We start from the raw sequence: 72,089 nt of genomic DNA, 5'->3' as shown, positions 1-72,089 counted from the left end.
CCGGTTGCCGACAGAAGACAGGGATATTATCCAGTTGACCTCTAATGCAAATCTGGTGCAATACGGGCTCTACCCAGAGGACTTTTCTTCTAAGTCTGTGACGGGGAAGAAGAGGAAATTTGCTGCTGCTCAGCCTGAACGAGCTCATAAGGAGAATTAGTTGATTCAACTTAAGCGAGAGGCTAAGTTGAAGGGAGATGCTCGGGCAGAGAAGTATGCTCAGGAGTCCATGAATCCTGAAGATGAGGCCGAGGCTGAGGCTAAGGCTGAGGCTGAGCAGGTGGCTCCTTTGAGGAGGAAGAAGAAACTCTCGGCCACGCCCAGGCCCCTGGAACACAGCATTCGCATAAGGGAGCCCATTTCACCTGTTCGGTCATCCCATCCCTATGCTGGAAAAGGGAAGGCCGTTATGGCTGAGATAAAGTCGATGTCAGGTGATGATGGACCTCTGACTTTCTGGAAGGACAGTCGCTCTACGATTTACTTCTTTTTAGCTTCTTGACTTTCATACTTTGTATTTTTTGTTAGTTTTTGCTAACCATGCTATTTTTGCTCTATGAAGACATGTCTCGGCAGATGATGGACGCCTTAAGGAAGAGGATGAGCGGAGACTCTAGTGCTTCTCCTCCAGCCAAGAAGTCCAAGGCCGGAGAGGGGTCTTCAGAGAAGAGGCCTTCTGGAGAAGTCATTGATCTTTCTGAGGAGCTGACCACTGCAAATCCTTCCACTCCCATATCTGCCAAGTCTAAGGAGTCTGGGCCACCAACATCTGGGTCCGACCTAGTCAGGAGGATTCTTGAACAGGAGCAAGCACCAACTCCACAAATGCCCATGCTGCCTGAGGTCAAGAAGGGCAGGGAGGTGATGGCTCATTACATGAACCGGCTGGTTCCTGAGGTCGGTGAGCAGCTGGCTGGTGCTGATGACTCATCCCGGGATGTGTTGGTGGGTGGAGTCTTGAAGGAGCTTACCAGGGTTAGTCTTTTCTTTTCGACACTTCCCTTTTAGCTTTTCATACTTAGCTTCTTATACTGAATTTTTCATTTATGTAGGCCAGTTTGAAGTTTGCTTATACCTACTCCCAGGGTAAATCTACTACTTCCAAGAGTACGGCTCTGTCCGACACCTAGAGGGCGGAGGCAGACTTGGCGAAGAAGGAAGCTGAGGAGGCCAGGGCGGAGACTGCAGCTGTTCGCCATGAGTTGGGTAAAGCCAACAAGAAGCTTATTGCTGCTGAGAAGAAGGTCACCGTGCTGACAAAGGACCTCAACGTTGTTGATCGCTTTAAGGAAACCATCGAGTCCTTATCTACTGAGGTTGATCGTCTTCAAGATGAGAGGACTTCTCTGCGGCAGGTCCTGTTGGGTTTTATGCCCTAAATAAAACTCATTTCAATATAATCAGATTTACTTATTAATATAGATCAGAAATAACATTTAATGTTGCATGGTTCACATGATTTATTTCATGATTATATGTACATAATGTATAAATTCATCTGAAACCCTTTTCACATACTTGATCCTGTTTATTGTGTCGTCAACACATTGGAAAGTAAACATGACTATGTGAATAAAGTTTCCTAGATTTATCAGACATAGGGTTTTACTGATATGATAATCTACAACAAGAGTTTACTTGTATTTGGAGAAATACTATGTTCTTTCCAGAGCATTGGTTAAAGTAAAGCTCAGGTTGGATGCATGGAGTATGCATCGGAAGGGACCGATATTGAACTTTGACTTAGATTTATTAAACTTACCGTAATATCTATTCAAGTCAATATCGCCTAGTTGATCCTAGATCAAATGATCTTAATCCTGATATGATTAGGCTCAATCTTGAAAGGCTATTCGTGTTCTTTGATTTGTTAGTTAAGCCTACTTTTAGGTCAGGGTGATACGTACATTTTGGGAACACGGTAGTGCAATTGAGTGGGAGCGCTAGCATAAACATGGAATCTATAGCTTCTATCTGGCGAATAGTAAGCAAAGGATGATCTCCTTCGAGCTTGACCAAACGAACATAAATGGTGGAGTACTCATTTCACATTAGCTGAAATATCATTTATACGGGGTCAAGTGTTTTAAGGAATAAATACATTGTAGGGTGTAACGGTAATTTAATCCCTTTACAGTGTAGATCATTCATATAGAGGATCATTGATCAAATTAGGATTATAACAATGGATAACTAATGATGTGTCTATATGGTGGAACATATAGAGCATTCTATATACTGAGAGTGCAATTCTAAGTTCTATGCGTGGATTCAACGAAGAATTAATAAGTTAGTGAATTTTAGTGTTAAATTCTTGATCTACTTATTGGAAGCTCGGTTATATAGACCCATGGTCCCCCCACTAGTTGAGATAATATTGCTTGTAAGACTCATGTAATTGGTTTTGATTAATCAATTATAATTCACGAATTAGACTATGTCTATTTGTGAAATTTTCACTAAGTAAGGGCGAAATTGTAAAGAAAGAGTTTATAGGGGCATATTTGTTAATTATGATACTTTGTATGGTTCAATTAATAAATATGATAAATGACAATATTATTTAATAATTATTTATAGTTATTAAATAGTTAGAATTGGCATTTAAATGATTGAATTAGGAAATTGGCATTTTTGAGAAAATCAGATACAAAAGTGGTAAAATTGCAAAATTGCAAAAATAAGGCCCAGTCCACCTAGCCTAGGGCCGGCCACTTATGTCATCTTTTTTAAATGATTTTTTTTATTATTTTAATGCCATATAATTCAAATCAAGCCCTAGAGGAATGCTATAAATAGATAGTGAAGGCTTCAGGAAAATTACACTTTCTGAATCAGAAAAACCTGAGCCTCCACTCTCTTCTCTAGCCGCCACTCTCTCTCTCTTTTCTTCCTCAATATTTCGAACCTCTCTTAGTGATTAGAGTAGTGCCCACACACATCAAGTGATACCTCAATCATAGTGAGGAAGATCGTGAAGAAAGATCATCAGCAAAGGAGATTCAGCATCAAAGATTCAGAGAAAGAGATCCAGGTTCAGATATTGATAATGCTCGCTACGAGAAAGGAATCAAGGGCTAGATATCTGAACGGAAGGAGTCATTATATTCCGCTGCACCCAATGTAAGGTTTCTTAAACTTTATATGTGTTTAATTTATCGTTTTAGAAAGTTCATATTTAGGATGTTAATAAACATACTTGTGAGTAGATCTAAGATCCTGGTAAAATAAATTCCAACAACTGGTATCAGAGCCATGGTAATTGATTTATTTGCAAGAAATTTGGACTTTAAAACGATTGTTTGTATGTTCTTTGGATGGTATCATGTTGTATTGAGTGTTATTTGATGATTGATTGATGTTTGTGAAATTTTCGTGAAAAATAATTGTGATTTCGTTTCTGGAATTATTTTTATTGGATAGTATGAAAAAAATTAAGCAAGTTAGCCTTTTACAGAACTCAATTTGGATTTTATTTGAATTAGTTATGATTTTTTGAAGATTTGACAAAATCGGGGCTGTGCTCATAGTTTCCTGCGATCGCAGAACTGTCCGTACAGTTTCGGATTTTTTCCTTTTTCTTCAATTTTTCATACTTTTTCATGGAATTAACTTCCAATTTTTTGTATGGTTTTGTATATATACTATTACTATTCCTAATTCAATTCTAATTATCATTTTGAATTAATTTAATTTTTTTTAAATTAATTCAAGATATTAGTGTAATTTGAATTCGAATAGAATTAGTATTTATCTTTTTGCTTAAAAATCTATCTTATTTTAAAATTTGATTATATCTTATCTTATTTTAAATTTAAAAATAAGATATTTATAATTATGTAATTTTTAAATGATATAAGATATTTTGCTAATTTTTTTTAAATTTTATTATTTTATTTATTTAAATTAAATTTAAAATTTGAAAAAGATATTTATTTATCTTTTCTAATTTTTTATTTAATTTTTATTTATAAAATAACATTTAAAATTTAAAAGTAGTTAGCAAATTTTTTTTTGAAATGATATTTAGGTTGGTTGAAACCTAATTTTTCAAAAATTGTAGGTTTAATTTTAAATTTTAATTTTTTAAAAAAAAAAAAAAATTTCGAATTTTTCAAATTTTTTTTAAATTTTTCGAAAAATTATTTTTTTTATTTAATTAATTATTTTCGAAATTAAATATTTAATTTAAAATTAAATAAATCCTACATCCAACTATCCAACTAACCTTGTTGCAGGAGTATGTGTTTTAGCTTATGTGTAAGTTTTTAAAACCTATTATTACTTGATTGCAAATAGCCATGGTTACTTTTTGCCAGATCTAATGATCTGATGGCTCCCTTGGTCAAGTTAATAATTTGTAACAGGTAAATTTTACAATCTTCTTTCATCTGTGTATGACCTAGCAACATGATAGGACCCATCCAAAGTGTGTCTGTGTGAGCCTATGTGTTTAATTTTATTATAGATGCATATAGGTTAATGTTGCTAAATAAAATGTCATAGTCATTGATAGATTTTATTTAGGCCCATTTAGTTTTGGGCTTATTCAATTAATAACAGTTGTTCTTATTAAGGTTAAATTCCTCTCTTTTGGGCCTTGTGTGAGAGTTGGGAGCCATAGAAGTGGGTACGACATACTGAACCCAGCACCCCTCACACAAACCACCCCAATTGTGAAGGCCCATTTGCTCGATTTGAATGACTCGTACTAGGTTAATTAAACTAGTTTAACCTAATAAAATTGATTAGCAACATAATTAATTTCATTTATTTTGAAATTAATTTAAGAAAAATATAGTTTAAGGAATTTTATATTCTAAGCTAAACTATATGTATTTTCTTGTATTTAATTAAATATAGAATTATAACCATCTAGATTCTTTCTGGAACTTAATTTAAATTTTTCATTAAATATTCCTATTTAAGTTGATATTTAGTTATCTTCAACTAACCAACTTAAATCGGAATATCTTTTGAATTCAAAATTTCAAAATTAAGTTGAGGAATTTTAGGCATTGGTTATTAAGATTCTTTAGATATTTTTTTAAGTTAATATCTTTTCAAATATTAACTTAAAATGGAATATTTTCAAATTAAGTGGTTACAACTTAATTTTTGATATTTAATTAAATTTAAATTTGAAAATATTTAAGTTCTAGATTTTTCTAGTACAACTTAAATTAGATATTTTTTCAAATTTTGTGGAAAAGATACTTAGTCAAATAAGATATTTTCTAGATAGTTATTTCTAGACTACTTATTATTTCTAATATTAAATAGGAAAATATTATAAATTGTGAAATTAATTATTTATTAATTAATTTTGGTACAATTTATTTTAAATATATTTTTTCCTAGTATTAAACTAGAGATTAATAATTAAGCCTTCTCTACACTTAATTATTTATTTCTTGAATTTAATACATTTAATTAATTTGAAAATTAAATATCTAAGTTGATTTTTATCATCATACTTAAATATTTCTTTTTCATGACATTTAATTAAATAGAAAATTATTTTTAGTTGAAATTTATTTTTTTCAACTAAATTTAAATAATTTTCAAAATATATTTTTTCTTTATTTTATTAATCAATTTTCGAAATTGTATTTCTTAAATGCTAGAATTTCGAATTTTATCTTGAAAAATAGATTAAGTTGTAAATTAATTATTTTAATTAATTCTTGGATCAACTTAAATCAATGATTTTTTCATTTATTGATTAATTTAAAATAAATTGAATTAAAGTATATTATTAGAAATAGAATTAATTAGTCAAAGGAAAATCTAGATAGGTGATATTTTTGCTTGAAGTATTTTTCTAGTGTATTTAATTAAATAGAAAATTAATATTTAAGTTGATTTTCATCATCATACTTAAATATTTGTAATTTTTCTTATATATTTAATTAAATAGGAAAATTATATTTTTTGTTGTAAATTAATTTTATTAATTAATTTTGGGCCAACATTAAATTAGAATAATTTTTCCAGGATTTATTTTTTATTTTAATATGCATTTTTCGAAAATTGTATTCTTATATACTTTAATTTTTCGAAATGCAATATATATTTATAGAAAATTAAATTTGAGTTGTAAATTAATTTAAATTAATTTTGTAACAACTTAAATATTTTTTTCTAAATATTTATTGGAAATTATTACTAAGATGGAAATAATTCATGTTATTTTCATATCCATCTAAGTAAAATTTATAAATATTAAATTAAAATTTATATTTAGAATTTTTCATTCTAAATTGGAAATTTTAAATAAATAAATATATATTTAAAATAAATAGAATAAATAAAGAGAATAAAAGAAAATACAACTCTTTTTAAATAATGAGCTTTATTATCAAGAGACATTCGATCTCCATTGTGGGTTTTACACCGCGTTTGTTTTAGTGAGTAATCCTCCCTAATGGAGGAACGTTCATTAGCAATTTCGCACCGTTTAACCTCGCATGATAAGTAGTTTGTAAGTGTTTTGTATGGTATGGATCACCCTAATGGTGGCGACCATACTTGACTTGCAAATTATGAAACAATGGTGGAAGCTCATAAGATAGAATTGCCTTGACTCTCGCCTAAACGGGACAACGCTGAATTCCAATCTTGATCGAATAAAAGGTTGCTAGAATGTTTAACATTTTAGACGAGCTGACAACTCTATTCAATGAATGGTAGCTTTGACTCTCGCCTAAACGGGACACTGATATCAGTTTGTTGAAAACCTTGGAAATTATTTAGGATTGTAAGTTTTAGTATTTTCACTTGTCATTCCTACTTACTATATGTTTATAATTTACGAATTGTGTATGAATTTATATTGAACCATGTTATTTTCTCGTTATTAAGTTGTAGTTTAATTTCGAATCTTCATTGTTGGTCTAACTTGGCTTGTTTATCTAATGAGATAAATCCCTAGTGGATTTTCACCATTAGACATACATAATAGTGTTAGATCTCGAAAGATAAATATTGTATATGCGACATCTAGCTGTTCATCAATTGATGACACCTTAGACTAGTATTTTTACGATATAAAACAAGAAGATTATATAAATAAGATTACTTTGACTTTCGCTAATCGAAGCATCGTTGGATTCTTATTTTAAACGAAATTATCCTAATTCCTCTTAGCTTATTCATTTCGAATTAGCTTTCAAATATATCATTGGATGAATGGTCTATGAATCATTTCATGTCATTATATTTTCTCTTAAGAAATTAAATGACGCATATGATTATAACCCCGAAATTCTATTCCCAATTGATATAAATCCTCAATCTTAGAAATCTCCTACTTGTATGGGCAAATCTGACTTAGAGTTTGTATTAGTAGTGGTGGTCCAAGAAAGAATTACTCATTAAATTTGGTTGAATTTAAGTCTTTGACTTTAATTTTAGAATCCAAATAGAAATTTTCTTAAATTTCTAATTCCAGAATACAATACAGTTACACTTTCTCAAGTGTTTAATATCCATTTTTTATTAATGGATTAAAAACTCGTATGGAATGTGAGTTAAGTGATTCTGTGACCGGGATCCACTTGAAGTATTCTAAGAACTCTTTGATGTAACTAAACCTATGTCATCATAGACACTACCACATTTTCTTAATCTATGGCATTTGTATCTTGTTCATAGTGGTTTTGACAAGATCAATCTCTGCAAAGAGTTAATATGCCTATATCCACTGAAAGTAGTTCATCTCATTCGAAGATGGATGTACATTCAGGGATGGATATGAGTTTTTCGTTGCATTCTTAAAACGAAAACTCTAGATTATACCTTATGCAAAGAAATTTGAAATGTTTAAATATTTCATTAATTTCTAGCAATGGTTAAAACCATTAAGGTAAGTGGTTAAAGATCTTGCGAATCGATAGGGGTGGAGAAATAGTTAGTAGATATGCAGTTCAAAGATCATTAAATTTATTTTTGAATTATATCCAAACTTACCTCCCCAGAAATTTCGAGTTGCATGTTGATGATTAGTTACTAGTCGTTGCCTAAATCCTTCTATGGTAATACAATTTCAGAATGATGTAATGGTTGTATACTTAATGTAAATCATTACTAGATTCATGGATGACCTAATCAAAATCTTAAGAAAAGCTAGAACTGTTAACCATGTTTTCTTAGCTATTCTAAGTGATTAGGGGTGGACCATCCCATTGTCAATAGATAAGAAAGTGTTTGTTCAAACAAATACTACTTTTCTAAGAAAATGACTAAGTCCGAAAAACAAGTAGCAAATAAAGGAGATACTTAATTCTTGATTCCAAAAGTGTTCTATCATCTTATATGACATATGATGATCCCACTGCCTCTGTTGTCTTGTCACAACCGAAGAGATCAATACCATTTAGTTTTCTTAGACATAATTCACGGTACCTTGTCGTAGTGGGAGAGTTTCTAGGAACTCACCTTCTTATGACTTGGGAGACACTAGTGATTAAAATCCATTGTGAGTTTAAACAAGTAATGGATTGTCAAGATAAGAAACTAAGAAGAAAGCCAATAGAACTATGGTTTAATCCATTCACATGGAGTAACCTAAAGTTTTCTATTACAAGGACATAAAAGGAAATTTTCGTTTATAAGTCCATTCAATGGACTTAACAAAACTTCCTGTTCCTAGTATTATAGGTTTGAGTTTATCTAAACCTATGGCTTGTGGTATACACAGGTAATTACTTACTCTAATGCAAGCAACTTACTTTAGTAAGATGTCAAGCATTTTCTTTCTAATGGCAATCTATAGAAGCTTCAAAACTTCTTAGGCATAGATTTTATTTATCTAAGGAAAAGTCTCAACTATTCCAGAAAAGATAAAGCCATGGAAAAATTTCTTATATCAACAGTGAGAGGTCTTAGATATGCTTTTGTATGCCTTAGACCAGACACTGTTGAGTGGGAGTAATGAGTAGGTATCAGATTAATCCAGGAGAAGAACATTGGAAGACAATCAAGTAAATCTTAAGATAAAGAAGAGGAACTATATGTTAGTCTATAAGGGTGTGTTTAAAACTCTTAGACTACACCATATCAGATTTCGAAATTTGCCTATGTGCTAGTAAATCTTTCGATAAGATGGTGGTTACTTCCGGGGGTGGAATAGTGATTTTGGAGAAGTGTAAAAACCTATACCGAAGTCTCTAGGTCTACCGAAAGGACCGAATGTTAAAGTTGCAGGAAAGTTACTTATTCGGTCTAAGGAAAGTTCTATACATCTTTGGCACCATTCCAAATTGCCTTAAACTACTAGTGTTAATTTCCTGATTAACCAAAAGTAGTTGCCAAAGGTATAGAATCCAGTATCCCAAGAGAGTAAACATATAGAGAGGAATTTCACATTATCAATGATTTTGTGATTAAAGGAAGAGTAATGGTGGAGAAAAGGTTGTGGTTAATTCAACCTTTCAGATCCTATTACGAGGAGTTTACTACTACTACACTTGATTTGTATATCAAGGTGTTGAGATTATTTGAAACGCACTTTTTGTTTTATATTAGTGCAAGTGGGAGTTTGTTGGGTTTTATGCCCTAAATAAAACTCATTTCAATATAATCAGATTTACTTATTAATATAGATCAGAAATAACATTTAATGTTGCATGGTTCACATGATTTATTTCATGATTATATGTACATAATGTATAAATTCATCTCGAAACCCTTTTCACATACTTGATCCCGTTTATTGTGTCGTCAACACATTGGAAAGTAAACATGACTATGTGAATAAAGTTTCCTAGATTTATCGTACATAGGGTTTTACCGATATGATAATCTACAACAAGAGTTTACTTGTATTTGGAGAAATACTATGTTCTTTCCAGCAGCATTGGTTAAAGTAAAGCTCAGGTTGGATGCATGGAGTATGCATCGGAAGGGACCGATATTGAACTTTGACTTAGATTTATTAAACTTACCGTAATATCTATTCAAGTCAATATCGCCTAGTTGATCCTAGATCAAATGATCTTAATCCTGATATGATTAGGCTCAATCTTGAAAGGCTATTCGTGTTCTTTGATTTGTTAGTTAAGCCTACTTTTAGGTCAGGGTGATACGTACATTTTGGGAACACGGTAGTGCAATTGAGTGGGAGCGCTAGCATAAACATGGAATCTATAGCTTCTATCTGGCGAATAGTAAGCAAAGGATGATCTCCTTCGAGCTTGACCAAACGAACATAAATGGTGGAGTACTCATTTCACATTAGCTGAAATATCATTTATACGGGGTCAAGTGTTTTAAGGAATAAATACATTGTAGGGTGTAACGGTAATTTAATCCCTTTACAGTGTAGATCATTCATATAGAGGATCATTGATCAAATTAGGATTATAACAATGGATAACTAATGATGTGTCTATATGGTGGAACATATAGAGCATTCTATATACTGAGAGTGCAATTCTAAGTTCTATGCGTGGATTCAACGAAGAATTAATAAGTTAGTGAATTTTAGTGTTAAATTCTTGATCTACTTATTGGAAGCTCGGTTATATAGACCCATGGTCCCCCCACTAGTTGAGATAATATTGCTTGTAAGACTCATGTAATTGGTTTTGATTAATCAATTATAATTCACGAATTAGACTATGTCTATTTGTGAAATTTTCACTAAGTAAGGGCGAAATTGTAAAGAAAGAGTTTATAGGGGCATATTTGTTAATTATGATACTTTGTATGGTTCAATTAATAAATATGATAAATGACAATATTATTTAATAATTATTTATAGTTATTAAATAGTTAGAATTGGCATTTAAATGATTGAATTAGGAAATTGGCATTTTTGAGAAAATCAGATACAAAAGTGGTAAAATTGCAAAATTGCAAAAATAAGGCCCAGTCCACCTAGCCTAGGGCCGGCCACTTATGTCATCTTTTTTAAATGATTTTTTTTTATTATTTTAATGCCATATAATTCAAATCAAGCCCTAGAGGAATGCTATAAATAGATAGTGAAGGCTTCAGGAAAATTACACTTTCTGAATCAGAAAAACCTGAGCCTCCACTCTCTTCTCTAGCCGCCACTCTCTCTCTCTTTTCTTCCTCAATATTTCGAACCTCTCTTAGTGATTAGAGTAGTGCCCACACACATCAAGTGATACCTCAATCATAGTGAGGAAGATCGTGAAGAAAGATCATCAGCAAAGGAGATTCAGCATCAAAGATTCAGAGAAAGAGATCCAGGTTCAGATATTGATAATGCTCTGCTACAGAAAGGAATCAAGGGCTAGATATCTGAACGGAAGGAGTCATTATATTCCGCTGCACCCAATGTAAGGTTTCTTAAACTTTATATGTGTTTAATTTATCGTTTTAGAAAGTTCATATTTAGGATGTTAATAAACATACTTGTGAGTAGATCTAAGATCCTGGTAAAATAAATTCCAACAGGTCCTCCTTCGGCTGAAGGATGATAAGGATGCTCAGACGGTCGAGGCGAACCGCTTTAGGGAGAAGGTTGATGCTTTGGAGACTGGCGGCCTCGAGCTCTTCTTTGATTTTTGGAAGGCTAATCCCCAGGCCAACTTCGACTACTTGGGCGACGCCAAGGACATGTACCTCGAGTACTGCGCGGCCCAAGTTGCCTATGGTGGGAAAGAGGTGGCTGCTTCAACTTCCGGCCAGGCTTCTGACTAGGCTGCTGATGCTTCTCCTGCTCGAACAACAGATCCTCCTGCTCCAGTCGGCTTAGAAGAACCAAATCCAGAGCCTGGGACTCCAGCTGTTTGAACATTGATCTTTTTATCTCTCCTGTTTCTATATATATATATATACAATATATATGGCCGTAAGGCCTTTAAGACATTATGACTGGCCAACCGATCTTTAAACTTGGAATTAATTTTCATTTTTTGGACAACGGGCTGACCGGGCAGCTTTTAATCCTGGTATTTTATGCTCTTGTTATCTTTAATGAATTTCATTCTTTGTTTATAATTGTAGTGCAATTGTGATTGTTTTATGTTTACCAGATGCTTTGTACAGGTATAGGTGCCCCCAAAGTGACCGAACAGACGTATGACTCTTGGTCACTTGTCTTTTGCAAATATATTGCTTTTCTGTTCGGTGTTTTGGGTTCGACTGAGCCTTTTGTACGCACTCTAGGTAAATTATATCATGCTGATTTTTCGACTCAATAGAATTGGAAATACTATCTTTATTCTTTTATTGATCAAAAATGTATTTGTTACCGTAGTAACTTACATCAGAGCTAGTGATCCAATAGATCTTTTTAGCTTATCATGACATAAAACAAATAAGAAACTGTACTTTAAAGTGGTCTACCCGACCTGAGTACTTTTGTTTCTGAAGCCTTTGCGTGGAGTCCGCCCAAGAGGCCATTCACTTATAGCGAATGTTCAATAGTACTTTAATGTGGTCTACCCGACCTGAGTACTTTGAAATGGTCTATTTGACCTAAGTACTTTGAAGTGGTCTACCCGACCTGAGTACTCATTGGTAGTATTTCCTTAAATGTTCTCCATTCTAGTATCGTAGTACTAAAATGAGTTGCATTTTCTTGTCATACTTACCTAGTTTATATGCTCCGGAGTCGAGAACTTTGACCACCTGATAAGGTCCTTCCCAGTTGGGTCCTAGTACGCCTGACGTGCTGTCTTTGGTGTTTAGGAATACCCTTCTTAGGACCATATCTCCCACAAAGAATTTCCGAGCTTTCACTTGTTTGTTGAGATACCGAGCTACTTTTTGTTGATGACCTACCAACTTTAAGTTTGTAGTTTCTTGTTTTTCTTCGATTTCATCAAGTTATTCTGCAAGGAGTATGTGATTGGTACCTTGATCGTACGTCAACCTTCTGTGGGACGGTGGTTCGAGTTCGACGAGCAGCATAGCTTCATAACCGTACGCCATTGAGAATGGTGTCTGACCGGTTGCTGTTTTTTCCGTTTTACGGTATGACAATAGAACTTTAGGGAGTTCTTCCAGCCAATTTCCTTTGGCATCTTCAAGCTTCTTCTTTAGTGTGTCCTTCAGGGTCTTGTTGACCGCTTCAACTTGACCATTTGCTTGTGGATGTGTCGCTGCGGAGAAGCTTTTGATGATGCCATGGTTCGCACAGAAATCGGTGAAAGATTGACTGTCGAACTGCTTGCCGTTCGCCGAAACTATTTTGTACGGTAGTCCGAACAGGCATATGATGTTCTTCACTATAAATTCTTGAACCTTCTTTGATGTGATAGTTGCGAGTGGTTCGGCTTCAGCCCACTTTGTAAAGTAGTCGACTGCTACAACCGCGTACTGCACTCCGCCTTTACCATTTAGGTAATTTCCCGATTAGGTCAATTTCCCAGATGGCAAAGGGCCACGGACTTTGCATTTGTGTCAGCTCATTGGTCAGAGCTCTTCGTATCTTTGAAAATCTCTGGCATTTGTCGCACTTCTTGACGTAAGTTTTCGAATCTTCGATCATCGTCGGCCAGAAGTAGCCTTGCCTTAGAATTTTCCTTGATAAGCTCTGTCCGGCTGCATGATTTCTGCAAAATCCGTCGCGAACTCCATATAGAAGCCATGCAACTTCATTTGGTGTGACGCACCTGAGCAATGGCATTGAGAATCCTCTCCTGTACAGGATCCTGTCTACGATGATGTATCGTGCTGCCTTTCTTCTCATTTTTTGAGCTTCAATTCGGTTTTCTGGGAGTTCCCCAGAGTTGAGATGCGCTGCTATTGGCGTCATCCAGTTCGGAGATGTATCAATCATTTCGATTTCTTCCGTGCCGGTGATGCTAGGCTCTTCAAGAAATTGGATCGGGACCAGGTTTGCCTTGTCACTTATATTGCTACTCGCCAAATGGGCTAGCGCATCTGAAGTTGTATTTTCCTCTCTTCGAATCTGCTTGAGGGTGTAGCTTTTGAATCATGCGAGCAGATCATGTATTTTGCTCAGATATGCTATCATTTTTCCTCCCCAAGCCTCGTATTTGCCAGATACATGATTAACCACTAGCTGTGAGTCACTACAGATCTCGACGTGCTCGACTTACATTTCCTTCGCTAGTTTGAGTCCAGCGATTAGGGCTTCGTATTCGGCCTCATTGTTGGAGGCTTTGAATCTGAATTTGACCGCTGCATGCAGGTGTTGCCCCCCAGGTGTGACAAGGGTAATTCCTGCACCGGATAGCTGATCTGTGGCCGATCCACCCACGTGAAGCTTCCAGGTCGGCTGGCTTTCAGTGCTGGTCGGCTATGGTGTTGGCTCGGGATCGCCTTCTGAGATGCTTTCAGTTTTTCCTATGCATTCCACAACAAAGTTGGCCAAGGCTTGGCCTTCGTAGCTGTTCGGGGTTGGAAATTGATTTCGTACTGCCCCAATTCCACTGCCCACTTGAGTAATCGCCCAGAGGCATCTGGCTTTTGCAGTATTTGCCGTAGTGGTTGGTCGGTGTACACCCGAACAGGATGAGCTTGAAAAAGAGGTCTTAGCTTTCTTGTTGCTAAGATGAGGCAGTAGGCGAGCTTTTCTATCAACGGAGATCGGCCTTCGGCCTCGACGAGTCTTTTACTGATGTAATAAACTGGGTTCTGCATGCCATCTTCTTCTCTGATTAGTACGGCGCTAATGGCATGCTCCGTTACTGCCAGGTATATCCCAAGTTCCTCACCGTCTAGAGGTTTAGAGAGGACGGGAGGTTTTGCAAGCTGTGCCTTTAGATCTTGAAAAGCTCTTTCAAAATCTTCTGTCCACTCAAATTTTTTGTTTCCTCGTAGGATGTTGAAGAATGGGACACATTTATCCGTTGATTTTGACACAAACCTGCTGAGTGCGGCGATTCAACCAGTTAGGCTTTGTACCTCTTTGGTTTTTGTTGGCGAGTTCATCTACAAGAGGGCTTGGATTTTTTCCAGATTGGCTTCAATTCCTCGAGCATTGACGATGAGGCATAGAAACTTTCCCGAGCTGACTCTGAAGGAGCATTTTAGGGGATTCCGTTTCATGTTGTATTTTCTGAGGACTTTGAAACATTCGTCCAGGTCATCTATGTGCCCCCCAGCCTTTCTGGATTTGACGAACATGTCATCCACGTACACTTCCATGTTTCTGCCAATCTGATCTTTAAACATTTTGTTGACCAGTCTTTCTTATGTAGCTCCGGCATTTTTATGACCGAATGGCATGACTTTGTAGCAGTAGAGACCCATATCTCTTCGGAAACTTGTATGTTCTTGGTCCGGCAGATGCTTCTTGATTTGATTGTAGCCCGAAAAAGCATCCATTAAGCTTAATATTTCGTGCCCGGCTATTGCATCGACGAGCTCATTGATTCTTGGAATTGGGAAACAATCTTTAGGGCACGCTTTGTTGAGGTCTGTAAAGTCAATACAGACTCGCCGTTTCTTGTTCGGCTTAGGCACAAGTACGGGATTCACGACCCAAGCTGGGTAGAAAGCTTCAATGATGAAGTTGTTGTTGCACAGCTTCTCAACTTCGTCTTTCAAGGCTACTGCTCGTTCTTTATCCAGCAGTCTTCGTTTCTGCTGAACTGGCCGTACATTAGGATTGATATTCAAGACATGCGAAATAATGGAAGGATCGATTCTGACCATATCCGCATGTGACCAGGCGAAAACATCCAGGTTTGCTATCAGAAATTTTATCAATTCTGATTTTACTTCGAGCAACAAACCCTTGCCGATATTCAGCTTTCTTGCCGGGATATCTGGATCGATCTCGATCTCTTCTAATTCTTCAACAGGTCCAACATTGCTGCTTGGGTCCCCAAGTCGAGGATCCACATCTTCATCCTCGCCTTGGGTGATTTCCTACTTGGGAATATTCTTTCCCTTGTCCAGGTTGTGGCTGGAGGATACTTCCTTCTTAGCCTTGGCCACTGCAAGGTTGTAACATTCCCGAGCAGATTGCTGGTTCCCTCTAAGACACCCTACCCTGTTTTTGGTTGGAAACTTCAAGCACGAGTGGAATATTGATGTCACATCTTTTAAATCGTACAAGGCTGGTAGGCCTAGCATTACGTTAAAGGCTAAAGGAACATCCAATATCAGGAATTGTCCCATGATAGTTATACTCGTTAGAGCTTGTCCAACTGTGAGGGGTAGGCGAATTTGTCGTAGGGGCGCAACTCCTTGACCAGAGAAACCATAGACGGGCTGAAGGCATGGAGTTAAATCCTTGAACTAGAGCCCCATCTTCTCATAAGCAGTCCTGAACAAAATAATTGAAGAAGCCCCATTATCAATCATGGTTCTGGACACCATTTTGTTTGCTATCTGGACTTCCACGACCAGCGGGTCGTTGTGCGGAAATCTTATCTGGACACCATCTTCATCGCCGAATGTTATGGTTGGTTCTCCTGCTCGTGGAACTTTGGGATTCCTTTCTTCCACGGCCAGGATGACTTATTCTTGCTCATACTGAGCTGTACGGGCATATCGTTCTCGAGCTTTGGCCGTGTCTCCAGCGATATGTGGGCCTCCAATGATGACTTACAAGTGTCCATCTATTGGCGGAGGCATCATATCCTGGTTGTTCTGACTTGATTGGCCTTGACATACTTGTGTAAGTGCGGGTTGTTCTTCTTGATCAGAAGTTCTATTTCCTGCATCAGGTTGTAGCATTCGTTGGTGTCGTGGCCGTAATCTCCATGGAACCGAAAAAATTTCGTCATGTCCCTTTTGCTGGTATCTTTCTTCATGGGCCCGGGCTTCTTGTAGGGAATTAGCGACTGAGTTGCTATGTACACACTTTCTATATCCTCAGTTAGGATAGTGAATGAAGTGTGATTGGCGCGATCACGGGGAGTCTATCCGGTTTTTTCGGCAAACTTTCCCTTCTTCCCATTTCCTTGCTTGTGGTTGTTGCCTGAACGCTTGCCACTTGAGTTGCTGGAATATTGGGGAAGCTGGGCGGATGTTCCAGTAGAAGGAGCCTTCGTTTTGTTCAGCTTTTTCTCACCTTCTGCTCGCTGAATTGCTTCTTCGAGCTTGATGAAACCTTCAGCCCGGTCGAGGAAATTACTCATTGAGTCGACCGGTCCGTTCTTCCTTATGTCTTTCCACAGTTTGTCCAAGACTTCAATGCCCCCCAGCATTGCGGATAACTTTCCATCCTCGGTTACCCGTGATACCTTGCTCACTTTTGTCATGAATCTGCTGATGTATGCCTAGAGTGGCTCGCCTGGTCGTTGTTTTACTTCGACCAAATCTCCCAGATGCAATGGGAGTTGGCGTGAGGAAGAGAATTGTGCATGGAATTCCGAAGAGAAGGTTTTCCATGAACTAAACTTTCCTGGAGCCAACTTGAAATACCATTGCTGTGCGGCCTCTGACAGAGTTGCGGGGAAGATTCTGCAACATACGTCTCCTCACACCCCTTGTAGATCAATTTGCATCTCGAAATACTTGAGATGAGATAGAGGATCTTCTCTCCCAGTGTACATCTTCCACGTTGGCATCTTGAACTTGTGAGGTAGTGGCAGGAGGTTGATTTCTGGCGAGAAAGGAGTTCCGCGTGCACGGTCTAACTCAAGATCATTGTTACGCTGCCCGACCATACCATGAAACATATTCTTCAGTTCGTCAAGCTGGGCCTGTACGGCTTGGCTGACTTGATTTAAATTCTGGTCGGGTTAGGCCACATCAGCGTCTTTCTGAGTGGGGATTTGAGAATGGGCTCCGGACTGCACATTCGTTGTAGTATTCTGCTCGTCTGTTCCCCTTCTTATGTTTAGGTCGTCCCTTAGGTCACGGGGTGTTCCAAACCTTTCGAACACAGAAGAACCTGGCTGCCTTAGCGATTGGTTCGCTTGGTTAGTAGGTGAAATGGCTCCATTATTTTGCGTGGATCCATCGAGCATGACTCCTCCTGATTAATTCTCGGACAAGGTCTGTCTGCCTACCTCTTCGCCCACGAGTGGAACTCGTGACCGGGGATTGGACGGCTAACTGTTGTTTGTCTGGGAAGCATTCACCGTTGGGTCATCCTCGGTTTCTCCAAGGGGAATGACGCTCGGCGCCTGCTGGCTACAGTCTGATAGGCTCTTCGTATCAGCACAGTAGCTTGCCGACTACGATCTTCGATTTCTACATGGTGAGCCCTTAATGCCTCCATCTCTTTGTCTCTCCACTCGGCGAACATACGCCTCTGTTCGTCAAACGCGAGGTTTACTGCGGCACGTAATTCCTCCTGATCGTGATGCAGGGTATTGTTGTGGCCCTGCATGAGTCCAAGCACAGCACGGAGGTTTTACAATTCGGTTGCATCTCCAATGGTCGTCTGGGCGCTGATGCCTGGTGGAACAGTCATGTTATGAACGTCCTGGCTGTGTGCGGAACCGTTGTTTCCGGTAACAGGAGTTGTTCCATCATTCACCACGCTCCCCGTCTGTCCAGGATTGAGAGCGGGTGGAACCGTCAAACTCCCTGGGTCCTGCAACATCGGATCCAGCGTCTGTGAGTTTGCTGGGTCGGACAAGCCTCTGCGAGTTTGCACAATCGTGTCGAAAGAGCGATCTGTGATTCTTCTCTTAATGAAAGCACCAAAATTTTGACTTCGCTTTTAGCCAACGATAATGTGTCTTTTTGATACGCGATAGACGATGTGTCGTAGTAAGAATAGGTAATAAAGCAAATAATAATAATAAGAAGACACAGAAATTTTATAGAGGTTCAGCCCCGAGCATTTCCGTAATAGCCTAATCCTCGTTAGTTGTATTGACTTAAGAATAAGAAAGAAGATTCCTTTTCTTATAGCTCTTACAATAGTATCTCTGAATATATAATTCTTAGATAGCCTTAACTTATAGCGTTTCGGCGTAGGATCTCTGTTTTTTCATCCTCCTTGCCCAGTGAACATTCCTCACTATTTATACGGCAAGAAACTTCAGGAGGAAGAGTTTCCTCTCTCGTTACAAAGCGTATAAACACAAAGATCGTGTGATCATTGCTGAATGCTAGGATCGTGGGATTGAGGTTGTATACACCGATAGTGGAATCGTGTGCATGCCACACCCACACAAGTTGATCCCTGAGTTATAAGGATTGAGCTGGTGACTCACGAAGTGCTTGGTTGAGTATTCCATCATGGATACGCCAGCGAGGCATCCTGCACGGCATGTTCATCTGACCAGGTGCCCTAAGTTGATGCCACGTGTCACCATTCTTGTGATGCCACGTAAGAGTGCCAATTTTGGGATAACAAAATGTAATAGTGACTATAAGTGAGATATGTTGATGACAGTTATTTGGAAATTATGTGATTAGTTTTCTATAAGTTTATGGTCTTCTTTTGTTTTAGATTAATATTTTGTGAGTATTATTTAATTTTCAATTTTTCTTCACTGTAATATACATTTGAAGATTTTTTGTGAGTTTTATTTTGTATATAAAAATTTTATGATGAGTTTTTTTTAAAAAAAAAAAAAAAATTCTTTTAAGTTCTCCATATAGATTTTTTTTAATAAATATATATTTTAAGATTATACATAAAATAAATTTAAAATTATTTGATACAATTTTATTATTCAATGAATATTCACATATATAATTTAAAATTTATATAAACCGCCGCACATGAAGCACGACCTGTTTACTAGTATATATATAAAGGAGAGGAATGAGGCGATGACGTGGCGATATAAAAACACTAGAAAGCATTATTTCTTTTTTCTTATTTTTTTTTATTTTTTTATTAAAATTAATTATTTTAAACAAACAAAATTCCACACAATAAGGAATATATACAGTTTAATTATATACATGTGATACTTAATTTTTTTTTTCATTGATAAAATCTAATTCTAGAATTTTCTCTATTTTTATCTTATTTTGAATTTCATTAAAAATAATAAAATATTCGTTGACCTCGCTTTTAGCCAACGACAGTGAGTCTTATTGAGTAAGCGATAAGTAATTTATAGCAATTGATATATAGTTAAGCAATGTAAAGACACAAGAATTTTATAGAGGTTCAGCCTCGCGCATTTCGGTAATAGCCTAATCCTTGTTATTTGTATTGACTCAAGAACAAGGAAAAACGTTCCTTTTCTTATAGCTCTTCCAACAATATCTCTGAATATGAATTCTTAGATAATATCTCTAGGGTAAAATCTCTCGACCCTTTTCCTAGTGAACATGCATCACTATTTATAGGACTATGAACTTGGAGAGGAAGTAATTCCCTTCTCGTTACAATGGATATAAGAAGAAAGATTGCATGATAAATGCAGAATACCTGATCGTGGGATTTGGACAGCTTGCCATATCTCTACAATCTGATACCCGAGTTATAGGTATTTCTTTGATGACTCACAATGCGAAAGGTGAATTCACTAAGTGTTGGTCGCTCTGCGCAGATTGTTGATCTCTTTGCTTTGGGCATGCCTACGAGGCATCCTGTTCGGACTGTATTCTTCGAGCAGATACTCAAAATTGATTCCACGTGTCACCATCATGTGATGCCACGTTAGAGTGCCAAAATTGGGATAACATTTGCCCCCAAGTTTGTACGGGACTTTCGAAGTTGCGTGTAGATTTCATCTGAGCTGCTTCTGCTTTTGGATGGGGACACGTGTCGAGCGCGTCTGTTCGAGACTTGATGTGAGGAAAACTAGGCATCCCTTCGATTTTTGGGTAATTAATGCTCTGACAATTAATATTTCAAAATCCGATTTTCTCTCACCACGATTGACTGCTACACTTGATTATTTTTTATTTCCCATATTCGCTTTTAGTGGGGAAACCGAGGCGTCTGAGGTTCGTTTAAAATGATTACCCCTTTTTGCTACTTTCCTATAAATACCAACATGCATTTGTACGCAAACTCATTTTCACCATTCTTCTTTGCTAAGTGAGTTCAGAGCGAAAAGAGAGGTTTTTGGCTTCAACTTTGTTGGAGTGCCTTCATCGAAACTGCTTGTTGGTTTGACATTGCTTGAATCCAAACACCTGACTCTTGAGTAAGTTCTCGATTTCCTTTATGTTTATTTTTGCATGTTTACTTTTTTGAATGCACCTTCGACTTTGCTGTAGAAAATACATAGGAAACCCTAAGTTTAGAAACTCTGCGATTCTTATTTGTCATGGGTTCATGCGATTTTACAGTCCATAATGCTTGCTTTCTCAATTGCATAATGCCTGTCTTTCATCTTGCTTATTGTTATCCAAAATTTTGCACTCTGACGTTGCACCACGAGAATGATGACACGTGGAGTCCACTTGGAACATCTGCTCGGGAAAATAGGCCGAGCAGGATGCCACGCTGACAGGGCCAGAGCAAGATATCCAGCGACCCGCGCAGAGCAATCAACACTTAGTGAATTCAGCTTTTGCATCATGAGTCATCAGCTCAATCCCTATAACTCAGGGATCAATTTACGTGGATATGGCATACACACGATCCCACTATCAGTGTATTCAGCCTCAATCCCACAATCCTTGCATTCAGCATTGATCGCACGATCTTTCGGTTTGTACACATTGTAACGAGAGAGGAAACTCTTCCTCCTCAAGCTTGCTATCCCTATAAATAGTGATGTATATTCACTGGGCAAGGGATCGGTCGAAAAGCAGCTAAGCTAAGACTATACTATTATCTAAGAATTATATATTCAGAGATACTGTTGTAAGAGCTATAAGAAAAGGAATTTTTCTCCTTGATCTTAAGTCAATACAAATAACGAGGATTAGGCTATTGTCGAACTGCTCAGGGCTGAACCTCTATAAAATTCCTGTGTCTTATTATTGCTTTATCATATATCTGTTACTTCATATCGTTTATTGCTTATAAAATAGACTCATTGTCGTTGGCTAAAAGTGAAGTCAACATTTTGGTGCCTTCATTCGGAGAAGGATCACAAATCACTCTTTATTCGACATCTGACTGCCAACACGATGGTGCAAACTCGTAGAGGTCTATCTGATCCAGCAAATTCACAAACGTTGGATCGTACATCACAGTACCTAAGAAGTTCAAGGGTTCTGCCTGCTGTTAATCCCGGACAGACGGGAAGCGTGGGGAATGGTGAAACAGTTCCTTTTACAGGAATTGCGCGTGGTGTGCAAGAGACTGGGAATAACAGTTCCGCACCCAACCAGGGCATCCATAATATGACTGTTCCGCCTGGAACCAATGCCCAGACGACCATCAGAGACGCTGCCGAACTATAAAATCTCCGTGACATGCTCGGACTCATGCAGGGTCATAACAACACTCTACATCATGATCAGGACGAACTGCGTGCTACAGTAAATCTCGCGTTCGACGAACAACGGCGCATGTTCGCTGAATGGAGAGATAAAGAGATGAAGGCATTGAGGGCTCACCATGCAGAGATTGAAGATCGTAGTCAGCAAGCCACCATGCTGATACGAAGAGCCTACCAAACTGTAGGTCAGCAATCGCCGAATGTCATTCCCCTAGGAGAAACGGAAGAGGACCCAATGGTGAATACTTCCCAGACTACGAATGGTCAGCCGCCACATCCCCAGTCACGAGTTCCGCTCATGGGCCCAGCGGTAGGCGAGCAGACTTTGTCCGGTAATTTTTCAGGAGGAGTCATACCTTATGGCTCCAACCAGACTAATGGTGCCATTCCACCAGTCAACCAAGCAAATTAATCGCTAAGGCAACGGCATGCCTGGACAATGTAATAATGATCTTGAGTTAGACTGAGCACACGGAACTCCCTTCTCACCAGAGATCAACCTCCTGCCACTACCTCACAAGTTCAAAATGCCGACGTGGAAGATGTAAACTGGGAGAGAAGATCGTCTTTCCCATCTCAAGTACTTTGAGATGCAAATGGATTTGCAAGCAGTACGGGGATGTATGCTGCAGAGTCTTCCCCGCCACTCTGTCGGAAGCCGCTCAGCAATGGTATTTCAAGTTGGCCCTTGGAAAGTTTAGCTCATGGAAAACTTCTCTTCGGAATTACATGCGCAATTCTTCTCCTCGCGCCAGCTCCCATTGCATTTGGAAAATTTGGTCGAGGTTAAGCAACGACCAGGTGAGCCATTCCGGGCATACATCAGCAGATTCATGAAGGAAGTGACCAAAGTTTCGCGGGTAATCGAGGATGGAAAGTTATCCGCGATACTGGGGGGCATTGAAGTCCTCGGTGAACTTTGGAAAGATATAAGGAAGAATGGGCCGGTAGACTCAATGAGTGATTTCCTTGGCCGAGCCGAAGGCTTCATCAAGCTCGAAGAAGACATTCAACGAGAAGAAGGTGAACAAAAGCCAGGCAAGTCAAAGGCTCCTTTGTTGGGTTTTATGCCCTAAATAAAACTCCATTTCAATGTAATCCATTTTATTCAACATCAATAAAGAAACATAAGTATTTTTCATTCATTTGTGTATGTTTTGGTTCATGTTATCAATTTCTTGTCTATTTGATTTATAAATTAATCTGAAACCCTTTTCACATACTTGATCCTGTTTATTGTATTGTCAACACATTGGAACGTAAACATGACTATGTGAATAAAGTTTCATAGATATATCAGACACAGAATTTTACTGATATGATAATCTACAACAGAGTTTACTTGCATTTGGAGAAACGCGATGTTCTTTCCAGAGCATTGGTTAAAGTAAAGCTCAGGTTGGGTGCATGGAGTATGCATCGGAAGGGACCGATATTGAACTTTGACTTAGATTTATTAAACTTAAAAATATCTATTCAAGTCAATATCGTCTAGTTGATCCTAGATAAAATGATCTTAATCCTGTTATGATTAGGCTCAATCTCAAGAGGTTATTCGTGTTCTTTGATTTGTTAGTTAAGCCTACTTTTGGGTTAGGGTGATACGTACATTTTGGGAACATGGTAGTGCAATTGAGTGGGGGCGCTAACATAAACATGGAATCTATAGCTTCTATCTGGCGAATAGTAAGTAAAGGATGATCTCCTTCGAGCTTGACCAAACAAAAATAAATGGTGGAGTACTCATTTCACATAAGCTGAAATATCATTTATACTGGGTTAAGTGTTTCAAGGATAAAATACATTGTAGGGTGTAACGGTAATCTAATCCCTTCACAGTGTAGATCATTCATATAGAGGATCATTGATCAAATTAGCATTATAACAATGGATAACTAATGATGTGTCTATATGGTAGAACATATAGAGCATTCTATATACTGAGAGTGCAATTCTAAGTTCTATGCGTGGATTCAACGAAGAATTAATAAGTCAGTGAATTTAGGTTATAAATTTTTGATCTGCTTATTGGAAGCTCGGTTATATAGACCCATGGTCCCCCACTAGTTGAGATAATGTTGCTTGTAAGACTCATATAATTGGTTTTGATTAATCAATTATAATTCTCAAATTAGACTATGTCTATTTGTGAATTTTTCACTAAGTAAGGGCGAAATTGTAAATGCCTAATGAAATTTTTCACTGAGTTATTCAACTCTGTCAACGTCCTTTTGGGGATATGCTATACAGATGCCTAATGAAATTTTAAATGTTGTTCCATCTAAAGTAGTCCCTAAGACACCCGTCGAAAATTGGAATGGTCGTACACCTAGTTTACGCCACTACAGAATTTGGGGGTGCCCTGCTCATGTCTTGAGAAAGAAAGAAGGCAAACTTGAATCACGAACTGAAGTGTGCATGTTTGCTTGAAATTGTAAAGAGACTAGGGGTGGACTATTTTATAGTCACAAGGATAACAAAATGTTTGTTTCTACAAATGCTACTTTTCTTGAAGAAAACTATATTAAAGACAACAAACCGAAAAGTAAAGTTGTTTTAGAGGAAATGCTTTCAAATATAACTCCTTCCAATGTTCCGTCCTCTTCCACTCAAGAAGAGGACAATCCCACTCCCTCAGTAGAACCTACTGAGAAAACTACTACCAAAGTTCCTGTTCAAAGATCACCGCTCCTCGTCGTAGTGGGAGGGTTTCAACAAAACCAGCTCGTTATGGCTTGGATGGTGAAATCAATATGGTCGTTGGTGACGGCATTGAAGACGACCCATTAACCTATGAACAGGCAATGGCTAGTCCGCAACGGAAACGATGGTCAGCCGACATGGATTCAGAAATGGATTCCATGAAAAAGAACAAAGTCTGGGAATATGTAGACGCACCTGATGACTATCATCCAATCGGATGTAAGTGGGTTTACAAGAAGAAAAGAGGAGCGGGAGGCGAAGTCGAAACTTTTAAAGCTAGACTTGTAGCCAAGGGTTATACCCAAAGAGAAGGCGTGGACTATGAGGAAACATTTAGTCCTGTTGCCATGCTCAAATCCATCCGAATTCTTCTCTCCATAGCTGCTGCTCTCGATTAAGAAATCTGGCAAATGGATGTCAAGACTGCCTTCCTTAATGGGGTACTTGAACAAACCATCTATATGGAGCAACCAGAAGGCTATGTTCTTCCAGGGCAGGAAAAGAAAGTTTGCAAATTAAATAGGTCTATCTATGGACTTAAGCAAGCTTCTCGCTCATGGAACAAAAGGTTTGATGAAATCATCAAGACCTATGGCTTTCTTCAGAATGAAGATGAACCTTGCATTTACCAACTCAAGGAAGACAAAGTAGTAGTATTCCTGGTCCCTTATGTTGACGACATTTTGATTATTGGAAACAATATCAAGAAAATGACTCACATCAAGGAATGGCTTAACACTCAATTCGATATGAAAGATTTGGGTGAAGCAGCCTATGTTCTTGGTATTCAGATTATCAGAAACCGGAAGAACAAATCTCTTGCTCTCTCTCAAACAACCTATATTGACAAAGTTTTAGAGAGATTCTCCATGAACAACACCAATGGGGCAAACATGCCTTCTAGATATGGTATCCGTCTATCTAAGGAACAGTCTCCTACTGATCCTTAAGAGATAGAGGTGTTGGGTTATATACCCTAAATAAAACTCATTTCAATATAATCAGATTTACTTATTAATATAGATCAGAAATAACATTTAATGTTGCATGGTTCACATGATTTATTTCATGATTATATGTACATAATGTATGAATTCTATTTAAGTCCAGAACATATCAATTTTTTAATGATTATAGTGTTGTCAACACAGTGGAATATAATCTTAATTATATGTTCGAAAGTTTATTCCCTGATTTGTCAGAACACTGGATTTAGACTAACATGGTATAATCAGCGATAGGTATTCTTACAGCTTGGATAAGTGTTATGTCCTTTCCAGAACATTGGCAACGTTTACCAGCATCGGATGTATGGAGTATACATCCGAAGGGACCGATATTGAACTTTGATTAGATATATTAGAATTTACCGTAATATCTATTCAATTCAATATCACCTGTTGATCCTAGATCAAATGATCTTAATCCTGATATGATTAGGTTTAATCTCAAGAGTGTTATTCGTGTTCTTTGATTTGTTAGTTAAGCCTACTTTTGGGTCAGGGTGATACGTACATTTTGGGAACAGGGTAGTGCAATTGAGTGGGAGCGCTAACATAAATATGGAATCTATAGCTTCTATCTGGCGAATAGAAAGTAATGGATGATTTCCTTCGAGCTTAACCAAACGAAAATAAGTGTTTTAAGGATAAAATACAATGTAGGGTGTTACAATAATTTAATCCCTTTACAGTATAAATCATCTATATAGAGGATCATTGATCACATTAGGGTTATAACAATGGATAACTAATGACGTGTCTATATCGTGGAACATATAGAGCGTTCTATATACTGAGAGTGCAATTCTAAGTTCTATGCGTGGATTAAACGAAGAATTAATAAGTCAGTGAATTTAAGAAATAAATTCTTGATCTACTTATTGGAAGCTCGGATATATAGACCCATGGTCCCCATACTAGTTGAGACCATACTGCTTGTAAGACTCAGTTAATTGATTTTGATTAATCAATTATAATTCTAAAGTTAGACTGTAACACCCTAACTACCTTAGGCGTATTACGTGATTTTTGAACGTACTGTGCAGCTCGTTGCTAATCAACGAGGTTTATGGAAAAACGTGATTAATTAAAATTTTGCTTTTTAATTAAACTTATAAACCATATTACAAAAGACTCGGGATCCCGATTATAAAATCATTTACAAAAAGATTTAACTGTTTAACCATTACATAAAAATAAAAGTCGTCTAACGACCAGTACAAAAATTCAGGCTTGCTGTCCCGAGGATCGTACGCTCCAGTCCTAACGGCCCCGACATGTACAATCTCATAAGCTCGCTCACGGTCCATCAGCTATAGCCTTGCCTTTACCTACACATAAACGTAAACTGTGAGTCAACAGACTCAGTAAGAAAAGCATAATAATACTCATACATAATTCTAACTGCCGTGTCCAACACGATACTGAGTCCCGCTACTGCCATGTCCAACATGGTACTGAGCCACTACTGCCATGTCCAACATGGTACTGAGTTTTGAACGTTCACAGGGACGGTACTATTGACAAGTATCCTCCTGATCGGTCGAACCGGTCATACTCCGCCGTCGGTCATACTCTAGCCTGTACCGACGGGATAGGTCAATAGCACATAACCACCAACCAAATGTCAGCCTGATCGGTCGAACCGGTCATACTCCGCCGTCGGTCATACTCCAGCCTGTACCGACGTGACAGGGTTGGATGGTTCGAAGCCTATATACATAACTAATGTAATCTAACAGGCTTCCTACATGCACGCTAAACATGTAATCTACATATGCATACTGTTATACTAATCTTACCTGGTTTCCGAATTCAGGTGTGCCGGTCAACCTGACTGGAACTGAAGCTGAGCGGCGGATTACTGGCTCCTAAACCATAAAAATCACAATGCCATAAGTGACACGCTAAATCACTTCCCGGGGACTAAAACTAGGAACTAAAAGTTTCCCTATCGATAAAAAGCATGGCAATACCCCCTAAAACATAAAAACGAGGAAAACACGGGTTCTGAAAAATCCCCAACCGGTAGACCGGTTGCCCAACCGGAATTCCGGTTCTGGGAAATTCAGGACCCCCATCCGGAATTCCGGATGCACAACCGGAATTCCGGTTCCTCGCAGGCAGCAACATCAAATAATCATAACTTGCACAATTCAACCCCAAATCACCTCAAACTTTCCAGACATGTTCTATACCTTCCCTAGAACAAATCCAAGGCATCAAAACAACCCAGAAACCTCAAACCCGAAAAATGCCATTGTAGCTCAAGCTTTGAGTTCTAAACTCAAACTTGAGCAAAACCACCTAATCATGCATTTCACTAGCTTAATTCTACTTAATCAAGCTTATCTAAGCCTCTGAAAACAATTAAAAACAACAGCAACATCACAGAAATAGATTCACACTATTTTCACCAAAAATCACATTTTTGCATAGAAAACTCAAAGCTTAAACAAGGTAGCCTATATGCATTTCTAACAGCTTGAATCACCTCAAATTAACATGCTTACAATCCAGAAATTAATACAAAATCACAGCAGCAGCCATATATCAAAATCATGCATGCATTTCATCAATTTTACTTAAAATTCAAGAAAACACAAAGGCAAGTTATAAGTGATCAAACCTTGGCTAAGATTACACAAAGATGAGTTGAAATTCACAAGGATTTGAGGAGAAAAACCCAGCTTTTGAATCCCATGCACCAGCCGAAATAGAGAGAGAGAAAAGAGAGTGTTTTCCTTTTTTCAAAGTTTCTAATTTTTTGCTAAGTGTAGAAATGAGAAAATAAGAGAATAATGCCACTTAAACCATTTCATTTCAGCCACTAAAATAAACAAATAACATTTATTTTTCAAATAAACAAGTCACTAAAAGACAAAAAGTCATTGGGGCAAAAAGACCATTTTGCCCCTCCACCATAAAACCACATAAATCATACTAAAGGGGTATTTTTGGGAATTCTAAATTCCCGGCCATTCCCGACATTCCCAATGTCTAAAACCCGTCCCCAAACTACTAACATACTAAGTTGTGATTTCTACTGAGCCAAACGCCGAGTTCCAAAATACCGGGCACCGGAATTACAAAATATGCAAGCTACTGAATAACATAAATAACAGTATAATAAATTATTTAAATAGCTATAAATAATTTCATAATTAATCATAAACAACTGCTAATTTCCAAATTAACTAAGTGGGCTTTACATAGACTATGTCTAGTTTATGAATTTTCACTAAGCAAAGGCGAAATTGTAAAGAAAAGAGATTCTAGGTTTATTTATTAATTAAGAGACTTTATATGTCTAATTAATAAATATATTAAATGACAATATTATTTAATAATTAATTTTAGTTATTAAATAATTAGAATTGTCATTTAAATGGTTGAATTTGAAAATTGGCGTTTTTGGAAAAATCAGATGTAGGAATGATAAAACAGCAAAATTGCATAAGTGAGGCCCATTATCCAAGCCCATGACCGGCCACACTTATAGGTTTTATCATTTATTTTTCCATTATTTTAATGGAATAATTCTAACCTAAACCTAGGTGGTTACCTATAAAAAGATAGTGATGACTCTCATTCACACTTAACTTTTGTGAACTTCTGTCAGATGAAAACTGAGCCTCTATCTTTTCTCTATAGGCCGAACCTCTTCCCTTCTCTTTTCTTCTCTGAATTTTAATAATCCTTGAGTGAATGAGTGAGTGCCCACACACATCAAGTGGTTTCTCAATCATAGTGTGTAAGACAGTGGAAAACCATCCAACAAGAAGGAGAATCAGCATCAAAGGAAGGAGAGAAAGAGATCCAGGTTTAGATATTGATAATGCTCTGCTACAGAAAGGAATCAAGGGCTAGATATTTGAACGGAAGGAGTCATTATATTCCACTGCACCCAATGTAAGGTTTACTAAACTCTTATGTGTTTATTTTATTGTTTTAGAATTCATATTAGGATGTTAATGAAACATACTTGTTAGTAAATCTAGATCCTGGTAAAATATATCCAACAAGAGGACATGGTGAAAATTCCTTATGCTTCTGCAGTTGGAAGTCTAATGTATGCAATGTTATGCACTAGACCTGACATCTGCTATGCAGTCGGAATCGTGAGCAGGTATTAGTCTAATCCAGGACAAGAACATTGGAATGCAGTTAAGTATATTCTGAAATACTTAAAGAGTACAAGGAATCTTGTGTTAGTCTACAAGGGTTGTGCTTTAAATCCCATAGGCTATACTGATTTAGATTTCCAGGCATGTCTTGAAGACAGGAAATCTACATCTGGGATGGTGTTTACTCTTGGGGGTGGAGCAGTGGTTTGGAGAAGTGCTAAACAAACCGCGATATCGGACTCGACGATGGAAGCTAAATACATAGCTGCAGCAAAAGCTGCTAAAGAGCTTGTCTGGCTAAGAAAGTTCTTCACCAGTATCGGTGTCGTGCCTGGAATGGAAAAGCCTCTGGTCCTACTTTGTGATAATAATGGAGCAATAGCCAATAGTAAGGAACCTCGAAGCCTCAAGAGAAGCAAACACATAGAAAGGAAGTATCACATCATCAGAGAATATGTGGCAAGAGGGGATGTACTAGTTGAGAAAGTGGACACAGAAGACAACTTAGCTGATGTAACACCCTAACTAACTTAGGCGTATTACGTGATTTTTAAACGTACTGTGCAGCTCGTTGCTAATCAACGAGGTTTATGGAAAAACGTGATTAATTAAAATTTTGCTTTTTCATTAAACTTATAAACCATTTTGCAAAAAGTCTCGGGATCCCGATTTATAAAAAAAATATTTACAAACGTTTTCACTGTTCAACTTTTACATCAAAATAAGGTCATCTAACGACCGTTACAAAAATCTCAGCCCTGCTGTCCCGAGGATCGTACGCTCCAGGCCTAACCGCCCCGACATGTACAATCCCATAAGCTCGCTCACGGTCCATCAAGAATCGCCTTGCCTTTACCTACACATGCAACGTAAACTGTGAGTCGACAGACTCAGTAAGAAAAGCATAATAATATCATACATAAAACTGACTGTCGTGTCCAACACGATACTGAGTCCCGCTACTGCCATGTCCAACATGGTACTGAGCACTACTGCCATGTCCAACATGGTACTGAGTTTTGAACGTTCAGGGGACGGCACTATTGACAAGTATCCTCCTGATCGGTCGAACCGGTCATACTCCGCCGCGGTCATACTCCACTCGTACCGACGGGATAGGTCAATAGCACTGAACCACCAACCAGTGTCAGCCTGATCGGTCGAACCGGTCATACTCCGGCTGCTGGTCATACTCCAGCCTGTACCGACGTGACAGGGTTGGGTGGTTCGAAGCCTAAATACATATCTAATGTAAACTAACAGGCTTCCTACATGCACGCTAAACATGTAAACTACATATGCATACTGTTATACTAATCTTACCTGGATTCCGATTTCAGGTGTGCCGGTCAACCTGACTGGAACTGAAGCTGAACGGCGGATTACTGGCTCCTAAACCATAAAAACCACAACACTATAAGTGACACGCTAAATCACTTCCCGGGGACTGAAACTCGAAACTAAAAGTTTCCCTATCGATGAAAAGCATGGCAATACCCCTAAAAACCCAAAAACGAGGAAAACTAGGGTTCTGAAAAATCCCCCATCCGGAAGTCCGGTTGCCCAACCGGAATTCCGGTTCTGGGAAAATCTGAACCCCCATCCGGAATTCCGGATGCTCAACCGAATTCCGGTTCCTCGCAGCGACAACCAAAAATTCCCATATCTTGACCAATTCGAACCCAAATGGTCCCAAACTTTCCAGACCTCCTACCTAGGTCCCAAATGACCATTTCAAGGCCTCAAACCTACCCAGAAACCTCACAAGCAAATTTCACCATTGAAGACCAAGCTTTGAGTTCAAGAACTCAAACTTGGTTAAACCCTCTAGCATGCACCCTAGCCTAGTTAATTCTACTTAACTAAGCATTAAAACACCTCTGCAAACTAACAATAACATCCAGCAAATATACAGAAACAAAACATGGCATTTTCTCACAAAAATCATCAATTTTCACATATAAATTAAAAGCTTGAACAATCTAGCTACTCATGCTTCACACAACTCATTTACCATCAAAAATCATGCTTTGAACAACATAAATCAACAACAAAACACAGCAGAAACAACTCTCAAAAACACATGCATTATCATCCATTTTCATCATTTTTCTTCAAGAATTTAAAGAGGAAGGGCCTAGGAAACACATACCACACAAGAGATCAATAAAGTAACAAGTTAGAGCTTGAATCACCAAAGAAAACCAGCCCTTTGAACCCCCAAGCCTCAGCCGAAAGAGAGGAAAAAAGAGAGAGAGAGTTTTTTCTATTTCTTTAAAATTTGACTAAGTGTTTGAAATGAGAGAAAAAGGGATTTATTAACACATTATTCATTTAATTTCAGCCAAGAAAAGAATAAATAAAATCAACATATAATTAATTATTTTCCATTTAATAAATCATATAAGACAAAACACTAATGGGGCAAAAAGACCATTTTGCCCCCACCACCAAAAAATCACTAAAATCATACTAAAGGGGTATTTTTGGGACATTCTAAATTCCCGGCCATTCCCGACATTCCCAATGTCTAAACCCGTCCCCAAAATACTAACATACTAAGTTGTGATTTCTACTGAGCCAAACGCCGCGTTCCAAAGTACCGGACACCGGAAATGCGAAATATAAAAACTGCTGATAACATAATTATGCATATCTGAATTCCATAAATAACAATGATAAATTATTTAAATAGCTATAAATAATTTCCTGATTAACATAAATAACTGCTAATTTCCAAATTAACTAAGCGGGCTTTACAACTATCCCCCCCTTAAAAGGATTTCGTCCCCGAAATCTAACCTGAATAACTCTGGATATTGAGCTCGCATATCTGATTCTAGCTCCCAAGTGGCTTCTTCCACCTTACTGTTTCTCCAGAGAACCTTGACCAACGCTATGGTCTTATTCCGAAGGACTTTATCCTTTCTATCCAGGATCTGCACTGGCTGTTCCTCATAGGACATATCCGACCGAAGCTGAAGGCTCTCATAACTGATTATATGAGAGGGGTCTGAAACGTATTTTCTCAACATTGAGACATGAAATACGTTGTGCACTGCTGATAAAGCTGGAGGCAATGCTAACCGATATGCCACTTGACCTATTTTCTCGAGAATCTCGAAAGGTCCTGTAAATCTAGGGCATAACTTGCCTCTTTTCCCGAAACGTTTAATCCCCTTCATCGGAGATACTCGCAAAAACACATGGTCCCCTACTCGGAACTCAACATCTCGACGTTTCGGATCTGCGTAACTCTTCTGTCTGCTCTGGGAGGCAAGCATTCTAGCTTTAATCTTCTCTATTGCCTCATTGGTCCGCTGAACTGACTCCGGACCTAGATATTTCCTCTCCCCTGTCTCATCCCAGTGGATAGGGGATCTACATTTCCTACCATACAACAGTTCATAGGGTGCCATCCCTATCGTACTCTGATAACTGTTGTTATATGAGAACTCTACTAACGGTAGGTATTTATTCCATGAACCCTCAAAGTCCATAACACAGGCTCTCAGCATGTCCTCTAATATCTGAATTGTCCTTTCGGACTGACCATCTGTCTGAGGATGGAATGCTGTACTGAATTTTAGCTTTGTACCCATTGCCCGTTGCAAACTTTGCCAAAATTTGGAGGTGAATTTCGGATCCCTGTCCGAAACAATAGACTTCGGTACCCCGTGAAGTCTCACTATTTCCCTGACGTACAGTTCGGCCAACTGATCCACTGTAAACGTTGTTCTGACCGGCAGAAAATGAGCAGATTTCGTAAATCGGTCCACCACTACCCAGATGGAGTCATACATACCCGTGGTCCTAGGTAACCCGACCACAAAATCCATAGTAATATCCTCCCATTTCCATTCTGGTAGGGTTAGAGGCTGCAACAACCCTGCTGGTCTCTGATGTTCAGCCTTGATCTGCTGACACGTGAGGCATCTCGAAACGAATTCTACCAAATTCTTCTTCATACCGCTCCACCAGAGGTACGGTTTCAGATCTTGGTACATCTTGGTGGTGCCGGGATGTAGAGAATATGGAGTAGAATGAGCCTCCTCAAAGATCTCGTTCCTCAAGTCCACACTGTTCGGGACACAAACCCTGGCTTTATACAAAAGCACTCCACTATCTGACACTGAAAAGTCTTTGGCTTCACCAGCCAATACCTCATCTCTGATCTTCACTAACTCCGGATCTGTTGTCTGAGCAATCTTTATTCTTTCTAGCAGATCAGATTGCAGCGTTAAGTTGTGTAGCTGACCTACCACAAACTCAATGCTGGATCTAACCATATCCTCTGCTAGCTGAGGTGAGATCTGAACCATGCTAGCCACTTGCCCGGGACCCTTTCTGCTCAGGGCATCGGCCACCACATTGGCTTTCCCGGGATGGTAGAGGATCTCGCAATCGTAGTCCTTCACTAATTCCAACCAACGCCTTTGTCTCATGTTCAAATCTTTCTGAGTAAAGAAATACTTGAGACTTTTATGGTCGGTATAGATCTCGCACTTCTCACCATACAAGTAATGCCGCCAAATTTTCAGTGCAAAAACCACTGCGGCCAATTCTAAATCATGAGTCGGGTATCGCTGTTCATAATCCTTTAACTGACGGGAGGCATAAGCGATAACCCGATCGGCTTGCATCAATACGCACCCCAAACCCTGTTTGGATGCGTCACAATAGACCACGAACTTCTCCTTGTCCGAAGGCAAAGCTAGTACCGGAGCAGTAATCAATCTCTGTTTCAGCTCCTGAAAACTAGCTTCGCATTTATCTGTCCAGATAAATCGCTGATTCTTCTTTGTAAGCTCGGTTAGGGGCATTGAAATTTTGGAGAACCCCTCCACGAACCTACGGTAGTACCCAGCTAATCCCAAAAAGCTTCTGATCTCTGTCACTGTCTTCGGTCTCGGCCAATCCCTGACGGATTCGATCTTCCCGGGATCCACCTTGATCCCATCTTTACTCACTATGTGCCCTAGGAAGGACACCTGAGACAACCAGAACTCACATTTCTTGAACTTGGCGTAAAGTCTATGTTCTCGAAGTCGTTGCAGTACCATCTGAAGATGTAACTCATGCTCCTCTTCTGACTGAGAGTACACGAGGATGTCGTCGATAAACACAATTACACAGATATCGAGGAAATCCTTGAATACTCTATTCATCAGGTCCATGAATGTCGGGAGCATTGGTTAGTCCGAATGACATAACCAGGAACTCGTAGTGTCCATACCTAGTGCGGAAAGCCGTCTTTGGAATGTCCTCCTCTCGGATCCTCAACTGATGATAACCCGAACGGAGATCAATCTTAGAAAAGACCGTCTTCCCCTGAAGCTGATCGAACAAGTCATCGATCCTAGGTAATGGATATTTATTCTTCACCGTCAGCTTGTTCAACTCTCTGTAGTCGATGCACATCCTCATAGAGCCATCCTTCTTCTTCACGAACAAAACCGGGGCTCCCTAAGGTGACACACTGGGCCGAATGAACCCTATGTCAAGCAACCCCTGGAGCTGAATCTTTAACTCCTTAAGTTCAGCTGGAGCCATCCTATACGGGGCTTTAGAAACCGGATCCACCCCTGGTGCCAAGTCAATCACGAAGTCAATCTCCCGCTGAGGTGGTAACCCTGGAAGTTCTTCGGGAAAAACGTCCAAAAATTCCCGAACCACGCTGATGTCCTCTGGCCGAATGGTGTCTGGCCGAGTGGTGTCCACCACCACGGCCAGAAACCCTAAGCACCCACCGTGCAATAATTCTCTCGCTGACATAGCCGAGATCACCGGGATCCGAGATCCCTGAACCGAACCCACAAATACGAACGGTTCTTCACTTTACGGTTGGAAGACCACCATCTTCCTCTTGCAATCAATGCTCGCCGAATATTTAGATAGGAAATCCATTCCTAAAATAATATCAAATTCGACTAAGCTCATCTCTATCAGATCAGCGCTCAACTCTCTACCATCTATCCTGATCGGCATAGACCTAATCCACCTATTGGAGATAACCAATTCTCCGCTGTAACAGTGGTTCCAAACCCTGACTCATATCTATCAAATGGTCTACCCAACTTACTAAAGACTCTGGCCGCCCAATAAGAACGTGTAGCCCCAGAATCAAACAGCACTGAATAAAACGAGTCGTTAATAAGAATCTGACTGTAACAACCGATGGGCCGGCATCCGCATCGGCTGCGTGATCGCGAATACCCCGGGCCGGAGTGGGCATCGCCGGAGCTCTCGGTGCCTCCGGCCGAGCCGGGGACATTCCCTCTTGAAGTGCCGGGCATGCCACAATGGAAGCATCCCCGCCCCTTGCACTCTCCCCGATGATGCCTCTTGCGGATAGGGCACTCGGGATAGGAGAAGCGAGTCTCATTACCACCGGGACGACTCCCTCCGTTCGGTTCCCCCGAACCTCTTGTTCGACTCGAGCCGCCGGAAGCGGTGGGTGCCCTCTTCCTCCGATCAATGGCCGAACCACTACTCCCCGCTAAATCCCGATGCGGGAGGGGTAGGAGCTCCGCCACCAACCGAGTACGGGCTGAATCCGACATACACCCCACCGCGCCCTCGGCTCGCGGTGCCTTCTCCACCATCCGAGCGTAGGTGGTGCCGTCGTCGGTGGTAATCATCGTGTCATGCTCGATCTTGGGATTCAACCCGTCCGGATACTTCTCCTTCTCGCCGAAGTCGGTCGGCACAATACCCGAGGCTAACCTCGCCAACCGGTCAACCGAGTTGTATACTCGGTGACACTCATGTTCTCCCGCCGAGTCGTGTGAACGAATTCCTTTCTCTTGGCGCTTCTAACCGCCTCGTTGTAGTACTTCGCGTTGAAAAGTTCCCGGAACCTCTCCCAAGTCATGGTGGTGACATCGTGAATCCGAGACACCATGTCCCACCATACCGTGGGCATCCTCCCGGAACCGAAATGTGGCGCACACCACTCGTCGTTGCGGTGACACCCATAAAGTTCAAGATTCGGTGATCACCGTAAGCCACCGCTCGGCTTTCGACACATCCGGACCTCCCAGAATACGGAGGTGCTTGCTTCGAACCGCTCATATAAAGGTTCCAATCCGTGGGCCGCCACTACCATCTCGCCGGGCAGCAGGGGCGAGGTGCCGCCGGAACTACGGCACCGGAACCGGCAGGAGCACCCCGCTCGTCTCAACCTCCGTATCTCGAGGTCTTGCTCTTCGATTCTCGGCTTGCATCTCCGCAAACCGTAACTCCCGATTCGGGGGCTCCCCGATCGGGCCGGGGGAGCACGGGCAGCCTGTGGCGGGTTCTCATCACCCCGACCACGAGCCCTGCCTCGGGGACCTCTGCCTCGGCCCCTAGCCGGTGGGGGAAACCGAGCTCCCTCTCCCTGATTCGACCCCACTGAGTTGCCTCGACTCCTGGTAGTCCGCCTGGCGTCCATCTAGTTAGAACCGCTGCGAAACCAAGAGTTGGCATATCGTGGTCGTATTCAAGGCGAGCTTACTAATGCCGCTTAATTTGGAAATTAGAAATGAAACATGCGCCTATTCTACTATCGCTACTAACATGCTTCCTAACAGGCTTTTCTTTTTCATAACTGAATAAAATAAACTACTAAAGCAATAAAGGCTTACTGAACCGTGAACCGAGCTAACTGCTGATGATGATTGTACATGTCTTGACGATCTTCGGAAGACAACCTGGCGGCTCTGATACCAAATTGTAACACCCTAACTAACTTAGGCGTATTACGTGATTTTTAAACGTACTGTGCAGCTCGTTGCTAATCAACGAGGTTTATGGAAAAACGTGATTAATTAAAATTTTGCTTTTTCATTAAACTTATAAACCATTTTGCAAAAAGTCTCGGGATCCCGATTTATAAAAAATATTTACAAACGTTTTCACTGTTCAACTTTTACATCAAAATAAGGTCATCTAACGACCGTTACAAAAATCTCGGCCCGTCGTCCCGAGGATCGTACGCTCCTGTGCCTAACCGCCCCGACATGTACAATCCCATAAGCTCGCTCACGGTCCATCAAGAATCGCCTTGCCTTTACCTACACATGCAACGTAAACCGTGAGTCGACGGACTCGCAAGAAAAGCATAATAATATCATACATAAAACTGACTGCCGTGTCCAACACGATACTGAGTCCCGCTACTGCCATGTCCAACATGGTACTGAGCACTACTGCCATGTCCAACATGGTACTGAGTTTTGAACGTTCAGGGGACGGCACTATTGACAAGTATCCTCCTGATCGGTCGAACCGGTCATACTCCGCCGCCGGTCATACTCCAGCTCGTACCGACGGGATAGGTCAATAAGACCGAACCACCAACCGGTGTCACTGATCGGCCGAACCGGTCATACTCCGCCGCCGGTCATACTCCAGCTCGTACCGACGTGACGGGGTTGGGTGGTTCGAAGCCTAAATACATATCTAATGTAAACTAACGTGCTTCCTACATGCACGCTAAACATGTAAACTACATATGCATACCGTTATACTAATCTTACCCGGATTCCGATTTCTTGTGTGCCGGTCAACCCGACCGGAACCGAAGCCGAACGGCGGACATCGGCTCCTAAACCATAAAAACCACAACACTATAAGTGACACGCTAAATCACTTCCCGGATCGAAACTCGAAACTAAAAGTTTCCCTATCGATGAAAAGCATGGCAATACCCCTAAAAACCCAAAAACGAGGAAAACTAGGGTTCTGAAAAATCCCCCATCCGGAAGTCCGGGTGCCCAACCGAATTCCGGTTCGGGAAAAATCGAACCCCCATCCGAATTCCGGATGCTCAACGGAATTCGGTTCCTCGCGAAGACAACCAAAAATTCCCATATCTTGACCAATTCGAACCCAAATGGTCCCAAACTTTCCAGACCTCCTACCTAGGTCCCAAATGACCATTTCAAGGCCTCAAACCTACCCAGAAACCTCACAAGCAAATTTCACCATTGAAGACCAAGCTTTGAGTTCAAGAACTCAAACTTGGTTAAACCCTCTAGCATGCACCCTAGCCTAGTTAATTCTACTTAACTAAGCATTAAAACACCTCTGCAAACTAACAATAACATCCAGCAAATATACAGAAACAAAACATGGCATTTTCTCACAAAAATCATCAATTTTCACATATAAATTAAAAGCTTGAACAATCTAGCTACTCATGCTTCACACAACTCATTTACCATCAAAAATCATGCTTTGAACAACATAAATCAACAACAAAACACAGCAGAAACAACTCTCAAAAACACATGCATTATCATCCATTTTCATCATTTTTCTTCAAGAATTTAAAGAGGAAGGGCCTAGGAAACACATACCACACAAGAGATCAATAAAGTAACAAGTTAGAGCTTGAATCACCAAAGAAAACCAGCCCTTTGAACCCCCAAGCCTCAGCCGAAAGAGAGGAAAAAAGAGAGAGAGAGTTTTTTCTATTTCTTTAAAATTTGACTAAGTGTTTGAAATGAGAGAAAAAGGGATTTATTAACACATTATTCATTTAATTTCAGCCAAGAAAAGAATAAATAAAATCAACATATAATTAATTATTTTCCATTTAATAAATCATATAAGACAAAACACTAATGGGTCAAAAAGACCATTTTGCCCCCACCACCAAAAAATCACTAAAATCATACTAAAGGGGTATTTTTGGGACATTCTAAATTCCCGGCCATTCCCGACATTCCCAATGTCTAAACCCGTCCCCAAAATACTAACATACTAAGTTGTGATTTCTACTGAGCCAAACGCCGCGTTCCAAAGTACCGGACACCGGAAATGCGAAATATAAAAACTGCTGATAACATAATTATGCATATCTGAATTCCATAAATAACAATGATAAATTATTTAAATAGCTATAAATAATTTCCTGATTAACATAAATAACTGCTAATTTCCAAATTAACTAAGCGGGCTTTACAGCTGATCCATTCACCAAAGTCTTGCACATGACTACATTTGAAACGCACCGTCGGAATTTAGGATTAATTGATATGTACTGATTAGTTTTATATTAGTGCAAGTGGGAGTTTGTTGGGTTTTCTGCCCTAAATAAAACTCCATTTCAATGTAATCCATTTTATTCAACATCAATAAAGAAACAGAAGTATTTTTCATTCATTTGTGTATGTTTTGGTTCATATTATCAATTGCTTGTCTATTTGATTTATAAATTCATCTGAAACCCTTTTCACATACTTGATCCTGTTTATCGTATTGTGAACACATTGGAAAGTAAACATGACTATGTGAATAAAGTTTCCTAGATTTATCACACACAGGGTTTTACTGATATGATAATCTACAACAGAGTTTACTTGCATTTGGAGAAATGTTATGTTCTTTCCAGAGCATTGGTTAAAGTAAAGCTCAGGTTGGGTACATGGAGTATGCATCGGAAGGGACCGATATTGAACTTTGACTTAGATTTATTAAACTTACCGTAATATCTATTCAAGTCAATATCGCCTAGTTGATCCTAGATCAAATGATCTTAATCCTATTATAATTAGGCTCAATCTCAAGAGGTTATTCGTGTTCTTTGATTTGTTAGTTAAGCCTACTTTTGGGTCAGGGTGATACGTACATTTTGGGAACACGGTAGTGCAATTGAGTGGGAGCGCTAACATAAACATGGAATCTATAGCTTCTACCTGGCGAATAGTAAGTAAAGGATGATCTCCTTCGAGCTTGACCAAACGAAAATAAATGGTGGAGTACTCATTTCACATAAGCTGAAATATCATTTATACGGGGTTAAGTATTTTAAGGATAAAATACATTGTAGGGTGTAACGATAATCTAATCCTTTACAGTGTAGATCATTCATATAGAGGATCATTGATCAAATTAGGATTATAACAATGGATAACTAATGATGTGTCTATATGGTGGAACATATAGAGCATTCTATATATTGAGAGTGCAATTCTAAGTTCTATGCGTTGATTCAACGAAGAATTAATAAGTCAGTGAATTTAGGTTATAAATTTTTTATCTGCTTATTGGAAGCTCAGTTATATAGACCCATGGTCCCCCCACTAGTTGAGATAATATTGCTTGTAAGACTCATATTGCTTGTAAAGAAAGAGTTCTTAGGGCATATTTGTTAATTATGATACTTTGTGTGGTTCAATTAATAAATATGATAATTTACAATATTATTTAATAATTATTTATAGTTATTAAATAGTTAGAATTGGCATTTAAATGGTTGAATTTGAAAATTGGTGTTTTTGAGAAAATGAGATGCAGAAATGATAAAACTGCCTAGGCCTGCCACTTTTATAGGGTTTATCATATGATATTTTCATTATTTTAATGCCAAATAATTCAAACCTAACCCTAGTGGAATGATGTAAATAGGTAGTGATGGCTTCAGGAAATTGAACACTTAACTTCTGATTTCCTTCAGAGAAAAACCTGAGCCTTCTCTTCTAAACTCTAGCCGCCACTTATACACTCTTCTTCTCTCTTGAATTTCGAACCACTTAGTGTGAGAGTAGTGCCCACACACAGCAAGTGATACCTCAATCACAGTGAGGAAGATCGTGAAGAAAGACATTCAACAAGAAGGAGTTTCTGCACTAAAGAAGGAGAGAAAGAGATCCAGGTTCAGATCTTGATAATACTCTGCGACAGAAAGGATACAAGGGTTAGAGATCTGAATGGAAGGAGACATAATATTCCGCTGCACCCAATGTAAGGTTTCTCAAACTTTATACGTGTTTATTTCATAATCGTTTTAGAAGTTCATATTTAGGGTGTTAATCAACATACTTGTGAGTAGATCTAACATCCTGGTCAAATAATTTCCAACAACTGGCCTCAGAGCCATGGTAATTGATTTGCTTGCAAGAAATTTGGACTTAAAACGATTTCCCAACTATTCCAATAATTCAAGCTCAAGTGGTAAGCGTTCAAGAGACAACCACAAGCAAGGAAACGGGAAGAAAGGAAAGTTCACTGATAAATCCAGACAGACTCCCCAAGAGAATCATGCCAAATACACTGCATTCACTATTCTAACTAAAGATATAGAAATCGTATATATGGCAACTCAGTCGTTGATCACGTACAAGAAGCTCGGGCCCATGAAGAAAGATACCAACAAAAGGGACATGACAAAGTTTTGTCGGTTCACAGGAGACTACGGCCACGACACTAACAAATGTTACAACCTGAATCGGGAAATTGAATTTCTAATAAAGAAAAATAATCTGCACCTGCAGAAGTATGTCAAGACCAACCAAGGTCAAAACAACCAAGATTTGCTACCTCCACCAGTAGATGGACACTTACAAGTAATTATTGGAGGCCCGCACATTGCTAGAGATTCGGACAAAGCTCGGGAGAGGTATGCCCGGCCAGCACAGCACGAACAAGAAGAAGTCATCCTGGCCGTTGAAGAAAGGAAGCCCAAAGTTCCACGAGCAGGATAGCCAACCATAACTTTCGACGATGAAGACGTTGTCAAGATTAGATTTCCGCACAACGACCCGCTGGTCGTGGAAGTCCAAATAGCCAATAAAATGGTGGCCAGAACCATGATCGACAATGGAGCTTCTTCAAACATCTTGTTCAAGGCTGCTTACGAAAATATGGGACTCCAACTCAAGGATCTAACTCCTTGCCTTCAGCCTGTCTATGGTTTCTCCGTTCAAGGAGTTGCACCTCTAGGACAAATCTGGCTACCCCTCACTGTTGGACAAGCTCCGACGAGCATAACTATCATGGCATAGTTCCTAATATTGGATGTTCCTTCAGCTTTTAACGTAATGCTTGGCCGACCAGCCCTGTATGACTTAAAGGCTGTCACATCAATATTTCACTCGTGCCTGAAGTTCCCAAAAAAGAATGGGGTAGGGTGTCTAAGAGGGAACCAGCAGTCTGCTTAGGAATGTTACAACCTTGCAGTGGCCAAGGCTAAGAAGGAAGTATCTTCCAGCCAGAGCCAAGACAAGGGAAAAAACTTTTCCAAGTAGGAAACTTCCCAAGGCGAGGATGAAGATGTGGATCCTCGACTTGGGGACCCAAGCAGCAATGTTGGACCTGTGGAAGAATTAGAAGAGATCGAGATCGATCCAGCTATCCCGACCAAAAAGCTAAAAATTTGAAAGGGTTTATCGCTCGAAGTAAAAGCAGAGTTGATAAAATTTCTGAGAGCAAACCTAGATTTTTTTGCCTTGTCACATGCGGATATGGTCGGAATCGACCCTTCTATTATTTCACATGTTCTGAATATCGATCCCAATTTCCGGCGAGTTCAACAAAAATGAAGGCCGTTGGACAAAGAACGAGCAGTAGCCCTGAAAGATGAAGTTGAAAAGCTACGCAACAATAACTTCATAATTGAAGCTTTTTACCTGGCTTGGGTCGCGAATCCCGTACTAGTGCCAGAGCCGAACAAGAAAGGGCGAGTCTGTATTGATTTCACAGACCTCAACAAAGCATGCCCTAAAGACTGTTTTCCACTTCCAAGAATCGATCAGCTTGTAGACGCAACAGCAGGGCACGAAATATTAAGCTTTATGGACGCTTATTCAGGCTACAGTCAAATCAAAATGCATCCACCAGACCAAGAACATACAAGTTTCCGAACAGATATGGAACTCTATTGCTACAAAGTCATGTCGTTTGGTCTAAAAAATGTTGGAGCTACGACCCAAAGACTGGTAAACAAAATGTTTAAAGACCAGATCGGGCGAAATATGGAAGTATACGTGGATGACATGCTCGTCAAATCTAGAAAAGCTGGAGGGCACATAGACGACCTGGACGAATGCTTCAAAGTCCTCAGAAAATACAACATGAAACTAAATCCCTTAAAGTGTTCCTTTGGAGTCAGCTCGGGAAAGTTTCTAGGCTTCATCGTCAATTCTCGAGGAATTGAAGCCAATCGAGAAACGATTCAAGCCCTCATGGATATAAACTCGCCAACAAAAACCAAAGAAGTGCAATGCTTAACTAGACGAATCGCCGCACTCAGCAGATTCATGTAAAAATCAACGGACAAATGTCTCCCATTCTTCAACATCCTGCGAGGGAACAAACAGTTCGAGTGGACAGAAGAATGTGAAAGAGCTTTTCAAGAGCTAAAGGCACAACTTGCAAAACCTCTTATACTTTCTAAACCTCTGGACGGTGAGGAGCTGGGAATATACCTAGCTGTCACGGAACATGCAGTGAGTGTCGTGCTGATCAGAGAAGAGAACAGTGTACAACGCCCTGTCTATTACATTAGTAAAAGACTCATTGAGGCCGAGGGCCGATATCTGTTGATAGAAAAACTCACCTATTGCCTAATTCTAGCAACAAGAAAGTTGAGGCGTTATTTCCAAGCTCATCCTATTCGGGTATATACCGACCAGCCACTACGACAAATACTGCAAAAGCTGGATGCTTCTGGACGGTTACTCAAGTGGGCGGTAGAGTTGGGTTAGTATGAAATCACCTTCCAACCCCGAACAACAACCAAAGGCCAAGCCTTGGCTGACTTTGTGGTAGAATGCACAGCCAAAAAAGAAAGCATACCAGAAAGCAACCCCGAGCCAGCACCTCAGCCAAGTAACAATGAAGACAAACAGACCTAGAAACTACATGTGGATGGGTCGGCTACAGATCAACTATCTGGCGCAGGAATTTCCCTTGTCACGCCTGGGGGGCAACACTTACACGCTGCAGTCAAGTTCGAATTCAAGGCATCTAACAACGGAGCCGAGTACGAAGCTCTAATCGCTGGAGTAAAAGTAGCCTGGGAGATGAAGGCTGAACACATTGAAATCTGCAGTAATTCACAACTGGTGGTAAATCATGTATCCGGAGAATACGAGGCTCCCGGAGAAAAGAAGATAGCATATCTGAGCAAAATCCACGACCTTCTCGCACAATTCAAATGCTACGGTCTTAGACAAATTCCAAGAGAAGAAAATACAACTGCAGACACGTTAGCTCAATTGGCAAGCAGCAATGTAAGTGACAAGGCAAACATGGTCCCTATCCAGTTCCTTGAAGAGCCCAGCATAACTGGCATGAAAGAAATTAAAATGATTGACACATCCCCAAACTGGATGACGCCAATAGCAGCCTACCTAAACTCTAGGGAACTCACGGATAACCGAAATGAAGCTCAAAAAATGAGAAGGAAGGCAGCACGGTACCTTGTCGTAGTGGGAGAGTTTCAAAGAACTTTACCTTCTTATGACTTGGAAAACACTAGTGATTAAAATCCATCTTGAGTTTAAACAAGTAATGGATTGTCAAGATAAGAAACTAAGAAGAAAGCCAAGAGAACTATGGTTTAATCCATCCACATGGAGTAACCTAAAGTTTTCTATTACAAGGACATGAAAGGAAATTTTCGTTAATAAGTCTATTCAATGGACTTCACAAAAATTCATGTTCCTAGTATTATAGGTTTGAGTTTATCTAAACCTATGGCTTGTGGTATACCTGGTAATTACTTACTCTAATACAAGCATAAGATGATGAAGCATTTTCTTTCCAATGGCAATCTATAGAAGCTTCACAACTTCTTAGATATAGATTTCATTTATCTAAGGAAAAGTCTCAACTATTCCAGAAAAGATAAAGCCATGAAAGAATTTCTTAAATCAATAGTGAGAGGTCTCAGATATGCTTTAGTATGCCTTAGACCAGACACCTGCTGTTGAGTGGGAGTAATGAGTAGGTATCAGATTAATCCAAGAGAAGAACATTGGAAGACAATCAAGTAAATCTTAAGATTAAGAAGAGGAACTATATGTTAGTCAATAAGGGTGGTTTTAAAACTCTTAGACTACACCACATCAGATTTCAAGACTTGCCTTTGTGCTAGAAAGTCTGCTAATAAAATGGTGATTACTCTAGGGGTGAAGTAGTGATTTTGGAGAAGTGTAAAAACCTATCTGAAACCTCTTAGTCTACCAGAGAGAGACTGAATTTTAAAGTTGCAGGAAAGGTACTTATTAAGTCTAAGGAAAGTTCTATACAATTGTGGCACTGTTCCAACCTGTCTTAACTACTAGTGTTAATTTCCAGATTAACCAAAAGTAGTTGCCAAAGGTATAGAATCCAGTATCCCAAAAGAGTAGACATATAGAGAGGAATTTCACAATGGCAAGGATTTTGTGATTAAGGGAAAGTAATGGTGGAGGAAAGGTTGTTGTTAATTCAACCTGTCAGATCCTATTACGAGGAGTTTACTACTACTACACTCGATTTGTATATCAAGGTGTTAATGATTATTCGAAATGCACATTTTGTTTTATATTAGTGCAAGTGGGAGTTTGTTGGGTTTTGTGCCCTAAATAAAACTCATTTCAATATAATCGATTTACTTATTAATAAAGATCAGAAATAACATTTTATGTTGCATGCTTCACATGATTTATTTCATGATTATAAGTATATAATGTATGAATTCTTTTTAAGTCGAGAACATATGAGTTTGTTAAAGATTATAGTGTTGTCAGCACAGTGGAATATAATCTTAATTATATGTTTGAAAGTTTATTCCCTGATTTTTCAGAACACTTGATTTAGACTGACATGGTATAATCAGCGATAGGTATTCTTACACCTTGGAAAAGTGTTATGTCCTTTCCAGGACATTGGCAAAGTTTACCAGTATCGGATGTATGGAGTATACATCAGAAGGGACCGATATTGAACTTTGATTAGATATATTAAAACTTACCGTAGTATCTATTCAATTCAATATCACCTGTTGATCCTAGATCAAATGACCTTAATCCTGATATGGTTAGGTTTGATCTCAAGAGTACTATACATGTTCTTTGATTTGTTAGTTAAGCCTACTTTTGGGTCAGGGTGATACGTACATTTTGGGAACATGATAGTATAATTGAGTGGGAGCGCTACCATAAATATGGAATCTTTTAACTTCTATAGGAATTTAGAAGTGAAACGATGATATCCTTCGAGCTTGGCTAAACAGAGATAAATGGTGGAGATCTCATTTCACTTTGCTGAAATATCATTTATACGGAGCTAAGTATTTTAAGGATAAAATACATTGAAGGTGTAACGGTAACTTAGTGCCTTTTCAATTTAGATCATCTATTAAAGGGTCATTGATCACATTAGGGTTATAATAATGGATAACTAATGACGTGTCTACATCATGGAACATATAGAGCGTTCTATATGACTGAGAGTGCAATTCCAAGTTCAAAGTGTGGATTTAACAAGGAATTAATAAGTTAGGGAATTTACTTGGTAAATTCGGTTCGGCTTATTGGAAGCTCGGTTATATAGAGCCATGGTTCCCATATTAGTTGAGACCATACTGCTTGTAAGACTCAGTTAATTGATTTTAATTAATCAATTATAATTCTAAAAGTTAGACTATGTCTACTTTGTGAATTTTCACTAAGCAAGGGTAAAACATTAAATAGAGAGTTTAAAGGGTATATTATTTAATTGGGACACTTTGATTAGTTTTTATTAATAAATAAAATAAATGACAATATATTATTTAATAATTAATTATAGTTATTCAATAATTAGATTTGACATTTATGTAGTTGAAAGAGAGAATTGGCAATCTTTGAGAAAATGGGAAACTAGAAATGATGAAATAGGAAAGTTGGAAAAGTGGAAGGCTTGTTTCCTCAATGTATGGCCGACCACCTTTGCTTCTATTTCTCATTTTATTTTTCATTTTTAAATGCAAAATAATTTAACTTTAACCGTGTGTGGTATTCTATAAATAGAAGGTAAAGGCTTCAGGTTTGACACACACTTTACTGATTATTTTCTCAAACACTCTGAAGCCGCCACTTCCTCTCTCTTTCTTTTCTGTTTTTCAAAATTACTTGAGTGATGAGTAGTGCCCACACACATCAAGTGGTACCTCAATCATAGTATGTAAGACTATGGAAAATCTGCATCAAAGAAGGAGAAAAGAAGATCCAGATTCAGATCTTGATTATGCTCTACTACAGAAAGGAATCAAGGGCTAGAGATCTGAATGGAAGGAGTCATAATATTCCGCTGCACCCACTGTAAGGTTTTCTTAAACTCTTATGTGTTTATTTCATTGTTTTAGAATTCATATTAGGATGTTAATCAAACATACTTGGTAGTAAATCTAGATCCTGGTAAAATAATTCCAACAACTGGCACCAGAGCCATGGTAATAATTTACTTTCATGTAATATGAATTAAAACGATGTTTTATATGTTTTGTGTTGATTTGGATGGTTTCGTGTTGGTTTATGTGCTTATGTGATGAATGTATATGTTGTACAGTACCTTTTTCCATGAGAAATATTTTTTCTATTTTTTAAAATATTTTATTTGGATTCCTTGTGAAAAATAAAGCAATTTTCGTTTTTACGGAACTCGATTCCGATGAAAAATAAAAAAGTTATGAATTTTCAAACAGGAAACAATGGTGTCGAGGGTGGTGCTCATGCGCACCAGACCCTCGGTCACCAACCCATCCGCGCGCGCGTGACACGCCCGTGTCACCCTGCACCTCGCCCAGATGCACCCTGCAACTGACCGAGTTTTCTCGGTCAGGCATGCTACAGGCCCCGAAGATCCTCGACGTGATTCCCTCTGTCAGCGCGCGTAAGGGCTGCTAGCAGCCCCTCCTGGGCTGCAGATGCAGCCTACTAGGCTGCCAACCCAAAAGTGCGATTTTTGAGGTTTTTTCCCCAAAAATCCAATTTTTTCATGGGATTGTTTCCCAAAATTCATTTTCTCCTTTTTAAAACATTTCTAAATTGAAATATTTCCAATTTTAAAATATTTTCAATTTGGAATTTTTCCAATTTTAAATATTTTCATTTTGGAATATTTCCTATTATGGTCAGATTTAAAAATTTGTTAACTTCTTTAATATTTATTTATTATTTAATTATAAGATTAGATATTTAGCATATTTAGCATATTTTAAATTAAAAGATAACTTTGTCTTTTTATTTAAAATATTGTATTAAAATTATCTTATATGACAAATTAACTAATTAATAAATTTGAAATTAACATATATATTTTTATAGATATACTTACCATAAGTTTTTCAAATTCAAAATTTGTTATTTTGTTAAATATTTAATTATTTATAAATTATAAGTTTAAAAATGACATTTTTCTATATATATATATATCATTTTTTCCTTATTAGAAATTTATAAATCATATCTTAAATATTTAAATAACCAAGATATTTTGTAGAAATTTGAATATTGCTTAATTTGAGATATTTTGACATATAATTATGGTAATTATTATTTATTTATTATTTTATTCCTAAAATAATAATTATTTAACCAAATCTATTTTAAAAATTGGTTTATTTTATTACTTTATTAAATTATAAGATTTAAAAGTGATATTGAAGATTCTTTCTCTCAAATCATTGATCTTATTAGATATTTAATTTAATTTGATAAACCTAGATATTTTAAATTAGTTTCCTTTATTTTTGAGATTTTAAGGTTTGTTTTTAACAACCCTAAATTTTCAAAAATTTAATTGGTTAATTTAAGAATAATAATTTAATTATATTAATATCTTATTTCACATATGTTACATGGACAATGTTTGTTTAATTTTATATCGTTTATTCAAAACTTTTTTTTAACAAACCTATTATTTATTTGATCTAAATTGCTATGATTAACTTGTTGACAGATTCAATGATCTGATTTTAATCATAATCCAATTGTCAATAGATCTTATAAATAATTTGTAATAGGTAAATTTTGTACTTCTTTCATCTGTGTAAACCTAGTAACATGATAGGACCCATCCAAATCATTTGACCTGTGTGAGCCTATATGTTTGCGATTGGGCTTAGATGCATAGAGGAAGCCCATTTAAGTGTTACTAAGTAAATGGACTAGGTTGCTAAAATAAATTTTGACATAAGTAAATTTATTTAGGCCCAATTAGATTTGGGCTTATTCAATGAATAACAATTATTTATTTAAAGGTTAAATTCCTCTCTTTTGGGCCTTGTGTGAGAGTTGGGGACCAATAGAAGTGGGTACGACATACTAAACCCAGCTCCCCCTCACATGAACTACCCCAATTGTGAAGGCACATTTGCCTTATTTAAATAATTGCATTAATTATATTAGTCTAGATAGTTATCTCAAGTATTAGTTATTATTTGTAATATTAAATAGGAAAATATCATTGATTGTGAAATTAATTGTTTCATAATTAATTTTGGTACAATCTAAGTTTAGAATATTTTCCTAGTATTAAACTAGAATTAATAATTAAGTTTCTACTATACTTAATTATTTATTTCTTGAATTTAATACATTTAATTAAATTGAAAATTTCAATATCTAAGTTGATTTTTATATTGTTATTTTTATGTTATTTAATTAAAGTTGAAAATTATCTTAAGTTTGGAATATTATTTCAGAATAACTTTAATCTGAATAATTTTCAAAATATATTTTATTTTATTTTATTAATCTTTTTCCCACAATTTCGAAATTGCATTTCTTTAATGCAGAAATTTCGAATTATATTTGAAAAATACATTAAAGTTGAAAATTATTTGCTCTAATTTTTGACCAACTTAAATCAATGATTTTTTTATTTAATGATTAATTAAAATAAATGAACTAAAATATACTATAATTTGAAATTGAATTAATTAGTCAATGAAAGTCTAGATAGTTATTATCTGTTTTGCTTGAAGTATTTTTCTAGTGTATTTAGTTAAATAGAAAATTAATATTTAAGTTGATTTTTAATCATGATACTTAAATATTTGAAATTTTTCTTAGATATTTAATTAATAGGAAAATTATATTTTTCGTTGAAAATTAATTTTTATTAATTTTGGGCCAACATAAAATTAGAGTAATTTTCCAGGATTTATTTTTATTTTATTTTAAAGCATTTTCGAAAGTAGTATTCTTATACACTTCTTTTTCGAAATGCAATATATATTTATAGAAAATTAAATATTAATTTTAATTTTGAAACAGCTTAAATTGAATAATTTTCTAAATATTTATGGAAATTATTACTAAAATGGAAATAATTCATATTATTTTCATATCCATCTAAGTATAATTTATAAATATTAAATTAAAATTTATATTTAGAATATTTTATTCTAAATTAGAAATTTTAATTAAATAAATATATATTTAAAATAAATTTAGTAAAATAAATATTAGAAGAAAATACAACCTTCATTAAATAATGAGCTTTATTATTATTAGGATATTCGATCTCCATTGTTGGTTTTACATAGCTATTGTTTTAGTGAGTAATCCTCCCTAATGGAGGAACGTTCATTAGCAAGTTAGCACCGTTTAATCTCGAAAGATAAGTAATCTTTCAAGTTTTTTATATAGTATTGATCACCCTAATGGTGGCGACTGTATAAGACTTGCAAGAATATGAAACAATGGTGGAAGCTCATAAGATAGAATAGCCTTGACTCTCTCCTAAACGGGACAACGCAGATTCCAATCTTGATCGAATAAATATTGTATATGCAACATCTAGCTGTTCATCAATTGATGACACCTTAGACTAGTATTTTACAATATGAAACAAGAAGATTGTATAAATAAGATTACTTTGACTCTCGCTAATCGGAGCATCGTCGGATTCTTATTTAAAACGAAATTATCCTAATTCCTCTTAGCTTATTCATTTCTGTTGCTCCAGAATTCGCCCAAAATACGTGGACCAGTCGAGAGGGGACACGTGGATCAGATAACTTGGAAAGATTTGCTAAGTCTTTGTGCGCCACCAGGAAGCGCAGCTAGCATGGGTCCCGGAGGAGGCACCCGGAGTACAAGGTACTCCAGGAAGCTAGTATGGCGTGAAGGCTCTCCGGGATATGTCAGGTCTCTCCCGAGCAATCAAGTCGCATTTAATGCTGCATGGGAGGAAGCGTGTTGGGACTGTAACACGCAATAAAGTCTGACGGCACAACCCCCAAACAACAGCGCTACAGTAATGATCATTTAAGTATAGCGACGGCTACTCTGCGAAGAGTCATGTCTATCACAAGGCAAAAAGGACATTCTCCATAAAAGCCCTACAGCACCTAGGGATTTGACCATGCATCACCCATGGTATATTCATCGGAAATGCCCAACTTTATGGATACTTACAGATACATGTGTAAGAACAATTCTAGGGATTACCCCACAAAAACACTATAAATACCCCCTCAAAGCTCATTTAATGGGGTCGAGAATCTTGGTTTGCAAAAGAGCAAGAAGAGAAAATACTCACCAAGAACATTCTCTGTATTTAAGAGAAAAACATTCTCTCAAGTGTAGAATCTGTATTAAATACATCCATTAATAACAGTGGCTCGTGGACTAAGGCTCGTTAACGCCCCAACCACGTAAAAAATCTTCATCTCACTTTCTTACAGCTCTTTATTATAATCATATTTTAATAGTTGCCGAAAACCTCGGTCAACATTTTGGTGCTTTCATTGAGAGCTGAGGAAAGCTGCTACATAACAAACATTTTGACTTCACAACAATGGTGGAGACAAGAGCTACACGTCATCCTCGCCCTCTAGAAGACGCTCGAGATCCCAATGAGGAAGATGTAGCCTCAAGGGCAGCAGAGGAGTCCGAGGAAGAAGAAGAAGAAATAGTTCCCGACGAGAACTACGAGGAACACCTCGACGAGTACGCCTATGACGGAGGAAGCTAGTCGGAGTTGGTGCTCCTCAGACAAAAAGCTATCGATCATGAAGCTGAGATCGAAGCTCAGAAAGCGCAAAATCAAAAAATGCAGGAAGTGATGCTGGCCATGCAGAAAGCCATGGAGGCAGCTGGTATTCACGTGCATCCCAAGGCAATGGCCGCTGGGCTCGACGGGGAGCCAGCGACATCTTGGCCTAATTCCCAGCAGCAAAGACCTAGGGAACCTAGCCCTATAAGGCACCCTGTTGAGGAAAACCAGACAAAAAACCCTACTTCTACCCCTGGTCAGAAGAAAAAGGTGCAGGATCCGCGAAGGGTCCGCTCGGATTTCCCTAAAGGGAAAGGTCCGCAGAGGGGCAAGCCCCAAAGAGGGAGTCTTGGCCCTCAGGATCGAGGGGACCGGAAAAGCGTTTCCGTGCACCAGGAACCAGGGGGTAGAGGAAGAATAGGACAGAGATGTCCTCCCATTGATCTGAGGAATCAAATCAATGGGAATCAAGGTGACCTCCGGGATCACCTTGACCAAAAAAGATACAGGCCCGTGGTCTCCTCGGGTACTATAAACGAAGGGATTATGGCGGAACTTGCCATACTCCAAAAAGATATTGCTCGAGTCTCCCGGAGACAGAAGGGAGACGACTCCGACTCGGACAGTGAGGATCGGGAGCCTTGTGCCAAACATATCCTGGAGGCGGAGCTCCCTAAAAACTTCAAGATGCCCGAGATGGCGGCATATACTGGGAACTCCGACCCCAGTGATCAGTTGTCACGGTTCACCCGTGTCATGACAGTCATGCGGGTCAACAATGACGCCAAATGCTTATGCTTCCCCCTCACTCTGAGCGGATCAGCAGAAGAATGGTTCAAAAAACTGGAACCAGGATCGGTGGGTTGCTGGAACAAACTCCAAACCAACTTCCGGAGACAATTTGTCGCTGCCAGGAAGGTCAACTTGGAGGTTAGTGCCTTGACCAACATCAAGCAACTGCCCACCGAAACCTTGAAGAATTACATCAAGAGGTTCCGAGAGGAAGCCTCGAAGACCAAGAAGGTCGACAACGGACAACAGCTTGCGCTTCTCCAAGCAGGAATCCGCACTGGGACTCCCTTCTGGAACGAATTACAGCAAGAAGGCGCTGCTAGCCTTCAGGACTTCCAGAAGCGAGTCCAAAAATATATTAACCTCGAAGAAGCCCAGATCGTGGCTTACGGAGGCTATTATCCCACCGGGATAGCGGGATACATGCCAGGAGTGTCGCCCTCGGGTACTGTCCCGACCGCGACTCCCCCAGTAAGTGGCATACAGTTCTCTGCCACTCCCGGATACAGCCAGGGTCAAGCTTTGGCCCCGGCATCTTCCCATTACGGCAACCCGTCCGGGGTGAATGGACGGACTCCTTCACAGGCTGCCCCGACTGCTAGCTTAACAGGCCCTACCCAGGGGTCGAGGAGCAAAAGGTCCTCCAAGGGCAGCACCCGAACGGGAGAGAAGTGCCAAAAGAAGGGGTACACACCCCAATACACCCAGTACACAGAGCTCACGGACTCTCAGGAACGTGTATATTTTGCCACAAGGCAGAATACACACTACCGGAGACCCCAACCATTGTACAAAGACAGCTCCCGGAGAGATCCGAGTAAAAGATGCGAGTACCACAACGACATTGGTCATAGCACCAATGAGTGTAAAAATCTCAAAGACGAGATTGAAAATTTGATCCGTTTGGGCCACCTCTATGAGTGGATCAAAAATAGGTTGCCCCACCTTAATCCAGGGCAGGTGGCCGGGGGTATGCCTCCGGGAACGCCAGGGGGTACAGTAGGAGTATTGCCTCCAGCTGCTCCCGCAGGTGACACCCAGCATATACCCGGGCTACCACCCCGGCCTAATGGACGGGTAGCCATGATCTCCGGAGGTCCCCATATCGGAGGAAACACTCGCAAGGAGCGAAAAAGATATGCCGAGGCCGCAAGACACAGTGAGGTGTGGGAGGTTACTCAACTCCCGGCTCAAAGGCCTCGGCTAATGGACCAGCCCATAACGTTCACGGAAGAAGACGCCAAGACAGTGCGTTTTCCTCACCACGACCCGCTGGTCATAGAGACCCCCATCGCAAATAAGGTGGTGTCTAGGGTCCTGATTGACAATGGGAGTTCCGTGAACTTGCTCTTCAAAGAAGCCTTCACTGCGATAGGGTTGACCGACCGGGACCTCTCGCCTAGTGGATCGCAGCTCATAGGGTTTAACGGGACGACGCTAATCCCGATGGGAAAAGTCAGGCTCCCAGTTACCCTGTGCCCGGATACCCCCCAAAGCACATTCAAGTATTGCACCTTCGTGGTGGTAGACTGTCCAACAGCCTACAACGCAATCCTAGGCCGACCGGCCCTCGTCGACTTTGGTGCAATTACTTCAATCCGACATCTATGCCTAAAATTCCCTACCCAGGAAGCCGGAGTCGGAACGGTGAGGGGAAATCAGGGAGAGGCCAGGCAATGTTACAATGTTGCCACCCACTTACCAGTACTCATGGTCCGGGGGCCCCCTGAGATAGAGAAGGTTGAAGAGGACGAGTTGGATCCTCGCATAGGGTCCGAAAGGGTCGTGGAACCAATGGAGGACGTCGAAGAAATACCAGTGTGCGACGACGACTCCACCAAAGTACTCCGGATAGGGAAGGGCCTGGATCCGGAGGAAAAAGATAAAATAGTAAAAACACTGAAGGGCGCCATCGACATCTTCGCATGGCGCCAAGAAGACATGACCGGCATCAGCCCTCATGTCATCACCCATGTACTCAATGTCAACCCGGACATGCCCCCTGTACAGCAAAAGAGACGCCCGCTCGACTCGGTGAAAGCCGAGGCCTTAGAGAAAGAGGTGGATAAACTTTTGTCAAATGGCATGATCCGCGACGTGTATTATCCGGAATGGCTGGCCAATCCGGTCCTGGTGCCCAAGCCGAACGGGACTTGGCGGGTTTGTATAGATTTCACAGATCTAAACAAAGCCTGCCCAAAGGACTGCTTTCCGCTGCCCAGGATCGACCAGATGGTAGACGCCACGTCCGGATTTAAGTCTTGTCTTTCATGGATGCCTATGCTGGGTACAACCAAATAAAAATGCATACGGCAGACCAGGAGTGCACTAGCTTCAGAACCGATAAGGGGGTATACTGTTACCTAGTCATGCCTTTCGGACTGAAAAACGCCGGAGCAACCTATCAAAGAATGGTTAACTGGATGTTTAAAAGCCTCCTGGGACGAAACATGGAGGTATATGTAGACGACATGCTCGTCAAATCCAAAGCATGCAACAACCATGCAAGCGACTTAGAAGAATGTTTCGAAGTCGTCCGGAGATACGGCATGAAGCTCAATCCGAAAAAATGCACCTTTGGGGTCAAGTCGGGAAAATTCCTGGGCTTCATAGTCAGCCAAAGGGGGATCGAAGCGAACCCGGAGAAAATCCAAGCTCTCCTGGACATGCCATCCCCCAAGAAACATAAGGACGTGCAGAGCTTGACCGGAAAGGTAGCCGCACTGAGCCGCTTTATCTCACGATCCACGGACAAGTGCATACCCTTCTTCAACATACTGAAGAAATGCCAAAAGTTCGAATGGTCGGATGAATGCGAGGAGGCATTCAAAAGGTTAAAAGACCACATGGCCAAACCTCCTATCCTATCAAAACCCGTCCTTGGAGAAGACTTGTTCCTTTACTTGGCCGTCTCCGAGCATGCGGCCGCCGCACTAGTCCGGAGGAAGAAAAATTCAGCACCCCGTGTACTATGTTAGTAAGCGCATGGTAGGGGCCGAGACAAGGTACCCGGTTATTGAAAAATTAGTATTCTGCCTCCTGATGGCATCAAGGAAGTTGAGACCATACTTCCAAGCCCATCCGATCAGAATCTTGACCAATCATCCGCTCCGACAGGTTCTCCAGAAGCCTGAAGCATCCGGAAGACTCCTCAAGTGGGCGATGGAGCTGAGTCAGTTCGACTTACATTACGTGCCCCGGATTTCCATAAAAGGCCAAGCCTTGGCAGACTTCATCACCGAATGCAATGAAGCCGAGGCAACAGCCAATACAGCGGAGCCACCAATCCCCACTTGGAGAGTATTTGTGGACGGAGCTTCTAATGAGAACGGTTAGGGAGCCGGAGTGGCCATGATATCACCTACTGGACTGCGGCTCCAGGCGGCACTCCGATTCAACTTCACAGCTTCGAATAATGAAGCCGAATATGAGGCCCTGATAGCAGGGCTAAAATTGGCTAAAGCTGTAGGAGCCAAGAGAGTGGAAGTCTACAGTGATTCTCCGCTGGTCGTAAATCAAGTTTCCGGAGAATACCAAACTCGCGGCGAACGGATGGCCGCGTACGTAGCAATAGTCCGAGAACTGCTCCACGAGTTCACGGACTATAAAATAGAAAGAATCCCCCGAGAGAAGAATGCTCATGCGGACTGTCTGGCTAAGTTAGCCTCGGACAGCGAAATCGAAGAGCTGGGGGTAGTACCAGTGGAACGCTTGGCAGAGCCAAGCATCAAAATAAAAGAGACCACACAAACGGTTGGGCAAGAACCCAGCAGGATGGTCCCCATCATAAAGTACATAACCACAGGTGAGTTGCCCCAAGAGAGGGCACTGTCTCGAAAGATTCAGTATCAGGCTCATCGTTATGTGATGATGGATCAAATTCTCTACCGGAGAGGACTCAGCCTGCCTTATTTAAGGTGTGTATCGGACCCTGAAGCTAGACAAATCATGCTGGAGGTCCATGAAGGGTTCTGTGGAGATCATACGGGAGGACCCAGCCTCTCAAAGAAAATATTGAGGCAAGGGTACTTTTGGCCAACAATGAAAAAAGATTGTATAGACTATGTCCAAAAGTGTGACTCGTGCCAAAGGTACGCGAACATACCGAGAGCTCCTCCAAATGAGATCACTTTGATGACCAGCCCCTGGCCCTTCGCGGTCTGGGGAATAGATCTCATCGGGTCTCTACCTACGGGAAAAGGAGGGGTAAAGTATGCAATAGTAGCAGTGGACTACTTCACCAAGTGGACAGAGGCTGAGCCTATGAAGACAATAACTGCCAAGAAGGCATTGGACTTTGTTATTAAAAACATAGTGTGTCGATACGGCTTGCCTCATAAAATAGTCTCAGACAATGGATAGCAATTTGATTGCGAGGAATTTACTGACTTTTGCAACCAACACGGAGTGGTAAAAAGCTTCTCCGCGGTAGCCCGGCCTCAAACAAACGGCCAGGCGGAAGCAGTCAATAAAATCCTAAAGGTCACCTTGAAAAAGAAGCTACTGGCCTGTAAAAATAACTGGCCTGAAGAATTGCCAAGGGTATTGTGGGCCTACCGGACGACGCCCAGAACCACAACCGGTCACTCGCCGTTCTCAATGGCGTACGGTTGTGAAGCAATGGTCCCGGTGGAAACATTATTCCCATCCCACAGGAGGACGACTTATGATCCGACCACCAATCAGGCACTGCTCCAAGAGGCTTTGGATCAAGTCGAAGAACTCCGGGATGAGTCTCAAATACGGATGGCTGCTTATCAAAAGAAGGTGACCAAGTATTTTAACTCCAAGGTTAAAAACAGAAAATTCGCTATTGGGGATATGGTCCTAAGAAGGGTTTTTCCAGCCACCCAAGAACCCGGAGTAGGGGTACTTGGACCAAATTGGGAAGGACCATATGAAATCGAGGACGAAATCGGTTCTGGCACTTACAAACTGAAAAGACTGGACGGAACTACTGTCCCAAGAGCCTGGAATGCCGATCACCTCAGAAAATATTACCAGTAGCGAATTAAACTTAGATTTTGCTCAAAGGGTTTGTACCGTCCAAATGTATGCCTCCTCTATATTAAATAAAACTGAGTGCCTTAAAAACAAAGTTTCTATGCCACTCAGGGGGGTACTAGGGTATACCGCACAGACAAACAAACAAAAACAAACTAAGTAAAATATCCTGACCCAAAGGGCAGGTCAAACTAAGTAAAATATCCTGACCCAAAGGGCAGGTCAAAAAGTATGCGCAAAAATAAAAAGCATAAGTATAAAAACCCTGAGCCAAAGGACAGGTTAAAATATATAAGTGTGACAAATAAAGATCGCATATATAAAAAAAAAATATCCTAGCCCAAAGGGCAGGTCATATACATATAAATGGCCCGGGGACAGGCCTTAAAATATAAATGTCTCCCCTTCAAATGAAAGCTGCCGCCTATATGTAAATTGTTCTAAGGCAGCAACAAATATGTACAAACAAAAAAAAAGAGAGTTATAAAAGAAACGGGCAGAATCTGGGTCAATAATACGGCAGCTCAGTCAGCCCGCGGAGGAAGACGAGGTCCAATCCGTGCCTCAAGCGCAGCATCAAGCTTCTTCTTCTTTTCCCGAAATCTGGCAATCATCTCCTCGGGTTTGGGATAAAAAGTAAGCTTGATACTCTGATCATTGGTGGCCCAAGCCATATAGACACCATCATCAAAGCGCTTCGGGCACCGGGCGCAGGAAACAGGAGAAAGGAGCTCGGCCCTCTTGGCCTTCCTGGTGGACTGTTCTTTGAAATCCCTAAGCTCCTTCAACTCCGCAGCTAGAGCGGCCTTGGATTCGATGTCCGACTGGTGAGTCTCCTCTAGAGATCTCACCTTAGCGCCCATTTCATCCAAAGCCTCCCTGGCCTCCCGGAGATCTCGCCTGGCCTTCTCGGCAGCCTCGGTTTGAGCCCTTAGTTCCTCCTGATGATGGGCCTCCACCCTGTCTCTCCGCTGAGCCTCGTCCCGGATCATGGCCTCCGCCTGAGCCTCCCTCCGTTTGGCCTCCTCTTCCTTGGCCTTGGCCGCTGCCTCCTGGCGCTCGGCAGCCTCCTGGTAGATCTGCCTCTCCGCTGTGAGGTCTTGGAGGACCTTCCTGACGTCATTCATGTCCCCAAAGTCGGACAGAGCGAAGCCATGGTTTATGATGTTCCTGGAGAGGCGGCCAGCCTCAGCAGCAAGCTGAACCGTAACGAAGTATAAGGAAAAATTTCTCAAAGGAAGAAAACAAAATACAAACAACAAAAAGGAAACGTAAAAATTGCAAAGTACTTACCACCGTGAGAGAATGGCTGAGGTCCTGGACCTGGAAGATGGAGTTCAAGGAAGCACAACTGGCAAACCGCTTGGGCGCGCAATGTGTAAGCTGAGAAGCGAACTCGCCGGTCATCTCCGCGGCAAAGGGAGCCAAGGTAGGCCCTAGGAGGGGACGAAACCAGTCCGTTAAGGGGTCCAGATTAAGGTTCCACGGATCATGGTATTCCGGGTGGTTGATGCTCGCCTCAACCTCAGCTCGCAGAATCCTCCTAAGGGCCTCCACTTCGGCATACCCCCGGGAGTACTCATCCATAGCGTAGTTGTGTTTGGCTATGCGAAGCTCCTGCCTCACCTCATCCCCCGGAATCGGGGTAAGCTCGATGTGGGGAGGAGCAGGATTTTCCTCCATCGGGGAGACCCCGCCGTCTAGGCCATGGGCAGGAGTGTCGGCCCTCCGACGCCTCTTCGGCTCGTCCTGGGCAATCATCTTGCCCTTACGCTTGCGAATCAGAGCCAATTCAGGCTCCTCCTTGTCCTCCTCTGCTACCTCCGGAAGGGCTTGAGGCTCTCCTGCACCCTCAACGGTTTCTCCCAGAAGCACCTCCTCGTCATCCACTAAGTCAATGGTTTCGGGGGGAGCACCGGAAGGAACCTTCAAGGAAGGGGCCGGGGGCGAGGGGGTGAAAGCCGGAGGAGCCACGAGAGTATGAACCCCGGCGAGCTGTTCCAGGATGGCATCCATGGAGGTACCTGTTCCAAAAAATAAGCAAGTGTTAGAAGTTCGTGAGAAACCGCTTATAAAAGATACAGCAAATAAGCTAATCCTACCCGAACTTCCTAATTCGGCCCTAGCAAAGTCCTGAACTTTAATGCTGGCAGCATCATCTCCAAGATAACTGTCCGAGGGCCGAAACCAGTTGGACGCTATATAAGCTGATGGACCTAAGGGAATAGGTTCCGGAGGGCCGGAGCCCATCCGGGACCGACCTAGGTAATCTCCTAAGTTCGTAAAATAAAATTCCTTCAAACGATCCCCCCACCGGGTCAACGGCATCTTAAATCTACGAAGACGCTCGTCGAACCCTACGGGCCTATGACTGGTATATTCATCAACGGAAGGAACATAGCGAATTATCAAGGGAGACTTACCGCCGGCACCGGAAGTGCTAGCACCGGGAGCACCCGAGTTTGGTTCGGGGGCTGAAGGCTGAGGCCGGGAAGTCTGTTTCTCGGAAGAATCTTCAAGACGAAGGGGCCCCCCGGCGGGAGGATCCTCAATCTCTTCTTGAAGTATCTTGTCAAAAAATTTAGCTTCGGACTTCCCGCCAATGGCTTGGCTCCTTCGCACCACCGGACTCCCCACACGAAGCCCTCTCCCAGAGGCAGCATGGGCCTTAGAGTACGCCTTCTCCTGGGCCATCCGGTAGAGATAATCTTGGTACTTCTTCTCTGCCGTAGCAATGAGCTCATCCCGGAAGGCCTTCTCCGCAACCGGCGCCCTCACATTGGGGCAGATGACCCGTGAGAGGTTGGAGTCATCCACGGATTGGTGAGAAAGGATAAGTTTGGCCTTCCTACAATTCTCCGTGGTGACTAGGCCCCCGACATCAAGATCGGCGTGGTCGTAGGAGGCGAAGGCTTGGGCCCTTCGAAGGAAAGCCAGAGTGGGAAGTGTCCGTTGATAAGGTGGGATCCGCACCCACTCCGTGAGAAGCTCCGGGTGGTCCACGGCCCTGAACCCGGAAGAAAAGAAAAAGCGGTGGCGGTACTCCTTAACATGAGTCTGCCTATTATACGGAACCACCCCCTCGTTAGCAGGGTGGATCCGGAACCCATAAAAACCATCCTTAAGTTTGTCCCCTTTATTGGGGACGGATACAAGTTCATAAAAATACAAAATTTCCGCCGGGCTGGGAGACCCCCAGCCACGGGCGGTGTAAAAAATAAATAAGCCTGAGAGCAGGCGGTAAGCTTGAGGAATAAGTTGGTATGGCGCAAGGCCGACAAATACAAGAAAATTAACAAAGTAATCTTGGAGCGGGAGCATGGCACCGGTCATCAAATGGGTCTGACTCCAAGCCCCGAAGCCGTCATAGTTATGATTAGGCGTCTCCGAGTCGCGAGGAGGCCGGTGAAATGTCCTTGAGGTGGAGGGTTTGATCCCGGCCACATTAATAATGTTCTCCAGCTGGTGAGGACAAGTCAGGGTTGATCGAAGCTCGGCCGCTTCCCAACCGGTTGCACGGGACTTATACCCCTCCTGGGCAACGGGTCCCAGAGAAACCTCCTCCAGCGTGGCCATACTTTTCCCTTTCTTCTTCGAAGATTTTGAACCAGAAGCAGACATTTTGTGTTCTGAGAAAAACAAAAAGGGAAAAAGAAAAGTCCAGCAGTTAGGTCCCATACCAAACCCTAAATCAAGAAAAAGGGAGTGGGGGTCCCCTAACCGCTAGAAAGAGGCCCCCTCCGGACACGTGTCACATGGGAAACTCTGGAGAGAATCCCTGAACAAGTGTCGGGTGCAGTGAAATCGCAGAAAGTGGTTTCGCAAAAAGAAAAAAAAAGGAAAAAAAGAGAAAAGCCATCCTATGCCCTAAGCAACTGTTAAACGAAGAACACCTGGCCCTCTTCAAACAGAACTGTATAACTACAACAGGGGCATGATAATGGCGATTCTACAACTAACGCAGTAAACATAAAGCAGAACTCGAAGAACTTAAACACTCACACACCCAGAAGCCTCTAAGTACGAACCCAGAAAATGAACGAAGTAAATATAAGCATGTTATTATCTAAGGATGCAAGAAACTTACAGTCGATCGTTGAACTGGAGGTACTGAATGTGGTTGAGTGAGAAGTTGAGAAGAACTGGCAAAGGCAAACACTGGAAAACTGAATGAAGTGTCTGGGTATTAAGACAGTTCGTGCCACTTTGAGGAATTTTCTCTCTAGGAAATTCGAGCAGAAATGGCAAGGAATGGAAAGTAACCGAAATGAAGGAAAGGTGGTGGCTTTTATAGGCAAAAACGCATGAGGAACAAGCGTCATCACCTACCAATCGCACGGTGGGGGAGACGCACGATTCGAATTCCCAAAGATCAACGGATCAGATCAATCTACCATTAAGGCGGTGGAAACGTTTGAGTATCCGTCTGACACCATTAATGCGCCGCATCAATCATGGGGCGTGAAACGAATCGACCTCTGCAAAAGCGAATCGCTGCATTTAATGCCATTATCAGACGCACCTCCACGCGCCCCCAGGTTCGTATCAGAAGACCGAGGAGGCGGCTGGAGACATTCCTGCAAAAAGCGAATCGCTACATTAAATGACATCATTTAATTTGCCCCCACGCGCTCGAGACTCGAGCTAGGGAAACAAGGAGTCAACCGGAGACACTTGAACAAGCCTTGGTTTATTTTTACTAAGTAAACAAGGCTTGGGGGGTAAATGTTGCTCCAGAATTCGCCCAAAATACGTGGACCAGTCGAGAGGGGACACGTGGATCAGATAACTTGGAAAGATTTGCTAAGTCTTTGTGCGCCACCAGGAAGCGCAGCTAGCATGGGTCCAGGAGGAGGCACCCGGAGTACAAGGTACTCCAGGAAGCTAGTATGGCGTGAAGGCTCTCCGGGATATGTCAGGTCTCTCCCGAGCAATCAAGTCGCATTTAATGCTGCATGGGAGGAAGCGTGTTGGGACTGTAACACGCAATAAAGTCTGACGGCACAACCCCCAAACAGCAGCGCTACAGTAATTATCATTTAAGTCTAGCGACGGCTACTCTGCGAAGAGTCACGTCAATCACAAGGCAAAAAGGACATTCTCCATAAAAGCCCTACAGCACCTAGGGATTTGACCATGCATTACCCATGGTATATTCATCGGAAATGCCCAACTTTATGGATACTTACAGATACATGTGTAAGAACAATTCTAGGGATTACCCCACCAAAACACTATAAATACCCCCTCAAAGCTCATTTAATGGGGTCGAGAATCTTGGTTTGCAAAAGAGCAAGAAGAGAAAATACTCACCAAGAACATTCTTTGTATTTAAGAGAAAAACATTCTCTCAAGTGTAGAATCTGTATTAAATACATCCATTAATAACAGTGGCTCGTGGACTAAGGCTCGTTAACGCCCCAACCACGTAAAAAATCTTCATCTCACTTTCTTACAGCTCTTTATTATAATCATATTTTTATAGTTGCCGAAAACCTCGGTCAACAATTTCGAATCAGCTTAATAACATATCTTTGGATGAATGGTCTATAAATCATTTCATGTCATTCTATATTTTCTCTTAAGAAATTAAATGACGCACTTGATTATATTCCCAAAATTCTATCCCAAAATGATATAAATCCTCAAAATTAGAAATCTCCTACTTGTATGGGCAAATCATAGAGTTAGATTAGTAGTGGTGGTCCAAGAATGAATTACTAATTATACAGTTACACTTTCACAAGTGTTTCATAACCATTTTCTTTCAATGGATTCAATCTGTATGAGTTTAGTATTCTGTGACCAGAATCCACTTGCACTATTCTAAGAACTCTTTGATGTAACTAAACTTAAGTCATCAAAAGATACAACCACATATTTTATAAATCTATGGCATTTGTATCTTGTTAATATGCCTATATCCACTAAAATTCAGTTCATCTCATTCGCAGATGGATGTACATTCAGGGGTGGATATGAGTTTTCGTTATATTCTTAAAACGATCACTCTAGATTTTACCTTATGCAAAAAGAAATGTGAAATGTTTGAAAATTTTCATGAATTTCTAGCAATGGTAAGTGGTTAAAGATCTTGCGAACTGATAGGGGTTGAGAAAAGTTAGTAGATATGCAGTTCAAAGATCATTAAATTGTTTTTTGAATTATATCCAAACTTACCTCCATAGAAATTTCGATTTGCATATTGATAATTAGTTATAGTCGTTGCCTAAATCCTTCTATGGTAATATAATTTCAGAATGATGCAATGGTTGTATTGTAACACCCTAACGATCATAGGCGTATTACGTGATTTTAAACATATTGTGCAACTCGTTGCTAATCCACGAGGTTTATGGAAAAACGTGATTAATTAAAATTTTTGCTTTTTAATTAAACTTGTAAAATATTTATACAAAATACTCGGGATCCCGATTACAAAACTATTTACAAAAGTTTACTGTCTATATAAAATACTTGTCGCCTAGCAACTAATTACAAAAATAGCCTCGCTGTCCCGATGATCGTATGCTCCAGGCCTAACCGCCCCGACATGTACAATCTTCATAGGCTCGTCCTCACGGTTCCACAACTTTGATCTTGCCTTTACCTACACATGAACATAGCAGTGTGAGTCGAGAGACTGAGTAAGAAAAGCATAATAATACTCATATATAAATCCTGGTCATGATCAGACGCCCATACCCTTGACCATAACCCTAACTTCCGTGTCCAACACGATACTGAGTCCTGAACGTTCATAGGGACGGTACTATTGACAAGTAACAGCCTATACTCGGTCGAACTGGTCATACTCCAGCTGCTAGTCATACTCCAGCCTGTACCGATGTGTTACAGTATCAGCCTATACTCGGTCGAACTGGTCATACTCCAGCTGCTAGTCATACTCTAGCCTGTACCGATGTGATACGTCAAATAGTACGAAACCACCAACCTGAGTATCACCCTATACTCAGTCATACTGGTCATACTCCAGCTGCTGGTCATACTCTAGCCTATACCGATGTGATACAGTGTCAGCCTATACTCGGTCATACTGGTCATACTCCATAAAAGTGTGAAATCTATATCGACCATAAAAGTCTCAAGTACTTCTTTACTCAGAAAGATTTGAACATGAGACAGAGACGTTGGTTGGAATTAGTGAAAGATTACGACTGTGAGATTCTCTATCACCCTGGGAAGGCCAATGTAGTGGCTGATGCCCTGAGCAAGAACGGGATGCTTCTGTACAAAGCTAGGGTTTGTATTCCGAGTAGTGTGGAACTTAGGAATGAGATCTTTGAGGAGGCTCATTCTACCCCGTATTCTCTGCATCCCGGCACCACTAAGATGTACCAAGATCTTAAACCGTACTTCTGGTGGAGCGGTATGAAGAAGAATTTGGTAGAATTCGTATCGAGATGCCTCACTTGTCAACAGATTAAGGCTGAACATCAGAGACCAGCAGGGTTGTTGCAGCCTCTAACCCTACCTGAATGGAAGTGGGAAGATATCACGATGGATTTCGTGGTCGGGTTACCTAGAACCACGGATCTGTTTGATTCCATCTGGGTAGTGGTGGATCGATTCACGAAATCTGCTCATTTTCTGCCTGTTAGAACAACATTTTCAGTGGATCAGTTGACAGAATTGTATGTTAGAGAGATTGTAAGACTTCACGAGGTACCAAAGTCTATAGTTTCGGAAAGGGATCTGAAGTTCACCTCCAAGTTTTGGCAGAGTTTGCAACAAGCAATGGGTACAAAACTGAAATAGAGTACAACATTCCATCCTCAGACAGATGGTCAGTCCGAAAGGACAATTCAGACATTGAAGAACATGTTACGAGCCTGTGTTATGGATTTTTGAAGGCTCTTGGAATAAATGTCTACCATTGATAGAATTTTCTTACAACAAGAGTTAGCAGAAGTACAATAGGGATGGCTCCCTATGAACTGTTATACGGTAGGAAGTGTAGATCTCCCATCAACTGGGATGAGACAGGGGAGAGAAAATACTTAGGTCCAGAGTCAGTGCAGCAGACCAATGAGGCAATAGAGAAAATAAAAGCTAGAATGCTTGCCTCACAGAGTAGACAGAAAAGTTCCGCAGATCTGAAACGCAAAGATGTTGAGTTCCAAGTAGGGGACCATGTGTTTTTACGAGTGTCTCCAATGAAGGGGATCAAACGTTTCGGGAAAAGAGGCAAGTTATGCCCTAGATTTTCAGGACCTTTCGAGATTCTCGAGAAGATAGGTCAAATGGCATACCGGTTAGCATTGCCTCCAGCTTTATCAGCAGTTCACAACGTATTCCATGTCTCGAAGTTAAGAAAATACGTTTCAAATCCCTCTCATATACTCAGTTATGAGAGCCTAGAACTGCAGCCAGATATGTCTTACGAAGAACAGCCAATACAGATCCTCTATAGAAAGGATAAAGTCCTTCGAAATAAGACCATAGTATTGGTCAAAGCTCTCTGGAGAAAGAGCAAGTTGGAGGAAGCCACCTAGGAACTAGTGTCAGATATGAGAGCTCAATATCAAGAGTTATTCAGGTTAGATTTCGAGGACGAAATCCTTTTAAGGGGGGAATAGTTGTAAAGACCGCTTAGTTTAATTTGGAAATTAGCAGTTAATCATGTTTAATTATGAAAATTATTTATAGCTATTTATATAATTATTTATACTGTTATTATTGAATTCTGAGATGCATTTTATGTCATTTAGTAGTTTTCATAATTTTGCATTTCCGGTGCTTGGTAACATGGAACTCGGTGTTTGGCTCAGTAAAATCACAACTTCGTATAGTAGATTGGGATGGTTTATTAGACATTGGGAATGTCGGGAATGGCCATGAATTTAGAATTTTACAAAAAATACCCCTTTAGTGTTACTTATGTGATTTTGGTGTGAAGGGGCAAAATGGTCATTTTGCCCCATTATTAGTTTGTCCTTTAGTGGACTTAGTAGGTGGAATATTATGTGTTTTAGTAGGTTTTAGTTGGCTGAAATAAAAAGAGTTAAGTTGCATTTAGTCATTTATTCAAAATTTCCAAGTTAGAAAAAAATTAGAAAATTCAAGGGTCTCTTTCTTTCTCTCCTTTTCGGTTTTGAGCATCTTGGTTTGGGGGGGAATTCTCTTGGATTTCAAGCTGGTTTTAGCATAGATTTTGACCTCAAGTTGTTGGTAAGATCCTTGTAGCTCTCCCTTTTAGTTTCTTGAAGAATTTTGATGAAATGATGATGTTTGAATGCATAGTTTAAATTGTTATTGTTGTTGTGATTTTATAGTTGTTTGTAGAGGCTTAAGCATGACTAATTGATGTTATTAAGCTGCTTGTGATGCTTGATCGTTAGGTTGTTAGAATTGTGGAGTTTTTAGTGTAAAAGCTTAGGTTTTCAAAGAGAAAATTGGAATTTTAGTGGCTGTAGTTGTTGCATGAGTTAGGGTTTGATTTATGCAGTTTTTAAATGCTTGAATATGTGATTTTAATCAAGGTTTAATGCATGATAGGTTGTTTAGTCAAGTTTTGAGTTTTAGAACTCAATCTTTGACCTTTAATGGTGAAATGAGTTTCTGTGTGTGAAGCTCGGTTTTGTTGCTTTAGAAATGTTCTAGGGGTTATTTAGAAAGGTGTGAAATCTATACCGACCATAAAAGTCTCAAGTACTTCTTTACTCAGAAAGATTTGAACATGAGACAGAGACGTTGGTTGGAATTAGTGAAAGATTACGACTGTGAGATTCTCTAATACCCAGCTAATCCCAAGAAGCTTCTAATTTCTGTCACTGTCTTCGGTCTCGGCTAATCCCTGACGGATTCTATCTTCCCGGGATCCACCTTGATCCCATCTTTGCTGACGATGTGCCCCAAGAAGGACACCTGAGATAGCCAGAATTCACATTTCCTGAACTTGGCATAAAGCTTGTGTTCCCGAAGCCGTTGCAGTACCATCTGAAGATGTAATTCATGCTCCTCTTCTGATTGAGAGTACACGAGGATGTCGTCGATAAACACAATCACACAGATATCGAGGAAATCCTTGAATACTCTATTCATCAAATCCATAAATGCTGCAGGAGCATTGGTTAGTCCAAACGACATAACCAGAAATTCATAATGTCCATACCTAGTACGGAAAGCCGTCTTCGGAATGTCCTCCTATCGGATTTTCAACTAATGATAACCCGAGCGGAGATCAATTTTAGAAAAGACCGTCTTCCCCTGAAGCCATTCTATACGGGGCTTTGGAAACCGGTACCACCCCTGGTGCCAAATCTACTATGAAGTCTATCTCCCGCTGAGGTGGTAACCCTGGAAGTTCTTCGGGAAAAACATCTAAAAATTCCCGAACCACCTTGATGTCCTCTGGCCGAATGGTATCTGGCCGAGTGGTGTCCACACTACTAGGAATACAAACCCTAGCTTTGTACAGAAGCATCCTGTTGTCTGACACTGAGAAATCCCTGGCTTGACCAGCCAAAACCTCATCTCTGATCTTCAGTAACCCTGGATCAGTCATCTGAGCGGCTTAATTCTTTTCCAACAGATCAGTTTACAGAGTCAAGTTGTGAAGCTGACCAACCACAAACTCAATGCTGGATCTAACCATATCCTCCGCTAGCTGCGGTGAGATCTGAACCATGCTAGCTACCTGCCCGGGACCCTTCCTGCTCAGGGCATCGGCCACTACATTGGCCTTCCCAAGGTGATAGAGAATCTCACAGTCGTAATCTTTCACTAATTCCTACCAACGTCTCTGTCTCATGTTTAAATCTTTCTGAGTAAAGAAGTATTTGAGACTTTTATGGTCGGTATAGATTTCACACCTTTCTCCATAAAGGTAATGCCGCCAAATCTTCAATGCAAAAACCACGGGAGGCATAAGCGATGACCCGATGGGTTTGCATCAACACACACCCCAGACCCTGTCTGGATGCATCCAAATAAACTACGAATTTCTCGTTGTCCGAAGGCAAAGCTAGCACTGCAGCGGTAATCAACCTCGGTTTCAGCTCCTGAGAACTAGCTTCGCACTTGTCTGACAAGACAAACCGCTGATTCTTCTTTGTAAGTTCGGTTAAGGGTGTTGAAATTTTAGAAAACCCTTCCACGAACCTACGATAATACCCAGCTAATCCCAAGAAGCTTCTAATTTCTGTCACTATCTTCGGTCTGGGCCAATCCGTGACGGATTCTATCTTCCCGGGATCCACCTTGATCCCATCTTTTCTGACGATGTGCCCTAAGAAGGACACCTGAGATAGCCAAAATTCACATTTCTTGAATTTGGCATAAAGCTTGTGTTCCCGAAGCCGTTGCAGTACCATCTGAAGATGTAACTCATGCTCCTCTTCTGACTGAGAGTACACAAGGATGTCGTCGATAAACATAATCACACAAATATCGAGGAAATCCTTGAATACTCTATTCATCAAATCCATAAACGCTGCAGGAGCATTGGTTAGTCCAAACGACATAACCAGAAATTCATAATGTCCATACCTAGTACGAAAAGCCGTCTTCGGAATGTCCTCCTCTCGAATTTTCAACTGCTGATAACCCGAACGGAGATCAATCTTAGAAAAGACCGTCTTCCCCTGAATTTGATCGAACAAATCATCGATCCTAAGTAATGGATATTTATTCTTCACTGTCAGCTTGTTCAATTCTCTGTAATCGATGCACATCCTCATAGTTCCATCTTTCTTCTTGACGAATAAAACCGGGGCTCCCCAGGGTTACACACTAGGCCGAATAAACCCTATGTCAAGAAACCCCTGGAGCTGAATCTTTAACTCCTTAAGTTCAGCTAGAGCCATTCTAAACGGGGCTTTGGAAACCGGTTCCACCCCTGGTGCCAAATCTATTACGAAGTCTATCTCCCGCTGAGGTGGTAACCCTGGAAGTTCTTCGGGAAAAACATCTAAGACTTCCCGAACAACCTTGATGTCCTCTGGCTGAATGGTATCTGGCCGAGTGGTGTCCACCACCACGGCCAGAAACCCTAAGCATCCACCATGCAATAATTCTTTAGCTGACATGGCCGAAATCACTGGGATCCGAGATCCCCGAACCGAACCAATGAATAAAAAAGGTTCTTCACTTTCCGGTTGGAAGATCACCATCTTCCTTTTGCAATCAATAATCGCCGAATATTTAGATAGGAAATCCATTCCTAAAATAATATCGAACTCTACTAGGCTCATCTCTATCAAGTCAGCACTTAACTTTGTACCATCTATCCTGATCGGCATAGACCTAATCCACCTTTTGGAGATAAATAACTCTCCGCCAGGTAATAGGGTTCCAAACCCTGATTCATATCTATCATACGGTCTATCCAATTTACTAAAGATTCTGGCTGACACATAAGAATGTGAAGCCCCAAAATCAAACAGCACTGAGTAATACGAGTTATTAACAGAAAGCTGACCAGTTACAACTGAGGGGCTGGCATCTGCATCAGCCTGAGCGATGGCGAACACCCTAGCTGGAGTGGGTATCGCTGGAGCCCTCGGTGCCTCTGATCGGAGCTGGGCACAATCCCTCTTGAAGTGTCCGGGAATGCCACAGTGAAAGCATCCCTGACCTTTGCATTCACCCCGAGGATGCCTCTTACTAATGAGACACTTCGGGTAGAAATAACGGGTCTCAACACTACCCTGACGACCGCCTCGATTCTAGTTCCCGCGGAACCTCTTGTTCTGCCCCGAGCCACCGGATGCAGTGGAAGATTTCCTCCTCTGGTCCATGGTCGAACCACTACCTCCCCTGCCGATACCTGATGCAGGAGGGGTAGGAGCCCGGCCACATACTGGAGTCCTAGCTGACTCCGACATACATCCAACTGCGCCCTCAGCTCGCACTGCCTTCTCCACCATCTCAGCATAGGTGGTCTTGTCGTCGGTAGTAATCATAAGGTCATACTTGATCTTCACATTAAGTCCATCAAGATATTTTTCTTTCTTACTGAAATCGGTTGGCGTAAATCCCGAGGCCAACCTCGCCGACCGATCAACTGCGTAGTGTATTCCATCACACTCATAAAATTAAATATTTTCGTAATCACTGTTAGCCACTGCTCGGCTTTCACGACATCTGGACCTCCCAGAAAACCGGAGGTGCTTGCTTCTGGAACCTTTCATACAAGGGTTCCATTCAGTTTGCCGCTACCACTATCTCGGCCTGAGCAGCAGCGGCGGGTGCCACTGGAACTTCTGGCACCGGCACTGCAGGAGCACCCTGCTCCCTGAATCCCTAAATCTCATTATCTTGCTCCTCTATTCTGGCTTGCATTTCAGCAAACCTAACTTCTCAATTCTGGGCTTCCTGATTGACTTGGGCAGCCTGTGGCGAGTTAACATCACCCCGGCCACGAGCCCTGCCCCTGGGACCTCTACCTCGACCTGTAACACTTGGGGAAAAAAACTGAGCTCCTCGACCTTAATCTGACCCGACTGAGATGCCCTGACTCCTAATATTTCGTCTGGCAC

The sequence above is a fragment of the Cannabis sativa genome, chromosome 3 (genome assembly GCF_029168945.1).
Source record: "Cannabis sativa cultivar Pink pepper isolate KNU-18-1 chromosome 3, ASM2916894v1, whole genome shotgun sequence".
In the NCBI taxonomy this organism is placed as follows: Eukaryota; Viridiplantae; Streptophyta; class Magnoliopsida; order Rosales; family Cannabaceae; genus Cannabis; species Cannabis sativa.
The sequence above is the reverse complement of the archived record's forward strand: the minus strand, read 5'-3'. Positions refer to the sequence as shown.